Source organism: Zootoca vivipara, chromosome 17 (assembly GCF_963506605.1).
Source record: "Zootoca vivipara chromosome 17, rZooViv1.1, whole genome shotgun sequence".
Lineage (NCBI taxonomy): Eukaryota > Metazoa > Chordata > Lepidosauria > Squamata > Lacertidae > Zootoca > Zootoca vivipara.
The window spans coordinates 39,568,815-39,640,160 of record NC_083292.1 but is presented as its reverse complement, the minus strand read 5'-3'; the positions used below and the strand labels follow the sequence as shown (position 1 = coordinate 39,640,160).

At 47.6% G+C, this 71,346-nt stretch overlaps 2 protein-coding genes across 2 annotated transcripts; both read right to left on the bottom strand.

The window, feature by feature from the left end:
• Nucleotides 1–2,929: 2,929 nt before the first annotated feature.
• Nucleotides 2,930–12,442, bottom strand: LOC118075945 (neuronal acetylcholine receptor subunit alpha-7-like). Its single transcript, XM_035098374.2, has 8 exons — nt 12,403–12,442; nt 11,900–12,009; nt 9,779–9,858; nt 8,650–8,817; nt 7,562–7,756; nt 6,886–6,972; nt 5,911–6,020; nt 2,930–4,501 (listed from the first exon to the last, which is right to left on the bottom strand). Exons 1-8 carry the CDS (start codon nt 12,403–12,405, stop codon nt 3,995–3,997), a joined length of 1,260 nt encoding a protein of 419 aa, XP_034954265.2. The 5' UTR covers nt 12,406–12,442; the 3' UTR covers nt 2,930–3,994.
• A 25,212-nt stretch (nt 12,443–37,654) lies between these two features.
• Nucleotides 37,655–51,881, bottom strand: SNX27 (sorting nexin 27; the record flags this gene model as incomplete). The annotated part of the gene is made up of 12 exons (XM_060269375.1): nt 37,655–38,214; nt 39,141–39,203; nt 40,049–40,108; nt 40,353–40,481; nt 40,675–40,824; nt 41,706–41,795; nt 42,796–42,959; nt 43,379–43,457; nt 44,767–44,871; nt 46,384–46,448; nt 47,437–47,629; nt 51,486–51,881. Coding segments are annotated over 12 exons (1,542 nt in total), but the record flags the coding sequence as incomplete, so codon positions are not given.
• Nucleotides 51,882–71,346: the final 19,465 nt, after the last annotated feature.

Sequence of the window (71,346 nt, the reverse complement as noted above, 5' to 3'; positions counted from 1 at the left end):
GTGGGCGGCTTGCGGGCGATGGTGGGCTCCAATAATTCACTCTTCAACCGATTCCTTACACTGATCCAGGCAGCCTCTTGGGAGAGTGAGAGAAAGCTTTGCTTAAACGAAAAGGTTGATTTTGGGACCACACAGGCCAGTGTAAAACAACCCAACCCCAAAGGAGCTCCGCACGAGTTGCTGCCCTGAGAGTGCCTCCTGCTTGACAGAAGGAAATCTCAGACCAGGGACTGACAAGGTAGCCTCCCCTGCAGGCAGCTTTTTTGGGGGAAGTGGGGGGTTTCTGTTGGATACTCGCTGCTGGCCCACCATTTAGGAGTGGAACCTTTAATCATACGATGCAGACATGCAAGAGATTAAATGGGTAGGTGCTGATGTTTAAAGCCACAGGAGCACTAGTGGAAATGCAGCCATCCTCTCCCTAAAGAAACAGCCTGTCCAAACCCTCTCTCCCCACCAGGCTTTGAAAGAGCATGTAATTATATTCCCCACCCCCTGAACCAACAACCCCAGAACCGCTCTCCCTGTTCTCTTCTCCTGGAAACTTATTGTCACCCGTCGTATCTGCATTTGGGGTGGATGGATCGGAGTGGAAACTATATTTTTTCATATCAAAGGGAAATGTGCCTCTCCTTCACCCCCACCCCCAATTATCTTGGCATTGCTATTCAGGGACCCAGAAACCTCAAAGAGGAAGGATGGGGTCAACATATCCTACAACTGGACAAGCAAACTTTTTATTTTAAGCCTAAAATGGCATGTGAGGCTCCGAGGACCCCAGATCTCCAGCCAAAGTGATTAAGACAGAGAAACAAAAACTTGAAGGCTTTTCCGGTTCTGTTAGGAGATGGCCTCTCTGGAGGAAGTGCTACATGCAAACCTGAAATTAAACCCGAACCCTTCGGCCACCGTTTCCTGCCAGCTTCCCTTTGGGCAACACAGTCTGGCTGATATAGGAGAGCCTTTCAAAGCAGGACACCAAAAACAACCACCCAGTGGGGAAGATGGAGACACCTGATCTGAGTATCCAGGCAGCCAGGACTGGAGAGCAATGGGAATGTGATGCTCTGTCATCAAACCATAGTCCTGTCAGCGTATCCCTCACAAGATGAGCAGAGACAGGCAGACTGGAAGCAGCCTATGCCCTAGGACCCACTTTCTAGGCTGATCCATAAAGAGGCCAGCTGCAAGATCTCTGAGTTGCCCACCTCTTCCAACTCTCTCCAAATCAGCCCTGAGGTTGCTGGCAAAACTTCCCAGCATTCCTGAAGCCATCTGATCGCCTACCTGCGTCCATTTCAGCCACAAGAGCTTTTGGATTAACCCCATTTTCTACCAGCTGCGTCACAGCTAATCTTTCTGCTCATCCCCCCGCCATGCGAATCGTTCTTTGGTTTTTCGGAGAGGGCGAAAGAAAGGCAAACAAATAATAATCTCAAGATAAACCAGACCTTCTTAACCTTTGTGTCTCCATATCTGAACATGCGAGGAGGGCCAACTGCCCTTTCACAAGCAGTTTTATACACTTGGTTGTCCTGCAGTGCCGTAATAGAGAGCTGCTATCCAGACCTTGTTTCTATTTGGGTGGCGGTCCAAGGACACAGAATGGACTCAACGCTCACCGGAGAGGGCAAGTCAAAGGATGCTCACCAAAGCTGGATCTCCAAACACAGGGTGTCTCCTCCTAAATTAAGCTCCTTGCTTGCCAGAAGATCCCCGTTCTCAGTACTGACTGAATTACCCATTCCTTATCTTTCAGCTCTATCAGACCCCTGACCCCAAATACTTCTCTTACCTTTCTGCTTAAAGACACCCCACACTCACTCCCCACTCTTGAGTAGTTCGGTGCGTGTAAAGTTAACCCAACAAGCCCAGAGACCAAAACCTGCTCATGACTCTTCCCCTTGCCCCACTGCAAAACAGAAGGTCTTTGTCCTTCCCGTATTTATTTTTACCTATGTCTCCCCTAAGGATGGAGGGCTGGGGATATCAAACCATAATCTCTCTCTCTCCCTCCATGCTCAGAAACCTCTCATGCTCACAAGCGCTCTGAAATCAAGGTTATATACCATGAGGAAAGAAAGAGAAGAAAAAAGAAATATATGTTTACAAGTCTCTTTTGCTGATCCAGTAATTGTAAATAATTCCATTGCGATTAGTTGCAATTAAATTTTAAAAAAGGGTTTCCAATGCATCACCATGTTACCTTTCCTGATTTTAGAGGATTTTTAAATCTTTCTTTCTTTTTTTCTTTCTCTCTCTCTCTCTCTCTCTCTCTCTCTCTCTCTCTCTCTCTCTCTCTCTCTTTCTTTCTTTCTTTTATTTTCCCTTCTAGGGTGGGAGGTGGGTTTACTACTTGGATATTTTATTTAGAAGGAGAAAAGGAAAAAAAGAGAAAAAAATAATAAGGGGGGGACCCCCGAAATCAGAAGAACTTTTAGCGATGAGGAATTTTAAGAAAAACGAAGAGTTGGATTATATGTTTCAGACAATATCAATGCTTAAGTTATTGATTATTTATTGCCACTTACTTTTAATAATTTAATTTTTTCTGTCTAAATAAAAATAAATGAAAAGCAAATCCAATCTATGTTGCCGTCACTTTGAGGTACTGTAGTAGTTATGAACAGCTGTGAAAAGAGAGAAAAGGTGTACTTGATTTGGCTAACATCTGTCCTCCTGGAAAGGCAAGTGTTAAAAGAATTACATTTATATATATGCCACCATAAATGGTAACACACTATACCGGGTTGGGGGGGGGGGGGTCAGAAAGATCACAAACAAACCATCAAAATGGAGAGATACCCCGATACCGCCTCTTCCTTTTGGCACCACATTTAGCAATGTCTTGTTAACATACACAAAACCACGAACATGTGAATGTTCACAGCATTGCCTTTCGAAGCACGAAGATTGGTACTGTATGACACAATAAAAACACTCCCACATTCAGTGAATCTGAACCTCATCAGTTGCAAAAATGCTTTCATAAACTTCATTACATCCTTTGACTTCATAGCAGACCCCGGCAAAAGGGTAGCTTGGCATGTTCCCATTTTACAGCCTAGGAAAACTGAGGCAGAGAGAGTGACCGTGCTGGGGCAGGGCTTGAATCCCTGGCCACGATCCATCGCAGAATGTGTACACACAAAAACATGTGAATCAATTTACGGTAGTTTCCTTTGCTATAAAAGGGTCTCCATGAAAACCTCTTCCAGGGTTTATAAACCAGGTCAGGGTTCGAAACTAATTTAGACGTTCCAGAACTATGGAGTGGGAAATGGCCCATGTTCCCTTGGTCGTCTCAAGCGTGGAAGGGAAATAAAGACAGCAAATGCAATCTGTATTTGCCACTGCTGTTGCTATTCGTCTGTAAACGACATAAGACTGATTAACACACCATTTGCTCTGTGTTTCATTTTCACCGAAATGCACGGGTCTGAGGGTAACATAACGCCAGGATAATTAATTACATGGATTATGTAATTTCACCACAGCGGACAGCGAGACAGATAATGTATTCTTTGGCGGAAGAGAAACTGCAGCAGAAGGGAAATGGTGCTGCGTGCGGCAGCGACGGGGCGGGGCGGAGAACAAGGCCACCTTGACATCCATGATGCTGAGGGTCAAATAGGCGGCAGCCCCTCTCAAAAAAACAATGAGTAGTAAATTCTAGAGGCAGTTTGGATCTGAAATCCTCCTGGGCGAGTGTTACGGACTTGGCATGCGGGACAGGAGTGTCGGTACGGTGTCCGTTTGGTCCTCCAGATGAGCATACAGAACTCTGCAGGACAGTGTTCACAAGTGGATCAGAGGTCCTGGCCGGCAAGGCCGGTTGTCCTCAACAATCCCTGCCCAGATTCTCCTCGCAGGAAGCCTCTAACAACATCATGCCGCTAAGGAGGGAAGCCACATTGGAAAGACCTGTCCTGCCTCTAGGGGAGGACGCCAAAATCTAGGCATCAGGGAAACCTGCCATTTTGCGGGCCTAATATCACAGGAAGTCCTTTGTGATGGCCTCGGGGAAGTTGGGCGCGGCCATGAGGATCCCGATGGAGCAGACGATGTGGACGAGGGCAAAGGTGACCAGGCACAGCCGGTCCAGGACAGCCGCCGCAAACTTCCACTGGCTGCAGGCGGCCTGAGCGGCGTCGCGGCCCCGGAAACACTGAGCCACGTAGTGCAGTTCCTCCAGGATGTGGCCCAGCTCGGGCGCGGCAAGCAGTTCCTCAGGTGTGGAGGCCGGCAGCTCTGGGGATGGGAGAAAAGGGCGCGGCACGTCGGGGGGCTTGGCCGGGAGCAGCGCTCCGGGGTAGGCTTGGTTGCCGTTGGCCAGCGCCATGGGGAGCCGGGCCTGCCGGGTTGGTGTGCCGCTGCCGTTGCTGCTGTCCGAGCTGCAGCTCAACAGGCTGGGGGCGCAGTGCGGGCGCCCCACCGGGTCCTCCCCGGGTTGGCGCATGCGCAGCAGCCAGGCCCCCCACTGCAACACCACCACCTGCACCTGCGTGGAAAGAGCAAGCCGGTAAGGGAGAGGGAACCGAGTTTACGGGCGAGGGGAAACGGGGACGTCATTTATTACATGAGGGAGGGTCCACAAGGGAAGGGCAGAGGGAGCGGCTCATCAGGTGAAGGTCAGCAACACCGCGGAAACCCCTGAACTGAGGCCAATGAATGTTCTTAGGCCAAGTTCCCACCATACATCTGAAGCACTATGGTGCCATTTTGGCTTCTCACAAAGAATTATGGGAACTGTCCTTTGTTAATGGTGCTGTGAGTTGGTATTATGAGCTACAATTCCCAGAATTCCCTGGAAAGAGGGATGGGCAGTTTCATTTTTTGTAATAAATTGTTATTAAATTTTCAAAAAATTGACATGCACGCTTCCATACGTAAGACATTTATCTTTTTCCAGCTTCCCATCCCATATTCCATGGTGTTTTATTTCTCCCCTTCTGCTGCACAAAACCTTTTCTCTTTTATACCAGTGTTTCTCAACCTTTTTTGGGCCAAGGCACACTTGTTCTATGAAAAAAATCACGAGGCACACCACCATTTAAAAAGTTAAAAAAATTAACTCTGTGCCGCCCTATATTGACTATATAATTATGACTGTAAGAAACACTTGCCAATTGCTGTGTTGGTTGCAATCTCCTGTAATAAGGCTTCACAAGCCGCTGATTTCTCTGCCAGCACAATCCTTTGCTCAGCAAGTTTCAGGTTGAGCTCATCCAGCCAGCTTCTTTAAGTTTGTCTAAAACCACCCTCCCGTGGTGGTGGCTGTTGAGAGCTGCGCTCGCCCCACATCGTGACCCGGCCGGCTTCCTTTCCGGCGGGTTAGTGAAGGCACCTGACAAAGCAAATCGCCCTTCTCGTCGCCGCACGTCGCCGCACACCAGCCAGCGTCTCGCGGCACACTAGTGTGCTGCGGAACAGCGGTTGAGAAACGCTGTTTTATACCATCCCATCCATACTGCATTCTCCAATTCTTCCTGTTGCTCATATTTCAAATCCTGCTCGTGAGTTCATCGCGAGTTAAATAGCCCAAAAAGTGTTTCCGGCCTTCCACAAAGCAATCATCGCTAGATTCTCTTAATCTGGCTGTTAACTTGGCCAGTTCTACATAATCCATCGCCTCACTTATCCATTCTTTGGTGGGATCTTTCTCCCATTTTTGTGCATAGAGTATCCTAGCCACTGTTGTTACATACGTGAAAAAGAGGGGTGGATGCTTAACCCCTCTTGGAATTGTAGCTCTGTGAGAGGTATAGGGTCTCCTAGCAACCAATCTCAGCACCCGTCACAAACTACAGCTCCCATGATTCTCTGGGGGAAGCCATGACAATGTTTATGGTGGGATCCTAGTGATAAACAAGGCAGCGATTCTGAAAGGGGATTTTTAAAAGCGCTCACCCATCTTGGCATGCAGCCGCCGTCCGGGTCGTGGTGATGGTACTGGAGCACAAAGACTGTCGCGACCACAGAGAGGCTCACCATGCCCATCGTACTGGCAAAGTATTGTCCTAGAAGTGGGGAGAAAGGGCTCGGAGGATTCTTAAGTGCACATCAGGGCATGGCAGGAAGGGTGGGCAGGTCTTGCAGGCTCACACACTGCCTGATTCACACTTCCTGAATAAAAATGCTAAGCAACAAACTCTCCGAAACTTTTTCCAACCAAAACGTGTACGAAAATGCATATGTTACAGGGGAAAGTTGCAGGAAAATAAATATATTTTCCTGAGAACAGCATACAAAAATGCATTGCATTGGGGGAATTTGCCTGCAAAATTGTGTATATTCGAAGATGTGCAGTGAAACAATCATGAAATTTTGTGCTTGCTTTTTAAAAACGAAAAGCGACACAGCAGCAAGCTGAAAACTGGAAAATGAGAAACTGGAATTGACAGGTTTGTTCATCCCTACCTAGCAGCGATATCCTAATTATTGTTTCTATAACATTTGCCTGCCTTCTGCTGGAACGCAACTAAGAATGAATAAGTCCATGGAGCATAGCTGTCAAGTTTTCCCTTTTCTCACGAGGAAGCCTATTCAGCATAAGGGAATTTCCCTTTTAAAAAAGGGAGAACTTGACAGCTATGCCATGGAGGGACAGGTGTATTGACAGATGTGAGGCTTAAATGGAACTTCCAGGTACAGGAGCAGTATACCCCAGGGATCAGGTTTTTTGCATTGCAGGGGGGTAGGCTCAGCCCTCATGGCCCCTTCCAACCCTACAGTTCGACGATTCTATGATCTCTAAACCTGTACAAAGTGTGTGCATGGCAGCCCATCTGCATCACATTTAGGAGCAGAGAGCACAGGGCAAAATTAAGCACTGCCCACCGCTGGGCAGACCAACCCGTCTCCAGATCTCCCTCCCGTACATACCTATGAGCGGAATGGAGTCGGAGGTGGCCGGCATGACCTCCGCCACGAGCAGCATGAAGACAGTGAGCGAGAGGAGAACGGTGATGCCTGTTGGGGGGGGGGACACAGGCTGTTATTCCACTGGGTTTGGAGGAGTGTCTAAGTGAGAGAGGCAAAACAACAACAACAACCCAAGGAAAATCTGCCAGGAGGCTCAGCTGCCTTGACAACACTCCTCTGCCTCATTCCTTCCTTCTGCAACATGGGTGCAACAAACACCAAACTTCCTCATAGGGCTGTTGTGGGAATCCACTCAGATAATACCGTATTTACGAAGGGCTTCAAATGCCAGGGCTTCTGCTAGGTCATGAGTAGGCAAACTAAGGCCCGGGGGCCGGATCCGGCCCAATCGCCTTCTCAATCTGGCCTGCGGACGGTCCGGGAATCAGCGTGTTTTTACATGAGTAGAATGTGTCCTTTTATTTAAAATGCATCTCGGGGTTATTTGTGGGGCATAGGAATTCGTTCACTTATTTCCCCCCCAAAATATAGCCTGGCCCCCCACAAGGTCTGAGGGACAGTGGACCGGCCCCCTGCTGAAAACGTTTTCTGACCCCTGTGCTAGGTAGTGGAAATGGGAGGGGGGGCACACAGGCAATAGTTTGCGTAATTGTTCGGCTTGGATTGTTCTGCTTACCCAGGGAGATCTTCTCTCCGGAATCAGCTGGCAGGAGGAAGACCAGGAAGGTCATGGCTGAGAGGAGGAGGCAAGGGACCAGCATGTTGAGGGCGTAATAAAGTGTTCGGCGCCGCATGGTGACCGCGAAGGTGACGTCCAGGTAGGGCTCCCGGCAGCATTCGTAGAAAACTTTGTTCTGACTGCCAGGCACACCTATAGCAAGTGAGGAGGCAGAGGGAGTCAGCGTACGCCAGAGAATCAATCCGTTTCAGTTCCTTCCTGTTTCTCATGGGGTTGTTTTTTTTGCCCCCAGCCTGAGGTTCAGTTCTCCTCCACATGCCCACATCAGTTTGCAAACTTGCATTTTAAAAAGTCCTGCTGCACACCATTTTTTGCAAAGCAATTTCCTTACTTTTTTTTGCACTTTATATGCGTTTTTATGTACGCTTCGCCACAGTATATGCACTTTCATAAATATCGCTCGGCTGGAGAAGTGCATTGCAAAATTTGGAGATGAGTGAATTTGGGAGGGTGACTTTGTTTAATTCATCTATTGGCTTGGAAAACGTGGATTTGGTCAGTTTGGGTTTAAATGAGAACTCAGTTGAATTTCTCCCCCCTGCTGAGCAACAGTATATGGTCTAACGGCATTCCAGAGATCTGTGTGTACAGGATGAGGTCAGTTGGCCTCTGGTACCCTTTACAGGGAATTTTCACAAGTTTGATTTTGTCACGCCAGTCTAAGAAATCTGTCCCAAATGACGCCCCTCTCCTTTACTCAAGTCTGCAAGGCCCAGGACTTCCTTTGCACCGGGCTTCATATATATGCATTTATGTGCACATGTTACCCAGGCAGATGCAATTTTGTACTCCCGACTTGGCTGTAAAACTGCCCTGCTAAGTGCAGATTCAGAAGGAGAGCTGCGTTCCAGTTTGCACTGTTTTTCAAAAAGCGTGAACGAGGCAGGTTAGCCTTTAAATGAGAACAAAGCTGAATTCCTTCCCCCATCCCTAGCGGCAGGAGCCCTATTGTTTAAAATAATAATAAACCCAGCCTCATGAGGGCTAGGACCTTTAAGCTGGGTTTGCTCGAGGTTGCCACTTACCCATGAGGTCCCACTCGCCATTGGCAACGTAGCCAGAGGTGTCCGTCTCCAGCATGCGCAGGTCGAGCAGCCAGCCATCGTACGTCCAGGAGCCAAACTTCAGGTCGCACTTCTGGGTGTCAAAGGGGAACCAGCGGACGTCGATTCGACACGTGCTTTTCAAGATGCCTGGGGCAGGGGGAATGGGCCAAATGAGCCACACCAAGGTGTGTTGTTGTTGTTGTTGTTGTTGTTGTTGTTGTTGTTGTTACGAACCGAAATTATATACACAGCCAAAATGCAAGGGGAAAGACAGGCTGAAACAAGGACTTTTGATCATTATGCTGGTTTTGACCAGCTACAAAAAAAGCTGCTTTTTAGAAGCTGCCGCCAGGGGGAGCTCTAATTTAACATAACTGTTGTCATCGGTGACATACCTTGTTTTTCCATCTATAAGATGCCCCCATGTATAAGACTATTTGGGGGGGACTCCGATTTAAGAAAATGGGGGGAGATACTATCCATGTATAAGACGAGCCCAGATTTTGAACATTATTTTAGAGTAAAAAAACCATAAGTCTTATACACAGAAAAGTACGCTACTTTGATGAAATGCATATTTTGTTATGTGCAAATGGCTTTAGATACCTATTAGGTCCATAAATTACCATAGAGGATATATTCAACACAAAAAACTGTGACAATTTGTTGTTGACAAAGGACAGCTGGACATAGAAAGGGCCCCATTACCTTCAGGAGCTGAGGGCCTCATCAAACCCAAATCCAGCCCTGAAATGATCTGCAGGCAGCCAGTTGGGCAAGCCATACGGGCTAGCTATCTATAAATTGGATGGTTGTGGGAAGAGTTTCTTTGAAGCTCCTGCATGGACTGATCAGCCGCAAACTGAGGCTACCTGGGGGAGTCACTTTGCCGCTTGTTGAGGGCTTGCAAGTGACAGGTTGAAGTGCTTGCTTGGTATGTATATATTGCTTGATGTTTAGAATAAAATCTTTAATCTTCTCACTCACTTGTCTTTTGTATTACTTCCGAATCTCATTTTAAAAGAACCACCTTGCCTTTGGCAAAAGGCACCACCTTCCCGCTATGTGACACCGAAACGGCCTCTGGATCTCTCCCTACGCCTCTCACCTGGGGGGAGCCACTGGCAGTAGCCGCTGGAGTTGACCAAGATGTTGGTGTGGAACGTTGAGTCAAATTCTTCATTGGCACTGGGGGGGGGAGAAGGGGAGGGGCATTGAAGGAAGAAGCTCGGTGAAATCAGATTTTGTTCTTTAATATATCATTGCCCCAAACCCCTTAGCTACTACTGTACACGTCCAACAACATATGATAAAATGTACCTTCACATTTTTACATTTCCTTTACATTTCCAGCATGTACCTGACATACATTTTTGCTAGTTTACTTGGCGTCAACTACCATCTAGAGATCATCTTCAATTTTCTATGTTAAGCATGTTAAATCAGATTTCTTTCCGGTTGCTTCAACTGACCATCAGGGCCTGAGGGCCGGATCCGGCCCAATCACCTTCTCAATCCGGCCCGCGGATGGTCTGGGAATCAGCGTGTTTTTACATGAGTAGAATGTGTCCTATTATTTAAAAGGCATCTCTGGGTTATTTGTGGGGCATAGGAATTCGTTCATTTTTACCCCCTTCAAAATATAGTCTGGCCCCGCACAAGGTCTGAGGGACAGTGGACCGGCCCCCTGCTGAAAAGGTTTGCCTACCCCTGCTCTTGAGGAATGAAATTCTCTTCCTCTCCTTCCAGGGATATAAACTGGTGACCGTTGAGACTGATGGGGCGGAAGGCCGGGAACCCATCAGTAGGTGGCGCCAGAGAGACAATGGCAGGTGGAGCCAATGCATTCTAGTTTTGTCCCTGCAAGTGGCAAGACTGAGGCTAAGGAGGAGGGGGAAGGTGACAGAGCAGGACCACCCCCTTGGGCCAGATGTAATAAGATAGGCAGGCAGGTTGGTGGGGCAGCGCCCCATTTGCCCTAAGGCGCCAGCCGCCACTGTCTGCCTGGAGAAAATCTGTCTTCAGCTCAAGGGGAAAAGGCTGGGATGAACCCCCAACAGCATTTAAGCCTGCAGCCATTGGTACAAGACATTTGTTATGTTGTTGTTGTTCTCTGTTACATTGATTCATCGCCCGGCACATAACAAGTCTCTGAGAGCCTTACAAAATATAGAAGTATAAATACTAGGGGAGAGGGGGGAGAACAATGTGTTTACAATGAAAGCCTGTAAAGCAGACACTTTAGCGACGCAAAACCCACCATCTGAAGACAGCAGAAACAACCCTAATCCAGGAGGAGGAGATACGTTTTAAGCAGGTGCCCAAAGGATGCTGTTGTTGGTACCAGGTGGGTTTCATTGGGGAGAGTATTCTGCAAGGCTGGAGCCAACACCAGAAAGGCCCTGCCCCTTGGTGCCACCCTCTGGACCTCCCTCAAAAGGGGGCATCCAGAGGAACACCTGTGAGTCCAGGGAGGTTTGTATTGGTGGGAGCGCTCCAAAAAGAGATTGCTCCTTACAAAGCCTTGCAAAGGTTTCATTCTCTAGCTCAGGGGTCGCCAATGTGGTGCTCTCCAAACGCTGAACTGCAACTCCCAGCAGCCCTAGCAAGCCCAGCCAATGGCCAGCGATGGTCAGAGCTGTAGTCCAGCTGCCTTGCCGAGTTCCTTGACCACTGGTTGACTTGGCCACCTGCCTCTTGTAGCCCCCCCCCAGCCCAACTTATTACCCACCCAGGTAAAGGTAAAGGTAAAGGGACCCCTGACCATTAGGTCCAGTCGTGACCGACTCTGAAATATATAGCAATATAGAAATAATAATAATAGGAAGAAGAAGAAGAAGGTGGTAAAGGGTCCCCTGACCATTAGGTCCAGTTGTGGCCGACTGGGGTAGCGGCGCTCATCTCACATTATTGGCCGAGGGAGCTGGCGTATAGTTTCCAGGTCATGTGGCCAGCATGACAAAGCCGCTTCTGGCGAACCAGAGCAGCACATGGAAACGCCGTTTACCTTCCCGCTGTAGCGGTTCCTATTTATCTACTTGCATTTTGACGTGCTTTTGAACTGCTAGGTGGGCAGGAGCTGGGACCGAGCAATGGGAGCTCACCCCGTCACAGGGATTCGAACCGCCGACCTTCTGATCAGCAAGCCCTAGGCTCAGTGCTTTAACCCACAGCGCCACCTGGGTCCCTGGGAACACCACAAAATATGCCAGCTACAAGCTTCTCCCACCTGTTGTACAAAAGGATGTCGGGCTTCCAGACCTGGTTAGCTGCGAACCGCAGAGTCTTCACGCCAGGGTATTCCGATTCATTCCACTGCAAGTAATGGTCGTACCAGTACTGAGGGGTGAGAAAAAGCAGCGTTCAAGGGACCCTGCCAATGTTTAGTTAAGTTAAGTTAGGGATAGGGTTAGGGTGTTGTTGTTGTTTAAGGCAAAGTTGCCAATATTTAAGGGCCCATTTGTTCTCTGACCCCAGGTAAGCTTCATCTGAAGCAACACAATGCATTGCAATAGTTACCACTACTTGGGGGGAAGCAAGGTAAGCTTTGCAAGAGCTCAGCTGCGACAAACAAATAAAAGTAGCAAGCAAAGTGAGCTTTGCAAGAGGTAAGCTGCTAAGATCAGAAGAAGAGCCACTGATACAATGCAGTTGATGCTGCAGTACAACAGGTACATCTGGTTTCTCTGCCTTGTGGTCACCCCTGCTCCCCCCCGTAAGCCATGACCTTACCATCTGCAGCCAGACATTGGTGGTCAAAACTTGGTTTTTCTCATCCTGCAAAAAAAGGGGGGGCGGAGTGGAAAATGTTAAAGGCTCAGGAGTGAGGCATTAAGGAACTTCAGATGGCAAATAAGGAGGAAAAGATCCCTAGTGCATAATGTACAGGTCCCACTAAAACCCCAAGATGGACAGGGGAGGGGAAGGGGAAAGTGAAATATTCAATGTGCATTGTTTCCATATAAGCCTGTCCAGGCTCAGGATCTTACCACATCCATGATCTGCATGAGGCTCAGGGTGAAGTGGACGGTTATGGGCTGTGCGTCATCCCCCACCGGCCTTTCCAGCGGGGTATAATTCTCCATCAAGGCTTTCAGCAGCTGCCGCTGGTAGACGCCTCCTTGAGAGCCTGCAAATCACACAGGAGCATGAGAAGAGCCTGGATGCTGGATCAGGCCCCTGGCCGACCAGATTGCCTGTGGGAAACCCGCAAGCAGGATCCAAGCACAAGAGCAACTCTCCTTCCTGAGGTTTCCAGCATCTGTCCTTAATAACTCACAACACCGTTAAACTACAAATCCCAGTATCCTTTGGGGGGAAAGCCAGGACTATTTAAAGGGGTACGGTAGTGGTTTTAAATGTGTGGTGCAGATGAGGACCTGGTATATCTTCAACCAAAGAGAATGAAGAGGACAGGCTGTTGGAAAATGTACCAAATGCAGCAGAGAGAGCAAAGTGGCGCATTTCTGCCGAGACACAAGGGATCCTCGTGAATACAGGAGTGTTACAAATGCACGAGTGTTCTCCTGCTTCCACCTCTCACGTGCATCTGGTGAAGTCATTTTGTCCATTTTACTAATTCGCGGTTTCCTTCCTTCCTTGGGGCGACAGGGGTGTGAGAGTCCTGGCTCCTGGGGCTGCTTCTCCCATTTCCACCTGGCTCCGAATCTTCAGTGCCTCGGGCGATGGCTGGAGGGCATCCGTGAGCTTCTCTGGCTGTCATTCGCTGCTAGCAGAGCCTTGAAGCTGCGGCCAACGAGCCTCTCTGGGCCAGAGGCCTTAAACGAAGCCAAGGATTGAAGGCTGGGAAAACCATGGAGCTGAAAGCCTGGATCACTCCTTCGTTTAGAACAGGGGATGAGTTCGGAAGCTCAGGAACACCCCGGTTCGAAACTCGCCTCTGATCCCATCGTCGTCACCACCTTTATTGTTTTGTTTCTAATTTACTTTCCAAAAGCCGTGAGCCCTCTACACATGTCTACCTGGAATAAGCGGGGATTGCTCTCAAATGTGTGCAAAATCAGAATTTACTGGTAGAAAACATGTTAAAGACGCACACCTTTGCTACACAGGCCTGCTTCCCTCTACTGTATATATTTTTTTCATCGCTTGGTGCAATCATGGCATGGGGATTTTACACGGGGGTTGATGTGAGCCAGCAGGTACCCTGGGAATAGCTCAGTAGTAGAGCAGAATGGACCTAGTTCAACCCCATCCATCTCCAGGTAAAAACTTAAGAGCTTGCAGGATGAGGCCAAGGGCCCACCTAGTCCAGCATCCTGTTCTCACAGTGGCCAACCAGATGCCTCGATGGGAAACCAACCAAAGCAGGATTTGAACACAAGAGCAACTCTCCCCCTTTGCAATTCCCAACAGCTGGCAGCCAGAGACATCCTATGTCTGGGCGTCAAGGGAGAGCATGGTCTGATCCTCCACCAATATATGGAATTTTCCTTCCAAGCCATCCAAACTAAAAAGCCTCAATGGTATTTATGTTTGTGGCTACAGCAGCAAGGGTTCTCTATGCACAGAAATGGAAGGAGGAGAGAAAACACCCTCAAACCTTTTCTAGCCTATATAAAAAGTTATTTCCCCTATGTGAAGACCACAGCAGGCTTTGAAGTGTAAGAAAATAGCAGAATATATTAAGAAACATGTTAAAGAGGATGAAATTAGGTAAGACGGAAGCTTGTATGTAATTTGGGTTATAAATATCGACATTGGTTGAGCGGGGAGCCGCTAGTTTTGTTGAACTGGAATATAACAGTTGAGTAACAAGTGCAACTTTAAAGATGGATAAAGAATAAAATGCTATTATAAAAAAGCCATCCAAACTGGGGACTTGGGATGCAAGGCAGCAGGTTATTAGTCACAGCAGACGATCCTGACTCAGACAGACCAGCTTCCTAACTCCATGTTAAGCAGCTTGAACTTCCTATCTTCATCTGTGACTTCATGAAGAATAACAAAAGCAGTTTTTCTCTGTGGGGATTAGAGTCTCCTTCATCAAATACAACAGGAAAGGTTACCCCCTGTTGGCAGGTAATGGGTGTTTTTTAAAAGTAGATTGCCAAGAATTTCTGGATCCCCATCGTTCAACTGTAGCAACATTGAAAGGGCATCTCCCTATCCGCAACTTCCCGAAGTTAGGCTGCTGTGATGAAAAAAGCTTAGGGGGGAAAACCAGAAATGGACTACTGTCTATGGACTGGGTTGTTGCTTTTTAATGTAAACTGTTCAGAGATGTTTTGTTTCCTTTTTGATTTAGCACCATTTACAGCCACGAAATTAAAAGACGCCTGCTTCTTGGGAGAAAAGCAATGACAAACCTAGACAGCATCTTAAAAAGCAGAGACATCACCTTGCCGACAAAGGTCCGTATAGTTAAAGCTATGGTTTTCCCAGTAGAATGCCCTCCCACTAGAGGTCAAAGAGAACAACAATTACCAGACCTTTAGAAGGCATCTCAAGGCAGACCTGTTTAGGGAAGGTTTTAATGTTTGATGGATTTCTGTATTTTAATGTTTGATGGATTTCTGTATTTTAGAATTTCTGTTTTGTTGGAAGCTGCCCAGAGTGGCTGGGGGAGCCCGGCCAGATGGGCGGGGTATAAATATATTATTATTATTATTATTATTATTATTATTATTATTATTATTATTATTATTGTAGTGATGTATGGAAGTGAGAGCTGGACCATAAAGAAGGCTGATCGCCAAAGAATTGATGCTTTTGAATTGTGGTGCTGGAGGAGACTCTTGAGAGTCCCATGGACTGCAAGAAGATCCAACCTATCCATTCTGAAGGAAATCAGCCCTGAGTGCTCACTGGAAGGACAGATCCTGAAGCTGAGGCTCCAATACTTTGGCCACCTCATGAGAAGAGAAGAATCCTTGGAAAAGACCCTGATGTTGGGAAAGATTGAGGGCACTAGGAGAAGGGGACGGCAGAGGACAAGATGGTTGGACAGTGTTCTCGAAGCTACCAAAATGAGTCTGACCAAACTGTGTGAGGCAGTGGAAGACAGGAGTGCCTGGCGTGCTCTGGTCCATGGGGTCACGAAGAGTCGGACACGACTAAACAACGAAACAACAACAACAAATGGAGTTATCTGACCGCCGAGCCATCTGAAGGCAATCCTGTATAGGGAAGGGTTTTTAAAAATGTTTTAATATGTTCTTATATATGTTGGAAGCTGCCCAAAGTGGCTGGGGCAACCCAATAAGATGTGTGGGGTATAAATAGTAAAATTATCATTATGGAATGAGACGTCCCTATTTTATTTGGAGAAATGTTGGAGGGTATGGGAACAGTCTCCCTCGGGTAGCTGCAGACTCTCCTTCCTTGGAAGTTTTTTAACAGAGGTTGGATTGCCTGTCACGGACGCAATACTTGAGATTCCTGCGTTGCAGGGGGTTGGACTAGATGACCCTTGGGGACCCTTCCAACTTTTTAGTTTAGAGAAAATGGTAAGAAGTTGCACGATAGAAGAGTATAAAATTACACATGGCACAGAGAAAGTGGATAAAGTTTTTCTCCTTCCCTCACAGCCCCATGGACACCCAAAGAAGCTGGACATAGAGGGAAGCTTGCGATGGGCTTATGATCCCAGGAAGGGGACAGTCCGCCCCCTGTGGATTGCCTCCACCCCACCTGGCAGCCAGAGGGTACAATGCCTCTGAACAAGGATGCTCTAGGGATAAAGAGGTGTTGACAGGCCCCTTTCCTCTTCATACGCCTTTCCCTGATCCCTTCTGAAAGGCGTCTCAGCTGGTGTCCGCCAGAACCTGCAAATCCCATAAATAAATTAAGCGCCACTGAGACTGAAGCACTCTCCATTCCTCCTGTGTTTGGAATCTACCGTCCTGCCAATTTCAGAAAACGCAAACCTCCAGTATTGTGAGAGGTTGGGATGGGAGAAACAGCCTTGCTGTGCACTTTATCACACACCCACTATTGACACAGCAACACACACACACACACACACACACACACACACACACACACACACCGGCCGGATCCATCCTGGAAGAAGACAGAGGGAGGCGGGTGGAAAGGGATGAGGAGGTGGGCCCCCTTTTAACTTGAGACCCTAAATGAAACTGACAAGGCAGCCGGCCCATTCTCCCACCTTCTGAAGAAACGGAGGCTATGTATGAAATTAAACTCAGCAAGCATGAAATAAGCTAGGCAGTTTGGGGAGGGGGTGTCGGGAAAGCTAGACAACCCAGTCAAATTTGCTTTCATTCCTGCAAACCGTAAAAGCCGAGGAGAGAAAGAGAAAAAGGATGCTTTATAGGAGAGGGGAAACCAACCCAGGCCCCAATTCTTCTCCCTCTTGTTGTTGTTGTTTAGTCGTTTAGTCGTGTCCGACTCTTCGTGACCCCATGGACCATAGCACGCCAGGCACTCCTGTCTTGCACTGCCTCCCGCAGTTTGGTCAAACTCATGTTCGTAGCTTCGAGAACACTGTCCAACCATCTTGTCCTCTGTCGTCCCCTTCTCCTAGTGCCCTCAATCTTTCCCAACATCAGGGTCTTTTCCAAGGATTCTTCTCTTCTCATGAGGTGGCCAAAGTATTGGAGCCTCAGCTTCACGATCTGTCCTTCCAGGGAGCACTCAGGGCTGATTTCCTTAAGAATAGATAGGTTTGATCTTCTAGCAGTCCATGGGACTCTCAAGAGTCTCCTCCAGCACCATAATTCAAAAGCATCAATTCTTCGACGATCAGCCTTCTTTATGGTCCAGCTCTCACTTCCATACATCACTACTGGGAAAACCATAGCTTTAACTATACGGACCTTTGTCGGCAAAGTGATGTCTCTGCTTTTTAAGATGCTGTCTAGGTTTGTCATTGCTTTTCTCCCAAGAAGCAGGCGTCTTTTAATTTCGTGACTGCTGTCACCATCTGCAGTGATCAAGGAGCCCAAGAAAGTAAAATCTCTCACTGCCTCCATTTCTTCCCCTTCTATTTGCCAGGAGGTGATGGGACCAGTGGCCATGATCTTGGTTTTTTTGATGTTGAGCTTCAGACCATATTTTGCGCTCTCCTCTTTCACCCTCATTAAAAGGTTCTTTAATTCCTCCTCGCTTTCTGCCATCAAGGTTGTGTCATCTGCATATCTGAGGTTGTTGATATTTCTTCCGGCAATCTTAATTCCGGCTTGGGATTCATCTAGTCCAGCCTTTCGCATGATGAATTCTGCATATAAGTTAAATAAGCAGGGAGACAATATACAACCTTGTCGTACTCCTTTCCCAATTTTGAACCAATCAGTTGTTCCATATCCAGTTCTAACTGTAGCTTCTTGTCCCACATAGAGATTTCTCAGGAGACATATGAGGTGATCAGGCACTCCCATTTCTTTAAGAACTTGCCATAGTTTGCTGTGGTCGACACAGTCAAAGGCTTTTGCATAGTCAATGAAGCAGAAGTAGACGTTTTTCTGGAACTCTCTAGCTTTCTCCATAATCCAGCGCATGTTTGCTATTTGGTCTCTGGTTCCTCTGCCCTTTCGAAATCCAGCTTGCACTTCTGGGAGTTCTCGGTCCACATACTGCCTAAGCCTGCCTTGTAGAATTTTAAGCATAACCTTGCTAGCGTGTGAAATGAGCGCAATTGTGCGGTAGTTGGAGCATTCTTTGGCACTGCCCTTCTTTGGAATTGGGATGTAGACTGATCTTCTCCAATCCTCTGGCCATTGCTGAGTTTTCCAAACTTGCTGGCATATTGGGTGTAGCACCTTAACAGCATCATCTTTTAAAATTTTAAATAGTTCAGCTGGAATATCATCACTTCCACTGGCCTTGTTATTAGCAATGCTTTCTAAGGCCCATTTGACTTCACTCTCCAAGATGTCTGGCTCAAGGTCAGCAACCACACTACCTGGGGTGTATGAGACCTCCATATCTTTCTGGTATAATTCCTCTGTGTATTCTTGCCACCTCTTCTTGATGTCTTCTGCTTCTGTTAGGTCCTTACCACTTTTGTCCTTGATTATGGTAATCTTTGTACGAAATGTTCCTTTCATATCTCCAATTTTCTTGAACAGATCTCTGGTTTTCCCCATTCTATTGTTTTCCTCTATTTCTTTGCATTGCTCATTTAAGAAGACCCTCTTGTCTCTCCTTGCTCTTTTTTGGAAATCTGCATTCAGTTTCCTGTATCTTTCCCTGTCTCCCTTGCATTTTGCTTGCCTCCTCTCCTCCGCTATTTGTAAGGCCTCGTTGGATAGCCATTTTGCTTTCTTGCATTTCCTTTTCCTTGGGATGGTTTTCGTTGCTGCCTCCTGTATAATGTTACGAGCCTCCATCCATAGTTCTTCAGGCACTCTGTCCACCAAATCTAAATCCTTAAACCTGTTCCTCACTTCCACTGTGTATTCATAAGGGATTTGATTCAGATTGTATCTTACTGGCCCAGTGGTTTTTCCTACTTTCTTCAGTTTAAGCTGGAATTTTGCTATAAGAAGCTGATGATCTGAGTTACAGTCAGCTCCAGGTCTTGTTTTTGCTGACTGTATAGAGCTTCTCCATCTTTGGCTGCAGAGAATATAATCAATCTGATTTCGATGCTGCCCATTTGGTGATATCCATGTGTAGAGTCGTCTCTTGTGTTGTTGGAAGAGAGTGTTTGTGATGACCAGCTTGTTCTCTTGACAGAACTCTATTAGCCTTTGCCCTGCTTCATTTTGAACTCCAAGGCCAAACTTGCCAGTTGTTCCTTTTATCTCTTGATTCCCTACTTTAGCATTCCAATCCCCTGTAATGAGAAGAACATCCTTCTTTGGTGTCATTTCTAGAAGTTGTTGTAGGTCTTCATAGAATTGGTCAATTTCACTTTCTTCAGCACTGGTAGTTGGTGCATAAACTTGGATTACTGTGATGTTAAAAGGTCTGCCTTGGATTCGTATCGAGATCATTCTGTCATTTTTGAGATTGCATCCCATTACAGCTTTTGCCACTCTTTTGTTGACTATGAGGGCCACTCCATTTCTGCTACAGGATTCTTGCCCACAGTAGTAGATATGATAGTCACCCGAACTGAATTCGCCCATTCCCTTCCATTTTAGTTCACTGATGCCCAGGATGTCGATATTTATTCTTGTCATCTCATTTTTGACCACATCCAGCTTACCTCCACTCATGGTTCTTACATTCCAGGTTCCTATGCAATATTTTTCTTTACAGCATCGGACTTTCCTTTCGCTTCCAGGCATATCCGCAACTGAGCGTCCTTTCGGCTTTGGCCCAGCCGCTTCATCAGCTCTGAATCTACTTGTACTTGTCCTCCGCTCTTCCTCAGTAGCATGTTGGACGCCTTCCGACCTGAGGGGCTCATCTTCCAGCGTCATAACTTTTATATGCCTGTTGTCTTTGTCCATGGAGTTTTCTTGGCAGGGATACTGGAGTGGCTTGCCAGTTCCTTCTCCAGGTGGATCACGTTTAGTCAAAACTCTCCACTATGACCTGTCCATCTTGGGTGGCCCTGCATGGCATAGCTCATAGCTTCTCTGAGTTATTCAAGCCCCTTCGCCACGACAAGGCATTGATCCATGAAGGGGTCTCCCTCTTGTAAGGACAGAAAATCGAGAGGGGTTTCGTCCTGACTCCAGCTTGAAATCATAGGGCAGAAAGTGGGTTTTTTCCTGACATCTTGGAAGATCAAGAATATCTAGTCCTAAAATGCTAAAAGATCTTGCAGTTTACAGGGGGAAAGACAAAAGCTTTCCTTTTAGAAAAACACCAGACCTGTTTCAAAGCCCTGGGAGATTTGAAAATGTTTCGAGGTTGCTTTTTATCTCTCATCCAATCCATCCTGGAAAATCCTTCCTGAAAAAATAAAACAGCTGGAGACCTGCTTCCCTCTGCCTTTTTGAGGTTTTCAGTTTCTTGTGTTTCATGGCAGGGAAAAGAAATGAGGAATATTTTTGCATACCTGGTCAGGGGAGGGGAGAGAAATGGGTGTACAGAAAATAAAGAGAGCAAGTTACCTTGGAAGAGAAGGAAGATGCTCAGGGCACAAATCTGAGCAGAGGGTTCCATGTCTGCAACTGGATCGCGAAAAGGAAAGGGGGCAGCAGGAGACCCCCAAGCTGGTGCCAACTAGTCTGCTCTCCTCATCGCGCTCTGTACTGGCTCAGCGGAGGACGCACAGCTCACCGAGGGAACCAGCGAGAATCTTTATTTAGAAGAGAGGAGGCTGGGGAGGGGATGGAGAGGAGAAGGAAAGAGGAGAATGAAACATCATCATTGCCCACTGGATGCTTTTCAGCTCTCATTAATTCAATCATTTCAGTGCTGTTTTGGCTGGAGAGATTTTAAGAGCCACATGAGCTCTTTAGAGGTCAGCATTAATGGGACTTAGAAGGGGAATTAATTTCATGGCATCTCTCTCTCTCTCTCTCTCTCTCTCTCTCTCTCTCTCTCTCACACACACACACACACACACACACACACACACACACACACACACAAACACTAAAAGACCATTAGAGATTAGGCAAACAGGAGATGAAGGAGAGATTGAAAGAGAGAGGCAGGTAAAGTACCGTATTTTTTCGCTCCATAAGAGGCACCTGATCATAAGACATACCTAATTTTTAGAGGAGGAAAGGGGGAAAGCCCTGTTTTGGGAGGGATCAGCTCACAGTTATGCAGCTTCTTTTGCAAAGGGGGAAAGCTCCATTTTTTTGAGGATCAGTTCAAAGTTGTGCAGTTTCTTTTGCAAATGGGGAAAGCCCTGTTTTGGGGGAGATCAGCTCACAGTTGTGCATCTTTTTTGCAAAGGGGGAAAGCTCCATTTTTGAGGATCAGCTCAAAGTTGTTGAGCTTACTTTGCAAAGGGAAAAAATCCTGTTTTTATGGGGTTCAACTCACAGTTCTGCAGCTTCTTTAGGAAAGGAAAGGGAGCCATTTATACAGTTTCCAGACAGATAATCTAATCAGCCAGTCACATGTCGCTGGGGAAACAAACAGCCTCTGTCTGCATAACATTCAAGAATGGAGGCCTGGACAAGGGGGCAGGCCGGGAAGGGAGCTAACATCCCTTATCTCCCTCCCCGATCTCTTGCAATCAGCTGCTGAGAGGCTTCCTTTCAACACCCTCTTCCCCTCTTGTTAGCCTTTAACTCTTTCTTAAAAATAAAATAAAAATCATGATCTGCTTTTCACCCCTGGGCAATTTGGCTCCAGGGACCATGCATTCGCTCCATAAGATGCACAGACATTTCCTCTTACTTTTTAGGAGGAAAAGGGTGCATCTTATGGAGTGAAAAATATGGTAGATTTGCCATGCAGTCATGTAGATGTATACGCCAAAGGAAGTTCAGAAAGGAGCTGATCTCCCCGCAATAATTGTGCTTAATATTGTGAACTAAAATCAACAGAATCTTAAGGATGGGTCTCAGGGATGAATGAATCTGTCCGTTTCGGTTTCTCTGGCATTGCTCGTTTTTCCAATCTCAAGTTCATTTCTCCACATTTTCACACGGTCTCCTGGTTTTATTTTCAAAGTCCTCGCAAAAAGACATCAACTTCAGGGCTCATTTATCCATATGTGCATTTCCTTATACTCATGTTCTCCTATTAGGCACATCTTTTTGCAAATCAACTTTCCGGGATATACTGTACTTCTGCATGTTATCTTCACCAATATGCACATTTTCATGCACACTTTGCCCCAGTTGGTGTGTTTTTTATCACAGCACTTTTATCACAGCTGCACTGCAAAAATTCAGGGAAGTGTGAATTTCGAGGGATGGCTGAGTTTCGGTTTGTGCATGGTTTTATAAAGTGCAAAATCAGGTAGATTCGCCTTTAAGCACGAACTGAATTCAATTTATCCCCGTTGTCACTAATAGATACGCAAGGTAGTCAGATTGATGAGCAGATAGCCTGGAGAGATAAACCAGATTAGACACAGGGAGAAAGATTTGGACCAGCACATGAGAGCGACCGCACCCTGGGTCATGGCTTTGACTGGCCGGCCAAGTGAGGGCGGCCGATGGGTCTCAAACCCTCTGTGAGCTAGGGACTTCCCCTGCATGCGAAGACAGGCTCTGAAAGATTGTGCTGACAAGACCAATAGTGGGTCCCGAAGGTCAAGAAGGCGGTTTTTCTACATGCTGTAGTGTAGACAAAGGAAAGTGAGGGGCAAATGGGGCTTGTAAGCCTGGCAACGAAGCCCACCTAGAAGGAAAACGCCGATCCTAAACCTCTCCTGCCTTGCAGGATGTCTTCAGGAGAAGAAAAGGCTCAGGAGTAAACCCTACACAAATCTGAAGTCCCTAAGGCGGTTGGATGGTGCCTTGTATGCCTCCTTCCGGCAACTCCTGCAGCCAAGGTGGTGTCAAACGTCTTGCTCTGCTTTCCTTGGGTGAGGTCTTGGTCATCTGGGCAGCTCAAGACTCCAGACATGTTTCCCATGCTTACGTCCTGGCGAGGTCACTTTGGTTCTGCTACTGCGGTGGTTTGACTTCACCCCCACTGTCTCTTGGGACAGACAGATGCCAACAGCAATATAAAGCTTTCAGTTGCTGAAAAAACTTCACATACATGGCTTCCCTCTTGTTATTATTCCCATAATGCAGATGGGCAGACTGAGATTCGGAGAAACATGCCCAGTTCCACTTACCATTTGCCACAGGGGCCATTTTCCTTTCTACAACCCTAACTATCTTAGTTGGCGTTCTCTGAACACATTCCGGTTTTGTCCACAAACATGAGAGCAAGAGAGATTTCTGCAAACGAACCATAGCAGGGATCATTAACCTTTCTAAAGCACATTTGGATTTTTTAACCAAGTGCACAGGGCTCTCGCCTACCCAATCACTTCTCTGCTGCCTCTGCTGTTGGGGGATAAATAATAATAATAATAATAATAATAATAATAATAATAATATTTATACCCCACACCCATCAGCCATCTGGCTGGGTTTCCCCAGCCATTCTGGGCTGCTCCCAATAGAATATTTAAACCACTATAAATACATCAAACATTAAAAACTTCCCTAAACAGGGCTGCCTTCAGATGTTTTCTAAAAGTCAGGTAGTTGTTTATTTGATGCCATATGAATTTTGTGTTCCTGCTTTGTTGTGAACTTCCCTGTGATCTTTGGATGAAGGACGATATACAAATGTAATAAATGACCATATCAGCCCCCAGCAGCAAAACAGAAAGAGATAAAACCCATATTGACACTTTTTGTTTTCCAACCAAGTGAAAGTCAGACCCAGGAGAATGAACCTGAGCCTTGAAACCTGGAAGAGGAAATCGGAAAGAGCATCACTATTCCCAGCTTCCTCCTTGCCCTTCTCAATGATGCAGATAGAGACCTATAAGCTTAGCTAATTAGCTAGGCTAGAGGCCTATTGTTTCTTTGTAGTGCCTTAACTTGTGCTAGGAGCAGCTTTACTCCCAAGGCTGCTAATACATTCCTAAGTGTCTACATTTGAAAAGGAGACTTGTGCTCTGCAACAAATGTGCTAACCCCCTCAGGTAGAAAGGAATGCAGAGAGATCACATGCAGTGGGCGGCTGCTTGCAGAGTTTATTTTGCTACATCAAGGCAATCACCCTCATCACCTCCTCCCCAAGGAAGCAGTGAGTTGCAGGCGGGCAGCTCAAAGGCTTCCAGGGCACCAGGGGAAGACCACAAGGGCAATCCTAAAGTCTGAAAATCCTAAAGTCTGTTGTGCTTCCTTGCTGTTCTGGATGGTTTCCTAGCTTGCCAAGCCGTTGAGAAACAGATGTGTGCTGCTGGACGACACAGTCAATTCTCCTACGGAAGGGTTGGCCAATGTGGTGGGAGACATAAAAAAAAAAAGTTACTTTCCTGGCATGGGCTAGTTTAGACACGTGTTCATTCGCACAACCTCTTTGCTCTCCATTTTTGGAAAGGAAGATGCACGCCTGGTATGCCGTTTGCCACGATGGTCCTGATCCCGTCTCCTCGCCCTGCTAGGATCCAGCCACATCTCGCCTCCCAAACCGCAGCATCTGCGTCTCTCCTTGGCCACTCTGTGCAGCTCTGCTCTGCAGCATCTAGGACCACCTCCAGGCCCCGTAATGCAGTGGGAGCCATAAATCGTGCCGCCGCCACTGCAGAAGCCAGCAGGGGCCAAAGCTCTAATTGAAATCAGGCTCTTGGCAAGAGGGCGAGGGGTGTGCGTGATATAAATGCCCACGTAAGCAAAAAGAAGAGAAAGGTCTCCTTTCCCCAAAGCTGAGAATCGGGAGAGAATAGCACTCAGGTTTTATTTTGCCATCCGGAACTTAGCAGCCTGCAGTGGGCGGGCAGGAGGAGCCCGAAGCAAAAATAAAAATTAAAAAGTCAAAAGGAGGTAGCTACATGATCTTTGCTTCGCCAGTGGTGATTGTTAGGATCCATGTTCAGCAACCAGTGCGGCGAGCAACCAGAGTTCCAGCCTGAAGGCCGCATTCCCTTTCAGGTAATGTTTTGAGGCGCACATGTCGGGGGGGGGGACAGAGGAAAAGTGGCAAGAGCAATGAAGGTAATTTTTTACCTTTGCACAGACACACAGACACACAACACTCTATTCCCCCCCCCCATCCAGGCATGATCAGGGACGCAGCCCAGTCAGGCAAACACTCTCCAGGAGAATGCAGAGCAGGATCAGAGAGGGGTGGGGCCTGGGGAAGGTTCTGAGGGCCAGAGAAAGAGGGCCAAGGGCCGCATTTGAGGTTCCCCACCGCTCCCTTAAAGCAGAGGCAGTGTGGTGCGATGCTTAAGGGCATCAGACCTGGGAGACCTGGGTCTGCCTCGTCACTTGGGTATGAAGCTCACTGGGCAGCCTTGGGGCAGCCACGTCTTCTCAGCCTAACCTACCCCACAGGATAACATGGGGAGAACTAGATTCACCACATTGAGCTCCTTGGAAGAAAAGGTAATAAACAAATATCTTTCCTCGCTGGCCTGGAAATCTCCCTGGGATGTTGGCAAATTGCTCCAAGCCCCGCCGGGCTCTTTAAAACACTGAAACCGGCATCTTGAGAAAAGATGCCATCAGTACTAGGATTATAAATACTTAAAAGCCTTTTTGTTTTCACCTCCTTCCAAAGCTGCTTTGCCTCTCCTGCTATTTCTTTTTTCAACCCCAGGCTGTATTTAGCACGGATTCTTCCTCGTTTCTTCTGCCTCTTTCCCCCTTGGGAACATTTATTGATTTGACCCACATACAGTAGTCATAGTTGAAAGCTGTCGGAGTCGTCCGTGGCGCCGCTAAATCTCTAGAGAGGGGAAGGGAAATTTATTTCCATTTGGTGGCTTATCTGTAAGCAGCCCGGGGAGTTCTGAAATCCTAAATATTCTCTACCACACCTCCCCATTGCACCACCAAAGCAGGGATGGTTTTGGAAAGCTGGGAAGGTAGTCTTGCTTGCAAAAATATTGCCACCAGCAGGGCAGGCAGTCTAAGTGCTATTCTTGTCAAGGGCAAAAAATGGATCTTGGGCGCAGAATCTGGCTCCCCGAGAATCACCACATCCACTTTGAAGGGGCCAGGTTTCTAGGGAGGCACACTGAGCAAGTTTCTAGATCTCAAACTTTTGCAATGGTCACGCTTACAACTCCAGAGTAAGAGAGCCAGGCTGGTGTAGTGCTTAAGAGCATCGGACTAGGACTTGGGGAGACTAGGGTTCAAATCTGAACTCTGCCATGGAGCTTGTTTCGGCCAGTCACTGCCTCTTCAGCCTAACCTACCTGGCAGGGTCATTGTGGGGCTTAAATAGCAGGGGTGGGGAGGGGAGCATGAACACGACCTTAATCTCCTTGCAGAAAAAGGTGGGGTAGAAATGCAATAAATGAATAGGTAGGCAATCAATGCCTAAGAATGCGTCTCCAAAAGAAAGGGCTGAACACTTTCATAGAACCCTAGAATTGCAGAGTTGACAGGGGAACCCCAGGGCTCATCTAGTCCAACCCCCTGCAATGCAGGGATGGTTTCGAGTGGTTGGAGGTAGGCCGTCAGCGTCCCAGATAGCTCTTAGCAACGAGCTGAAGCGGAGCTAAACAAAGTAGAACAAAAGCTGCATAACTTTGGGGAAATGGAGCAACCTTACGAAGCAAAGATGGCGAGTTTTTCTTCAGTCTGAGGGTTACATGCAAATGGTGGGTGGGGCCGGAGGCAGAAGTAGGCGGAGCAAGAAATGTAAACATCTCTTTTGGGCTGGAGGGTGGTTTCAACACACCCACACACCTCCCTCCTCCCTCCAGCAAGCAGGAGGCATTGCCAGAATCCATCAGGAGGGTTTGTGGCCTGGACAGGGTCCCAAGGGCCAGATATAATAAAGGTCCCAGGGGCTGTATTTGGCCTCTAGGTGTGAGGTTCCCTTCATCTGCTATACAGGTTGCAGGATTTAGGTGCTCTTGGAACAAGATGTGTTTCAGTTTTAATGCAAACTCTGAGTATGTACACTCGTTTAAGAAATGTGTCTCCAGTATTCATTTCTGAGCAGGCAACTCCTGTATGTCCAAGATGCATAAATTTCACACCACGTCCCTGCCCTCGCCCCAAGAAAAGACCAACTGAAAGCTTAGACATTTCATCAATAAATCAATTTATTTAAAAGAGTATGTTACAATTAGTTACACTAATTGACTTTTACCGAACAAATTTTTAGAGTGGTTAGCTCTAAAAAAAAATGAAGAATGAAACACTGCAGGAAAGTGGAAATCGATTTTGTGTTGTTGTCTTTTACCCTTTGCTTCCCACCCCCCACAAAAAGAATCTGTTTTCTTCTCCACATCTTGAAAGTGCAACAAAAAATACAAGGTACTGCAATGGAAGTCACAATGTAGAGCTGTCTCCAATTAATTAAAACTAGACAGGGCAAGAGAACACTGTATGGCTTCAGAGGACCCGGGAATGACTGGTTCAAGTACTGCAAATGGGACATCTTTTAAGAAGCAGTATCAGGGAGGAGCAGGGGCAGATGTTTAGCCTAGTTCCAGGTACAGTATATAGGAAGTTGCCTTATGCAGAGTCAGGCCACTGGTTCATCTGACTCAATGCTGTCTGCACTGACAGGCAGCAGCTCTTCAGGATTTGAAGTGGGGGTGGCATTTCCCAGGGGCATTGCAAGGGGTGGGGGTGCAGTCCACCCCAGGTGTCATGCCGGGGTGTGTGTGACAAAATCCTGCAGGGTGGATCAACATGGCGGCGCTTGCACCCCCAGCGGGCGGATTTTCACGTTTGGCGCAATCGTCATGAGAATCGTAGTTGTGAAATCCGCTGATTGCATAAATATGCCCGACGATCGGCTCCCCCCCCCCCCGCGGGCAGCACTCGCATCCCCGACGGACGCTTGTATGCAATTGGCGGTCAGATTTTCGCGATTGGCAGGTGCCACTGGCACTCCTAGTAAATAGTGCTTGCATGCCCTGGTGGATTTGCGCGATCGGCGGGTGCATCTCTTTCACGGCCAACCCTCCCTTAAAAAAGGTCAACTTTGGGGTGCCCTAAAAAAGCTCAACAACTCTGGGCAACGTTGTGGGAGGGTGACACAAAAAAATCGCACTGGGTACCACCTGACCTTGCTATGCCTCTGGCATTTCCTAGCCCTGCCTGGGACTTGGTACCTTCTTTACACAAATCAGGTGGTCATCACAGGGTCATGGTGCTTCCTTTAAATGCAATAGCTAAGATTCCAGCCCTCATGGCTCAGATAGGATTGACATAAATGGGAACCAAGGAAGCAGCCTTAATGAAAGTCTCAGACTTTAATCCATCTACTGTACCTGTCTAGGTTGGCTGAAGATCTGCTTTCCAGGATTTCAGATAGAAGGCAATCTCCCCCCCCCCACCATACCTGGGGGGTTGAAACTGGGCCCCACAGCACACAAAGCAAATGCACTGTTGCTAAGCTGCGGCTCTCCCCTTGGGTTAGAACCAGCCAGGGGTTCTTCCCTGAAAGAAAACCCCCATCCCCAAAAGGGGGTATTTCACCCCACAAAGTTTTTATTGATGCTGAAGGGAAAGCAAGTGATTTTTACGGGGGGGGGGATCCTTTTTGCTTTTAACATGCTTCATCTCAAGGTGGGAAGAATTCGGGGGGAGGGGCTGGCCCAACAAAGGCATGTACATCACAAACACAATCTAGTCCTGGAGGGGCTCTCGGCAGCCGCAGACAGTGCCTTTGCTCAAAGGCAGACGAGCAGAGCTGAAAACAAGATCCATCGAAGCCCGTTTCCGTCTGACGATGGTACCAAGCAGATTTAATTTAGGAATTGGGATGGGGGGGGGGAGAGAACAACTCCTAGGAACATAATTATCATAGAATCAGAGTTGGAAGGGAGCCCAAGAGCCATCTAGTCCAACCCCTGGATCAAAGATCCCCTCCAACCTCTGCTTAAAAACCTACAAGGAAGCGAGTCCACCACTTTTGCAGGGAGTCCGTTCCACAGTCAAACAGCTCTTACCGTCAGAAAGTTCTTCCTAATGTTCAGTCGGAATCTCCATTCTTGGAATCCGAATCCATTGATTCGGGGCCTACTGGCTCCATCTCCCATGCAACAGATATTTCAAGGTGGCTCTCTTATCACCTTTGTCTCCTTTTCTCCAGGTTAAACCCAGGTCACTCAACCGTTCCTCGAATCGGACCAGTGACACACACACACACACACACACACACACACACACACACACACAGCCCAGTATTGTCAAACTCTGCCCAGCAGGGGTTGAGTTTTCAGAGGCCCTCAAATGAGACTTTCCTGTTTACTTCTCAAAGATGTTAAGAGATTGAACCTGGGACTCTTTCTGCATGCAAAGACGGCTGCTCTGCTCCCTGAAGGACGTCCCCACCTGCCCACTGGCCCAGCCTTGTAGAAAGACTGACAGCTACTGGGAAGAGGCTATGGCAGTCCAGAATCTGAAATATGCTATTAATGCAATACTGTTGGCTTCCTCCTTCTTGCTGACAGGTTAAGCAGTCTGAAGAAAGCCATCTGAAGAGTCTGTGCCTGGGGGAGTCAGGCTACTAAAGAAGAATGGTTTCTCAATTTCTTCCTTGCAGACGGTTAATTTACTTGCACCTATATCCTCTCTCTGCTGCACAGGGTGAATGCAGGATGACTGAATTTGCAATTGGGCATAGAATTCGGTATTCTGAGTACCTCAGGGCTTTTTCTTTTTCCTTTGTATATAAGGTGCTAGTCCTCAAGCTTGGGGGAAAGTGTTAAAATGCCCTGATTAAATGCCAGAAGCTATGGCAGCAGAATCACCAACAGGTTTTGTTGGGGGTTGTTGGGGGTATCTCCCATCATGACCCCTGAGCACTCACCATGCTGGCTTAGCTAGCACACAGGGACTCTGGCCATTCTAGTGTCTTGTTCAGGGTGTATGTGTGTGATCTACGTATTTGCCCAACACTTGAGGCTCTTTTATTCGACAACAGTCACTTTCAGAGGCGCTCTCTCTCTCTCTCTCTCTCTCTCTCTCTCTCTCATGCCAAGAACGTGCTAGAAACCTGTGTTACGTAACACGTGGAATGCTACCGGGAACTGCAAGGATAATGGAACCAAAGGCGTTTCTTTGTTCAAAAAGCGGTTGTCGGGTTCGTGTTGCCTTGCTGGAGATCTTTTGGCACAAAGTGGAGACCCCCTGCCTATTAAAACTCAACACAGACATTTTTAAAAGCTGTGTGCAATGCAAGATGAGGCAGGCTGACTCAGAAGCAAGCCCCAATTACTTTGGTGGGGCAGGGGGTGGGGAAGTCCGATGTCCGCACTTCTTGGGACTCTTCTGGGGGGCCACATGCCAGATGTGGGTGGGGCCAAAACTGGGTGCAGCAATGAATGCAAGGCTGGTGAAGGGCGTGGCCTTGTGAAAGCTCTGAGGGCCGGGTGGAAACAGCTGAAGGGCCACATTCAGCCCTCAGGTTCCCCACTCCTTAAGTACGGAATTGCAGTACTGATGATTCAAAGCAACCAAATGTTAAATAGGATGCTGCCTTAAATGGAGCCAGACTACTGGGTCACATTGCTGCTCATGTTGACCAGCAATATCTGTGCTCACCGCCCAGGAAGTCAGGCAGAGAGAGGGTCTTTGCAACTGGACTTTGCAAGGCAGCCTTTCAACCGAAAGAAAACCTGGGGCCTTCTGCCTCGAAAACATCTGCTAAGCTGCTGTCAAGCACGCAAGTCTCACATTTGGTCCACCAAGGCTTGATGGAGTCTTCTGTGATCTTCCAAGATCTGTCTGATGGTCTCCCTCACCTCTCAAAACATGAAACCTGCTTCTCGAGAGGCTTCAACTGGAAATATCCCTGGGCTCACCTGCACTTTCCCAAACAGTATGTGCAGAGATAGGAGCATCACATTCTGCTGACCAGCTAACAGGCTGTTCTCCAAAATGCAACAACCTAGGGGTGTCAGAAGCTGCTTTTGGTCCTTCTCGTTCAGTGTTGGCTGCACTGACTGGCAGCATCTCTTCGGGGTTTTTTGGGGGGGCATTCTCAGCCCTACCTGGGGATGCCAAGAATTGAACCTGGGACATTTTGCATGCAATGTACGGGCTCCAATGCAATGTGGCCCTTCCTCTGAGAACAAGTCCCAAGATTCCAGCCCTCATGGTTCAAAATAAAGGGCTGGTTTGAAGAGGGACATAGGAAGCCGGGTCCTGGGTTTGTCTAGCTTAACATGGTCTACACTGATTGGCAGTGGCTCACCAGAGTTTCAGGCAGGGGAATGTCTCCCAGGACATTCTATACAAGATCTCAAAGTAGCTGTCTTACTACAAAAGAATTTCAGAAATAGACTGGAAAGAGAAGTTGCTGAATTGCAACTTATCACCAAGCTCAAAACCATGGAGGGACCTGGTTTGAACAGAGATATCGGGTTCTTATCTCATTATACATGATAAGCGATCTCCAGCCATCTCAACCCTTGCTTTTTCATGCAAAACCATTTGCAGTCGTTTGCGGTCATCAACAGCTATCAGTCAGTCAATCACCCATTTCCACCACCCTTCTGAGTGATCCCCCCTCCCCATCCCCACCCCTCCCCACCCCTTCTCTACATAAGTGCCTGGAAACTTCCATTTCACTGTATCTGAAGAAGTGTGCATGCACACGAAAGCTCATACCAAAATAAAAACTTAGTTGGTCTTTAAGGTGCTACTGAAGGAATTTTTTTATTTTACTTCGATCCAGACCAACACGGCTACCTACCTGTAATCAGGCAGGGGAGTAGATGAGTTATATGGTGCTCCCGCAGACAAGAAAATAAGACCGGAGAAGGCTTTGATTAAGTGGCAACTTTGCCCAGGAAGGCATATACAATACAGAAAGGCACCAATAAGCCAACAAGTTCTGCTTAAAAGGATGCTCTTCCTGGCTTTGGCATGAGCCCACGAAGGCCATGTAGGTCCCAGAATGCAACATGGGGGCCAAACCGTACACCCCAACCAGGAGGGTGGATGTGTCTTTGGAAGCTGCCAGTTGCCGACACGTACCCCACAAGCATTTGCTTCTAACATCACCCGGCAAAGCCTCGCGGCTGCTTGGGAACTTCATCCTGTTACGGCTGCTAAGAATAGCCTCTCCATCAAAAAAGGAAAAGAAAATGTAACTCCTGAATATTCAAATTAGGAATGCACCGAGCTGTTGTACAAAAACACAAACATCCTGACCCATTTAGGGGGGAAATAAATAAATTCCTGCTTAGCTTACACGGCGTGTTTGAGTTGCCGCCAGGGATGGCTTTGTGAGTAATTCCTTTTTTCTTTTTAAGGAAGAGAAGTCACCAGCTCGGAAAATGGAGATGCGTTAAAGGAAGCCCGAAGGGATGCCTTTTTAAAATAAAAACAACAACCTAACTGCCGCTTGCAAAGCAGGAGGGGAGAATGAGAAGCAAGAGAAAAACAGGTGCAATGCATATGGAAGGCATTCGTGTTTCCACGCACTTGACGGATTTAATCTGGATTGCCAGAGAGCCGATTAGTGACGCAGCTCATACATTCAGGAGAATTGAGAGGCAGACTATTCTTTCCCCTGGGGGCCACTGATATTTGCTTTTCTGCCAAACTGATCTGCGCATAGCAAAATAAATAAATAAATAAATAAATCTTCCAATTGAAAAGAAACGACCAAGCCTTTATTCAGGGTGCGAAGGGAGGAGACTTGGCAGTCTACTTGGGGCTCTCGAGTTACTCCGATTTATAGGGGGTCTTTTTTATTCCCTAAAAGAGAAATCTAGCATGTCAATGAGACAGTTAGGCTTCTGCCTTGCATGCTAGATTTCCACATGCAGGAAATTTTATTGTAATGTTCTTTAAGAGAGCAATCACACAGCTCCCACCGCCACCTAAGGCAGTCCAGCCCAAGCTTTGCCACTTGGGTTTTGATGAGCTCTAGGTTCTTTAGGAATGCTGTCAAAAGGGCCCAGAGGGTTGAAGCTTTGCTCAGGAACGAATCTGTGCTCAGAGCATAAACTCTCGCCTCTCAGCACACTGCCTCCTTTCCATTTTACTTTCAAGTCGCTCCCAGGATTCCTCATGTTTCTCCTACTGCCGTGTTTCTGGGCTGGGTGGGGACCAGCTGCCGGCAGGTGGCAAGGTTCTGAATTTCAGCGTGTGCAAGGCTAAACAACTTGCTGGCCCCTTCCTCTTGCACACCAACCCCCTGCAAGGTGCTTCACACAATGAATTTGCGGCCACAAAGTGCGGAGAGAGCCACCAACTTAGATGGCTTTAAATTGGGAGGCGTGTTGGTAACAACTGGTCATAACGGTTACAGAACCTCCAGCGTCAGAGGCAGTCCACCTCCTAATGCAAAGTGGTGAAGCAGGCCCACTGGGCTTTCACATCCCAAGCACGGGCTTCCTGGTGACATTCCTGGTAACCAACGGACCTTTGCTAAGGCCCCTGAGTTGCTTTGGCAGGCAAAAGGGGGCGATTCCCAGGGCGGAGACCATTGCGCCAAAAACTGTTCTCCTTAATGCAGGAGCAGCAAACATGGTCGCCCACGGACGTCCCCAGAGTCCAGTTCCCAGTTGCAGCCAGCAAGGCCGATGGTCAAGGATGGTGATGATGGGAGTTCAACAGCACCCGGACGACACCAAGTTGGCTACCCTGACGGAGCTCTGCCCTTGTTCCTTGCAACCCTGTGATCACCAGGTGGAATGATGTTTTCAACTGTTCCCAAAGTGGATGGTGGGATGGCCTTGGGAGGGGGCCACTAAGCAACAAGGGGGGGTGGGTGCCAGAGGTGTTGATGCCTCTCAAGACTTTTAGAAGCCGGCATCACAGGATCAAGTTCAGTTTTGTCAAATTAAACTAGCTTCAATTGGATTTTTGAATGAACATGTGATTGTTTCAAATTCCTCGAGGACAACCTCTAGCTACGAGAGAGTGAACTGCGACACACAGCTCTCCCCCCTCCCTGATTTCATGTCACGCATCAGGTTTTAAACATTTTGCAATTTGCTCAGAGACCCCTTCTGTGTTGTGCGATGGATAAACTGAATGCATAATAATTGTAACAAACCTCCATGTAATAACTGTGTCCCTCGGGGAGATGACACATTTGAGAAAGGGAAGGGAGGGATGAGGGAATTTGAAACAGATCACAGTGTTCGATGTCAAAGATCCAATTGGAAGCTAAGTTCAGTTTTGTCAAATTAAACTAGCTTCAATTGGATTTTGAATGAACATGTGATTGTTTCAAATTCCTCGAGGACAACCTCTAGCTACGAGAGAGTGAACTGCGACACACAGCTCTCCCCCCTCCCTGATTTCATGTCACGCATCATGTTTTAAACATTTTGCAATTTGCTCAGAGACCCCTTCTGTGTTGTGCGATGGATAAACTGAATGCATAATAGATTGTAACAAACCTCCATGTAATAACTGTGTCTCGGGAGATACACATTTGAGAAGGGAAGGGAGGGATGAGGAACCTTGGCTGAATCTTTGCATGGCCATTCACCGGGAATCATGGGGCTGTGGCTCAGAGGCACTTGGAGGGCCAGAGGTTCCCCATACCCAATGTCAGGGTTGTTAACAGAAGTATCCACAGCCCCCGACAATGCAGGAATAGGCACGTTCACTCAATAGTTCATTTTATCAGCCATTATAAATACTCCCTTCTGCTCCTCCATGGATGTTTCAGGCCACCAGAAATCCCCAGCCAGAAAATCCCCTGGAAAACTCCCGTCTCCTCTCCCCAAAAACCAAAAAAGAAGTTTGAACTTCCTGAAGCGCCAGCAAACAAGATGAACTCAATTTCTTTCTAACTCTTCTTTGGCTGCGGCTCGTGCCTGCAGCTACTCACGTTTGGACTGGCTCCCGAAGGCACTCTCTCTCGGAGGAGGAGGAACAGCTGAAAAGCAGAGGTGAGGCCTACCTTGCCTGGAATGATGCGGTAAGTTGAGGAAAGAGTCTGCCCCCTTTGATTGGTTAGAAAGTTCTGCTTGCCTTCTTCTAAAAAGAGAGGGGGGCAGAGGCTGCCTGGAGTCACTCGGCCAGGAGGGAAAACGCTCTGCACTAGCTCAGAGGCACATGGCACACTGCCTGCCCCAGGAGGGAATCCTAGCCTCAAACACAGATGAAGCCTTACCTTGAGACCTAGGGAAAGGAGAGAGAGAGAGAGAGAGAGAGAGAGAGAGAGAGAGAGAGAGAGAGAGAGAGAGAGAGAGAGAGAGAGAGAGAGAGAGAGGAGAGAGAGAGAGAGAGAGAGATCTTTCTCACAATCTTCCCATTGCCAGCGCTGGCCAGCCTACAGGGCCAACAGTTTGGAGGCAATTCTTGTTCTACATGGAAAGATTCCCTTCAGCTGTTGTCTGCACCCAAGGAGCCTGACAAAGGTGGAGCCAATCCCTGCTTGAAGCCTGAAGGAAGAGACACCCCATAGGTGTCTGAGGCATCAGAGGGGGTCATTTCACCTCCCTGCCCAATTTCCTCCAGGGCACCGCTTGGAGCTGCTGTCTTGGCAACAGAGGAAGGCAGCCTTAGCAACCAAGGATTGAGGCCCCTCCAGCTCAGCAAGAACCCACAATGACTGGCAGAGATCCTCCAAGTTTCAGGTAAGGGACGTTCTCAGCTCTACCAGGAAGACCAGGGACCTTCTGCATGCTCTCCCATATGAGCTACAGCCTTTGCCCTTGAAACAGAACACCACTCCAGTCCTCATGGTTCTGAGTAAGGCAGATTTAAACAAGGATGTAGGAAGCTGCCTTAGAGCAAGGCAGGCCACTGAACAATCTAGCTCAGGATTGTCCACAACCACCTTTGACATGCTCCCTCTTTGAGCAAAGACCCTTCCCTGGCATACACACTGCAGCTTCCTACTCTCTGGCGCCTCAGAGCAGAGGAAGGTTTTCCTCTGTCCACCTCCCTGGATCTTTTTTTCCAAACAGACAGGCCTACAGGCTGACCTGGGACTTCTCCAAACCAGCTTGTTCTTTACCCAATGTATTCACATCCACAGAGGTTGCAGGTGGCTTTAAAAGGAGATTGGACAAATTTGAGGAGGCCGTCTAGTGATATTTGGCCACAATGGCCAGACAAAGCCTCCAGCTTCAGAGGCAGTGTACCTCCACATCAGCTGCTGCGGAGCAAGCTTGTCCTTACACTCTCCAAGTCAGGTGTTGACTCTTGAACTTGTGGGGAAAGCCTCAGAAAAGCATCCAAATAATGTGTCCAGTGGCAGTGAAGTCACACCTGCTTGGGCACGATCTCACATCCTACTTTTCCATTAAGCCCAACTGCAGCCCCTACTTCTAACACGTGGGCAAATGATTTTGCTCCTCTGCCTACAGTACGTGCCTCAAAGCTGTGACCACGGGACCAGCCTTCTCCAGACACTGGGTGCACGCACGCACACACACCACCCTGCTTTCCCTGCTCTGGAAGCCTGGCTGAGAACGCGCCACCACTCCGGCTTGCTCGGCCATCATCTCCTGGGTTGTTTTGGAGGCCGGAAACTGGCCTGCAACTGACCTAGCCCCTCCACTCTTGGTACGCCTCCTGGCAGGAAATCTGGAGCCACAAATGCTTTGAAGGAAAGAGGACGGGGAAGACACGGCCTCTTCTCGCCTTGGCCACATTTGCACCACACATTCAAAGCGCTATGATACCACTTTAAACAGTCACGGTTGCCCCTCCCAAAGAATCCTGGGGAGCAGCGATTTCCGGACAGCGAGTTCCTTGGGAGCGAGTTCCTTGGGAGGGACTGACTGTTAAAACACCCTGGGAATTGTAGTTCTGGGAGGGGAATGGGGCAGGGCTCTCCTAACAACTCTCTAGCTGCCGACCATGGCTGCGCTGGCTAGCAGTTCAAGCAACAACCATGTTTCCATGATGGTGGGTTGCACTGTAATCTTGTAAGGAGGGAGGGTGGAATTTTCTTTCACCTCCTCTTCTCATCCAGCCCCCCACTTTGCTCAATTTTAAATGCATGATACTGACACTAACAAAATCTCAAATGCCACAAGGGAGGGGAGTGACAGAGGGAGTAGGTGTTATAAGCCTGGAATATGCAAGGCGCCCAGATGCAATTTTTCAATTTAAACACCCCTCCCCCCAAAAAAAAATCTTCAAGCTGAAATTCCACAATTACAAACACAACTTGGATGTTTCAATCCAGTTGGAACCAAAAGTGTTTTTCCTGAAATGCTTTCTGTCCAGAGACTCTCCCCACTTCTCCTGCCGACATCCCAAAATGCAGCCTCAAAAACAGGGGGAAGAAATTCTCTCTCACACACACATTTTTAAAAGGGCTTCAAGCTTTGAAATTTGTTTCAGCTCCAGTTAATTCCTATGAATGAGAGTAAAGGCAGCTCCTTTAAGGCTGTTTTTCGTTCCCACCCCCTCTCTTCCTGGTTCTAGATTAATCTTTTTACAAGAGGAAAAAGAAGCACCACCATGACAAATTCCGGAGGAAGGAAAACTCGTGTAGAAATGTAAGCATTCTGAAAGTTAAACGGCCGCCGATATGAAATTATATATATATGTATATACGTGTGTGATAGTTTGTATATATAATTTTTTTTACATACATACATATATATGTCCAAACAGTGCAAATGGATGTACATTTCTATATCCAGTTTGTTTAAAAAAAAAGGAAAAGAAAAGAACAGAAAAAACCCTCAGCAGAGTCCATCTTTGAACAACAGGAAGGGGGGCAAACGGGGGGGAGACACCCCCCCACAATTTCCAGTGGTAAGAAACTGGATTTCCCACTCCCACCTCCCTCTCTTCCCACCCTTCCTGCTTCCGACAGCTTGGCTGGATCCCTGCCTGCCCCCCGCCCCCCAGTTTCTTTAACATGAAATTCACAAATGGTATTATTAATATTTAGTTTTAAGGGCTTTAATACAATAAACCATTTCCCCCTCTCTCTTTTTCGTTTTTAAAAGTGTTAATTTTCAGGATGGGGGGGGCAGGGAAAGGGATAATACGTTTTGCTTCTCGGTCTGTCTGTGTGTGTGTGTCTGTGTGTTGTTGTCTGATTTTGTCCATGGCGGCCGCGAGGCTAAGTCGTAATGTCTCTGTGCTGTGTCCGCATCATTTGAAAGATGTTCTGGAAAGGAGACCAAAAGAGAGAGAACGGTGGCTAAGATACCAAGAGCAGCGATGGAAAAGTAATCTATGAACACAGACCCTCCCCACAAAATCTGCCTTAAAAGCTGCCAGGGTTGTGAAAGCATTCCTGATGAACGCTGACAAAATCCTCGGAAGGGGCTTTCATGGGCACCTTCAGGGACGGGGGGGCAGCAGCAGGCGAAAGTTCATAAAAGGAGGTTGGCCGGCCAGCCGGCAGACCCAGGTCCTTACCTTGGGTGCAGGCACACACTGCCTTGCCCTAGAGTGATGGGAAGTCAGTTTCCCCAGGCAAAGAAACTACAAATCCCAGGAATCCAAGCAGGAAAATTGCTGCTGGCCATGCTCAGAAGAACAGTTTCAAAGCAGGGATTGGGGGAGCACCACCCATGGTGCACAGATGCTGTTGGGACTCCTAACTCCTTGACCACTGGGCCATGCCGATTACCACTTTAACTACAAATTATTATTATGCTAAGCCCGCAATGTATGCACATTAAACTCGTGCACATTCAGCTTCACATGCGCGGCGGAAAATATATAAATAAATAAAAAGGGGGTGGAAAGGGAGCGGGGTTCTGGGGGGAAATGACTTTGGCAACCCCACCCACCACTGGACCCAACCTGCTTTGGCTATTTGCGTCCCCAGAACGCAACTACCACGTAAGCTGCAGGCTTACTTCATTAAAATTATTAGCAACACTTAGAAACTGCTGTTTTGAGCCAGATCCAGTCTTGGAAGACGTCTGGGCCGTTTGAAAGGGGGTGCCTCTTTGAAGCAGACCAGGGGGTGGGGTAGCTCTCCCCAACCTCAAGCACGTTCCGCACAACACAGAGAAGAAGCAGAGCTCTCAAACGGCACTTGCGCTAGAAAACTGGGGGGGGGAGTGTTCCCTAACCCCTTACCTTGCTGCACATGTTGTCTTTACTGCAGTTCTTGTTATCCTTGTCTGTCGCCTCTTCCTCCACCTTTGAAAGGAAGGACAGGATTGTTTTAAGAGGAAGTATGGAAGCGAGCGGCAGTCTATCAGCTCTAGGAGCAGAGGTGTCAGCCCCGCCTCTTCCTCCACCCATCCCCGCCCTTCCCATCAAGCCTCTTGAGGTCCACCTTGACAGGTCTCTTGTCTTCCCCAAACCAGGCGCACCTCCAAATGGGGTCTGCCCACTTGCACTGTTCCTGCTAGCCCCAACGTCACATGGCTATGCCAGCTGGAGACTGTGGGAATTGTAGTCCGAAACATCTGGAGGTGCACTAGGTGGGGTGGGAAGACTAAGGAGGCAGCCAGGAATTTGGAGGCAGCATTCCATTGGCTCCCGGGAATAATAAAAAATGGCAGCTCTTCCAGTTCTTGGCTTGCACGTGCCACACAAGAGCCCTGAAGCTGGATCAGGCCAAGGGGCTCTTCTCATTCAACATCTTCTTTCTCACAGTGGGCGAACAGATTCTTCCTGCAAGTCCACAGGTGGCGCATGAAGGCGAGAGCCCTCCACATTGTTATGCATAAGACATGCCCTACCGGATCAGGCCAAAGACGGTCCACCTAGTCCAGCATCTTGTTCGCACAGTGGCCAACAAGATGCTCTAATGGGAAGCACAAGCGATGGGAATGAACAGGGTCTCTGCCCTCTCCTGGAAGGTGAGGAGGAGCATCTCTTAGTGGCTGCTGCAGGACCACTTTGGAAAACCCTTTTCCAGCCTGGCAGACAAGTTTTGCCAGCCTTGCACACCGAGAACCGTAGGGGAAGATATCTCCAGGTGGAAGGCAAAAACACGCTTTGCATCAAGATAAATGATGCCAAATGTGACTTCTCACCTCTTTCCGCCACTTGAGCTCGCAGAACACTCGTTCGAAACATTCGTGCATGTAGTTAAACTGCAATGGGGTGGGAGAGAGAGAGGAAAAAAACCACAGCCATCTCTCAGGACTGAGAGTTTGCACCTCTCACTCAGCTCAACCACAGCTCCACCGACCAGACACCTCTTATCCCCAAAAGGTCAGAGGCTGTGTCTCCTTGGTGCCCCCTGGTGGCAGCTCCCAAATCATCACTAGATATTCCATCCCCCTGCCACCTCCCCGATGCCTCGCCTCGCTCTCTTCCCCGTAGACCCACACTTACGTAAGGGGTGAAGATCTTCACCCAGCGTGGCTTCTTTTCCCCCCGCGCGTATTCGAAGCAGAACGCCATGCCCTCCTCGTCCGTGTCCCATCGCTGCATCTCGTCCCATTCGAAGGCTATTACCTGGTTCTGCAAGAGCAGAGAGCGGGCGGAGCTGTCATCGAGAGGGAACGAGGCCCACCTCAGGTGTGGGGGCCTTTCAGCCCCAACAGAACCCTAAAGACACCTTGAAGCTCCTTCTAGGAAAAGCTTCTCTGGACGCTCTCACCCCACAGCGGCAACCCACCCCAACCGCCCCAGCCAGGGACCCGGGGCAGCTGACCTCTAGCTGACCCTCCTCGGTGCAGGCATGGAGTTTAAAGTGCTTGATGCTGATGGCTGTGATCACGTGACCCTTCCGCCGCGAGTCACAGGAGCAGTGCGGGAAGATGATCTCGTTGTAACCCTCGCAGGTCCGCAGCATGTTCAGGTACTGCAGGGGAGGAAGCCGCAGGAAGTGAGGAGAGAATGCGCCCTCCCTGGTTTCTAATCTGATTGGCTGAAAGGCCAGCCAATCAACCACAGCCAGAGTTGTTCCCACCCGCACCCACATCCCGCTTCTTAGGGTTAATTATAAAGCGATGCTTGCACATTTATTTGCTCATTTAAGAGGATTTAAAAGGCTCCATAAAATGCTTCCCAACCCTGTCCATCCAATACTGGAACAGTAAAATAACAAATGGCGTATTGCCTTGTAATTCATTTCACTCAATTTTAACTCTCCTATCTAAAAGTATTTTTTTGTGTACAGTTCTCTCCCGACTTTCCTTTACCAGCTTCCTACTTACCATTTTTTTTAATAGATTAAAATCAATAAAAATTTCAACTATATTAGGAAAGCATAACCAGCATTAGACTAAATGTCTTTGAAAATGCCAACATTAAAATTGGAAAAGGCACTAAACGAGGCTGTCCTCTCACTGCTGTTCTTGGCTATTCATTACTATGGAACTTCTGGCAACAGCAGTGAGGGAGGTTTCAGACATTAAGTGCTATGAAACGGCTGGTGCACAACATAAAATCAGTTTATTTGCAGATGATGCCGCTCTTTTGATTTTGATTTCCAATCCAATCTCATCCATCGCCAAGATTAAAACTTTGTTAACTCAATGCAGTCAATGTGATCAATTCTAAACATGAAATACCAATCAAAAGAGAGGAAAAGGATCTTAAAAACTCAAGTTACAAAATTCCACATACGATATAGAAGAGGGTTCGCTGCTTCCAGGCGCTACAGCCCAGCAGGAAGGAACAGCAAAGCCCACATCCCAGAATGCCTTGCTCTGAATGGGGGGGGGGGAGGACTTCCCTTACCATGACCATCTTCCGTTGCTCACAGAGCTTCTGCAGCTGGTAGGACTTCTCCTCGGCTTTAATGTACCCCTTCTTCACGTCATCAACAGCCTGGATGACATAAGAAGCATTCAGAGACCAGCCTGGTTCTTCAACTAGGGCCGACACCAATATTTTTTGTTTCTCCTTGGCTCAGCTACCACAAGATCACCCAGGTGTGCCTAGACCAGCTTTGGTCACCCTCCATTCCACTCCACTGCCACACCAGCTCCTGACGTCCTGTCATTAGGACTTCAAGTTTCTAGTCCTTATGCTTAAAGCTCTTTTTAATAGGCCTCTTATGACTGCCTGACATACAGTTTAGCATTTTGATTCTGTGTCTTTCAGCTTTATCAATGTGCATTGTTATTAGTTTTATCAAAGGTAACTGCCGATCATTATAGAATGTTTTAATGGTCTGCTGACTACCTGTAAAGAAAGCAAAGTACAGGTAACTCGCAACTTACCTACATTTTACTTTTGCGATTGCAGCTTTGTGTGGAGGGGAGGGCGGAATAAATAAATAAATGGAGAGCGGAGGAAACCCACTCTCCAATTATTTATTCCCCCCACACACACACACCTGCACAAATATGCAATGGCAGCACCCCAGAGCCCCCATGCCGCCTTCCCAAAGCCAGGTGAGCGAGGTGCCCCCTGCCACCTCCTCCCCAAAGCCCAGAAAGCAGCCCTGCACCCTTGCAGTGAGTGGGCCCGGTTCCAGGGGTTCCTGGCTTTGCACAATTTTGCTCATATGTACAACAGGCAGGGACATAAACCCCTGTGTAAGATGCGTGTCACTTGTAGTATTCTGAAAGAGGGAGGAAAACTTCTCTATGCCTACTGTCACCATACCATGTATAATTTTATGCACTTCTATTTGTGCTAGCCCAGCTGCCTTTCACCTCCTTCTCCCGCTCCCTGCCACGTGGTCCTCCGTGTCTCTACAGGCACTGTGTGTGAGACCCTCTGCAATCCGGGAGCGCCTTCAAAAAGAAGAGCCCGCGAAAAGACAGACGGACACACATACACAAAGACCGTGCAAGCACAGAGACTGCCCGAGAGCGCCCACCTGGTGGAAGAAATACGTGACCGCCAGGTCATTGTCGTTCAGAAGGACCTCCTCCTCCGTGGTGAAGAGCCACTTCCGGATTGTCAGGCAGGTCCCCGGCACGGCCGAGGTGTAGTTCTGCACGTAGAGCTTGTGGGGGAACTCGTTGGGCGCCAGCTTCCGCACTGCGTGGTGTGTGGAGGATGCAGAAATGGGGGAGGGGGGAGGAAGTGAAGAATTGGTACCACATATGCAGAGGGTGCTAATTTAACTCCCCCCACGGATCCATAAGCAAAGATGCCTAAACTCACACCAGATCCTTTTTAACCAATCTCACTGCCTAATTCCAGTGGGTGGCCCTGAATTACAGTATTCTGGGTTGTAGGGAGAGAGAAAATCTCAATTACTTCCTCCGCAACGTGTAAAATCTTATAAAGGTATCATGCATTTCCCCCCACTTAGCAGTTTCTCATTTTTTTCTGGATTTTGTCGGCTGCTTGAGCTTTTCCCTCCTAGGGAAGGGGCTCAAGGAAATTTCTGAACCTGCCAAAGAAAGACAAACACCCCACACACTCTGAACCTCCCACCCGGCTTCAGGCCTCACCAAATGAGTGATTGATCACTTCAAACAAGGCAAAGTAGTTGGCAGTTGTGCTGTCCATCCCAACTTTGGCAGCAACAGCCTGGAGGGCAAGAAGCAGGAGAAAGAAAGAATAAGCATCAGACAAACTGGGGGGGGGGTGTTTAATCCCTGGGACAGTGCAAGGCACAGCAGGGCTGCCTCTGGGCACACGACTGTCCCTTCAAGGGATGCGAATACACACACAGAACGGCTGGCAGATACATTCTTCCATCTTTGGTGCCCTTGGGCTTCGTTATTCTGGTCTCAAGCACATCAATAAATATCTAAAAGGCTCAAATCGCCTGTTCAGGCCTTCCCACCACTGTCGCCCCTGAGTATGCGGGCTGATAATGTGAAAGCTGATAATGTGAAAGCTGGTCACTCTACAGACGTTAGCTGTTAGCTAAGATGTTTTCATTTGTTTTTAATGCTATGGCCCATCCTGGCACCTTAGAGCAGTGTTTCCCAACCTTGGGTCTCCAGCTGTTTTTGGACTACAATTCCCACCTCCCCTGGCCACTGGTCCTGCTAGCTAGGGATGATGGGGGTTGTAGTCCAAAAACAGCTGGAGACCCAAGGTTGAGTAACCCTGGCTTAGAGTGAATGGCGAGTAATAAATTAATAAGTGATAATCATAATAGGTTCCACTGTACCTTGGGGCAGTTCATAATGGTCATTATGTTAAAATAATAATAATAATAATAATAATAATAATAATAATAATGAAAATGGGGTGAGCTGCTAATTCTCAAGCCTGACTCTGAGGCCAGAGGCATGAAGCCTGAGCCAACCCCCACATCTGCTTGTTATTTTAGAGCAAGGACTCAGTGCACCTTCTTCTTGCAAAGTGATTCAGGCTCTGGAGATGGTTAGGTCAGCTCAGTTTCAATTTCCAATATTAAGGCGGGAGAGGAGGTGTGAGGAGGAGGAGGAAAGGGCTGGGGCTTTGAACTGAGCAGGGGTGGAAAAGGCTAGCAACAATGGCCTGGCCTTCTAGCTTCCCAAGGCCTTATTCTGCTACTGGAGACAGGCAAAGAGCCACTCATAAGGGCACATCCCAGTGCAGACAGCCACAAAGGGTGCCCCACACTTCCCTTTTCATGTCTCTCAGGGTGGACTTTCCCCACACAAACGACTCAGTGTGTCACGTGCAGAATAGGAAGTTAAGCCTGAAGATACCCTCCATCTGAAACCTGAGACAGTGGCTGCCTGTCTGTGCAGACAAATAAGGCAGCTTCTCACATTTCTAAAAGTCTACAAAGTCTTCCTTAAAAACAGAAACAGCGCATAGAGTAAAGAAATCCAAGTTTCTTTCTTTCTCTGTTGCCAGTGAGGAAACAGGTCCCTAGATGCCCCCCTGCCCTCCTCACCTGATACACCTGGTCTGTGGTGCTGTTCTTTTTGACCCGGACGGTCACTGTCGTGATGTCTGGAAGCACCACTCTGAGCTCCACGTCCGACACGCCGTTGTAGTTCTAGGGTGCAAGGGCAGGTAGATAAACCCAGGATTTATTGTTTTTGTTTAAGGTATGCCTCTCAGGCTGCAGTACCAGGTTTTTTAAGTCTGGTTTCTCCAGGGCACAAGGAAAGGATTCTCAGCTATGAGGAGTGATGTCGTAAAGAGATAGGGAAAGAGAGGGGAGCCACACAGGGATGGGATGGGGAGGAGAGCTTTGGCCCTCCAGACGTTGCTGAACTGCAGCTCCTATCAGCCCCAGCAAGCATGCTCAATGGCTAGGGGTGATGGGAGACATCTAAATGGCCAAGGATTCCCTGCACCTAGTCAAGTGGAACCCTGCATTATCAAACTAGATTCTTTCCTACCATGAGAGGCTGAGGGAATCGAGCCTGCCTAAAAGGGTATATGGCAGCCACTGGTCTGGAAAAGCCTTTGGTCCCACCATAATGAAAGGGGGTGGGCTGTGGCTTCCCTGTATCGTGGGGAACACCCCTCTGCACACAATCTTTTAGAAGAAACCCTGCTCCAAAGGAGTACTGGGCAGCAAACAGATCAATACTAATACAACGGAGACTTCTTTAAAAAGGTTTAATACAACCTTCTAAAAATATCATTTAAAACTCATAAAAGCCATCACTTGTCCTTAAAATAATTTCAGAATTTCCAGGAAGGGGGTGGGTGTGTTCCCCACAAATCAGGAACCACCACTAAAAACATCCTGTGACAAGTCAGGCAACCTCCAGTGGCAGTGGCACCACCCACAGGGCCTCCCCTGCTGATGGCTGCACCTCTTTGAGGTACCTGGATCCCCAAGCCCCATGGCTCAGAAGGCGCTTTGCCTGGAGGGCCAAGCAAGTTCTTGCTCTGGAAGGGCAGCTTCTATCTACAGCCACACAGGAGGTTAGATATGCATGTATAGGTGGGGGCCTTCTCCCCCAGCCAATCTAGCCCAGGACACCTTGTCCTGCTTTTCCCGTTTGTTGAGATGACTGTCCCGCTCTTCTGCCAACTATGTCCTCCTCAAAGAGGCTCAAAGTATACCGCTCATAAAAAATGAAATGAAATGTGACGGGCCAATCCACTTAAACAGAAAGCAGGAAAGCGGAGTGTAGGTGTTAAAGCGGAGTGTAGGTGTTAAGATTTTCAAAAAACAACAATTAAGAACTCAAAACACACACAATATCCTAACTCTCCTGAAATGCCTGGCAGGAAAAGTCATTGCTGAGCTTCTCAAAGCTCTAGAAACCTTGATGAGAGATTGCACTGATATCCCACCATTTTCTGCAAAGAGCTCAAGGTGGTCTGCATGGTTCTATCTCATATCATTTAATCCCCACAACAATCCTGTGAAGTAGGTTAGGCAGAGAGGCAGTGACTGGCCTAAAGTCACCCGGTGAGCTTTGCGGGCAAGTGGGGATTTGAACCCTGGTCTCCAAGGACTTAGTCCAACACTCTAGGCCATACTTTAAGCATCAACTGCACATGCTCCGGCACCTCCCCTGCAGCGTCCGGTTTTTTGCTCGCCTACCTCATCTGACTCTGACAAGAACTCCTGCATGATGTCGCTCTCCCCGATGACCCGGATGGAACACACTGCAGAGGGAAGGAGAATGGCTCAGTTAATGGGCAGGAAGAGGGCATTGGCAGGACACAAGGAGGTCTCAGTGGGGGTGGAGAGGGAGGTAGTGCCCCCCCATCCAGTACTGATCAAATGCACACCTCCTTAGCTACAGGACTAGGTGCTCCCAGGATAATCTTTGCACCTTCTGCCTTATGCAGACTTCCATGCCAAAGGAGGAATCTGAGGGGCTGTATGGTAGGCAAAGGCTGTTTCCTATCGACCACAATTCTCAAAGCTTCCAGGGCGGCCTGAGACTTGATTAAAGAACTGCCAGGGTCAGAGATGGGCAGCCTGAGAGGCCCTCTAGATGCTCTCGGGACTACAACTCCCATTGTCATTTGCCCATGCTGGATTCTGCGGCTGCTGGGACTTGGGAGTCCAGCCACATCGGGGAGGGGGCAGGGGGCACAGACATTTCCCAGGTGGTCGATTGAATGAGGTTTAGCTGGTTGCATGATTTAATACATCTGCATGTATCTGCTTATTCTCGTAACTCTAAATAAAAAATGCACCCTCTCCAAACAGGAATTCCTTCCCGCCAACCCTTATAAGGAACGCCTCTTTTAAGAGCATGACGTTACCTTGCACTGAAAATAGGATCTGTTGCTTAAATTTTTAATCTTAAATTATTGTTGCTATTTTTTTTTCTTATTGACAGTTTTATTGGGGTTTTTCAATATAAGCCTCTTTGAGGCTTGTTAAGTTGGTTTGTTTGCTTCTTACAATCAAGCCGTGTATAAATGTTTTGGAACTAAATAATAAATGCATGCAAAATCTGTGGCGTAGTTCACTGCAGGGGTACTTTTAAAAATCAAATTATTAGCCTTTCTGAAACCTTTTGTTTCAGCTCCACTTCTCAGGAGGCAGCTGACCAAACGGTAGTTTGTTCAGATGAACCAGCTGCCAGTGGGGAGCATGCCAAGGGCACCCTCCCCGACACACGTGCTCTTTTCTGCGTACCCTTTTCAAGGTATTCCTCCAGCCCCCGTCGCCTGGCATCCAACTGCTGCTCTGACAACGAGAAGGGCCACTTGCCCGGCAGGCGGGGGAAGGTGAAGCTGGCAAACTCCCGCTTCAAGTTCTGGTGCAGGATGGCAAACTCGCGGTACCGCTTGGAACACAGCTGCCGGCCTGCCATGTAAACATTGTAGACCTGGGAGGGAGGGGGGGAAAGGGCAGGGGGGAAACAAGGTGAAGGCGAGTCTGCGTATTACAAACATATAATAAAACCATAAACAATTAAAAAGAAAACATCAATTAACCACTGCCGAAGGATATACTCAAATCCAGCAAATGTACTGGGGAAGGGCAGTAGCTCAGGGGTAGAGCACCTGCTTTGAGTGCAGAAGGCTCCAGGTTCAATCCCCAACGGCATCCCCAGGTAGGGATGGGGAAAACTCCCTGCTTGAAACCTTGGAGAGCTGATAGTAGTCAGTGTGAACAACACTGAGCATGATGGACCAATGGCTCAACTCGGAATAAGGCAGCTATCTTTGGTCTAATTAAGGGGTCGATAAGCAGAATTCCACAGCTATCTCCCAGGCTGTTTACCTCACTGTGTTTTTTGAAATATATAATATGTTGCTATTTGAACACCAGTTTATGAATACTTTTCTTATCAATCAACTTTTTGTAAGCAGGAAGTTGCCTTACATCAAGTAAGACTCACTGTTACATCAAGCTCAATATTGTCCACACTGACTGGCAGTCTCTCTCCAGGAGATGGAAACTGGGACCTTCTGCCTGCAAAGCAGGTGTACTGAGCTTGTTTTACTCATCCATACTCTCAAACACCCCACATACGTTCTCATTATTCCGTCCTCTTAGCCTAGCTATGCCAAAAAAACTTGAAGTTCTTACCATCAAAAATTCTGATTTGTTTCATAGGAAGAACAACACAACATAAATAACAGCATAATCTATAGAGATGCATTGCCCAGGGCGGGGGGATAACAAACTTCTAATTCTGCCCTAAAATCAGATCTCCCTCCAGCACAGTACATTATTTGGTAGAGTTGCCATACGTCCGGAATTTTCCAGACATAGCCGGAATACTGCAGTCGGAAGCAGTGCCTGGGCGGAAATCGCTGAAATGTCCAGGAAAATCCATATTTATAGCAGCCAATGTCTAGATTTCTTTCAAAATAGTTCAAAAACTTCATTTTCTTTTTGCAAAAAAAAAAAAAACCTCAACAAATTTGTGGAGACCCCTAAGACATCAACACACATACTCCAATTCAGCACATGATCCTTTCTAAACAGGCACTTTGTCTCTCCTTGGAAATATAGTTCCTGTTTCACAACTGGAGGGGAGAGAGAGGGAGGGGGTGGAAATCAATGCAACATCCGTCTTGCCCGTTCAGGGAGCAAACTTCCCCACTGTACTCAGAGCCTGTAAATAAGCTGTCTCATTCCACTTGCTGATGAGTAATTTATAGCCACACACACACTTTCAAACTGGCACAAGCTGAAAGGTCCCAAACCCCACAAGACCAGAAGGGATCTGAAGGCTTCACTGGGTCCTTTGGGAGTTTGTGGGCAGCAGGCCGCTTTGGCACAGGCTGGCACAGCAGATGGGCACACGCCCCACTCCTGCAGGGCTGGCACATGACCAGGAATAACTCCGCTTTTCAATGGCTACCGAAAGACCCACAAGGGGTGAGCTATGTTTTGGAGAACGTTCGAAAGAGGCAGCGTGGAGCAGCTCTGGAATGGAGATGGGACGTCCTTGGTTCCTCCTGGGCAGAAGAAACAGTCGGACAGAGTGTCCTCTGCAACAGAATCACCCTCTCCTGGCTACTTTACTCAGTGCATGGCAGGATGGGACAGCCGGTGGTTTTCACAATGGGGAGTCCAATGGCAAAGAGGAACAGCAGAAGCTGAAGACCCCCCTGGAGTGGCCATGTAGATAACACGTTTTGCTGCATCTAGGTCGCATTCATGCCACACACTGGAAGGACATCACTTCCCCCAAAGAATCCTGGGAACATAGTTTACCCCCTGCAAAAAGCTACAGTCCCCAGCACCCTTAAACTACAGATCCTAGGCTTCTTCAGGGGAGCTTCAAATATGTTGCTGTGGATGTGGCCAAAGTGAGGTTGGCTTTCTTTCCATCATCCGAAGAGGAACCTCATAGGTGCTAAAAGGCATCGACATGTTTCCTTCATCAGGGTTGGGTCAGAGTAGAATTTGTTCCAAATGCCCTCTCCTTCGGAGGTGAGGCCAATGGCAGATAAACGGATTGTGGAATGCCTTTCGCAAACCATTTGTCCAGTGTGCACACACAGTCTGCTCTTATCCTGATTAAATCGGTTGCCGTTTTTGTCAAGCCACAACAAAGCAGCCATTTTATTGTTTTAGATTCACTTGTTTATTGGCAATTTCCCAGCCTTAACCTGAGGTTAGAAAGAGTCATGAAGGATAAGGCTACCTGTGGCTACTAGCCAAAATGACTCTGTTCTATCCTCCCCTGTCGGAGACAGATGCCTCTGGGGATCCCAAGCAGGGAGAGCGGCTGCTGGCGCACAGGTCCTGCTTGTGGGCTTCCCAGAGGCACCTGGTTGCCTGCTGTGAGGGCAGGATGCTGCATTTGACCCATCAAGCTCTTCTGATGTTCCTGTGCTGTGGGCTGAACCTGGAACCACTGCCTGCCAAGCAGATGCTCTGCCTCTCAATCCATTCTGCTTAGGGTTGTCTACACCACGGGGAAGAGGCTCTCCAGGGTTTCAGGGAGGGGACCTGTGCAGCCCTAGCTGGAGATGCCTTGAGGTACTGAACCTGGGACTTGACATGTGAAAAGTCTGAGCAACAGTGGCCTTGCTTGAATGGAGACTTGGACATCAGAAGATGCAGCGAGAAGCAAATTCTGGGAGTTTGGGAGCATTGAGAGTTGTCAAGAGGTTCCTAGTCTCCTCCCATAGCCACAATTCCTATACAGTGGTTTAACAATCTCTCTTCACAGGGAACTATGGGAATTGTAGCTCTTAGGGAGAAGGGGGGGTGTCTCCTAACAGGTCACAGCACCCTTAAAGAACTACAGCTCCCAGAATCCTTAAGGAGCAAAGCCATGGCTGTGGAAAGTGACATCACAATCTGCTTTAAATGTGTGGTGTGAATGGGGCCGTCTTCTCTTCTTTAGAGTTCACTGTGCCATACAGAGCGTGCTCACGTACAGTTTATGTGTGTGGTACAGAAGCTGTACTTCTCAGGACAGAGCAGGGCTGTGTAGAATTATTAAAACAGCAGAGAGCATTATTGGCTGCTCACTCTCCACCTTAGAACAAATCTATACCACCAGGTGCCATAGAAAAGCACTAGACATATCAAGAGATCCAACGCACCCTGGACACCATTTCTTTCAGCTCCTGCCATCGGGACGGAGATATAGAACTATGCAGGCAAGAACGAGCCGTCTCGGGAACAGTTTCTTCTCTAGAGCGATTTTGGCCTTAAATGGAAAGCCTGGACTTTGAAGTCATCTTATTTTACTTGTTATTTGTATTATATTTACTGTTTTTAATTAGGTTTTGTAATTTTGGATTATGCGGAATGCTTTATCTGAGTGGATGTAGCAACCGAGTAATTTTGTTGTTCCTGCAAGGGGACAATGACAATAAAGATATCTTACAATGAAGATATCTTATCTTATCTTATCTTATCTTTCTGCTTGCCAGAAAGCTCGGTGATGAGGCGGGGAGTTCCCAAAGACTTGCACAAGCAGTTTGGAGAAAAGGGGGGGGTCCTGCTGCCTTTTCCCTCCTCCACATTACAGACCAAGAGGAATCCCGCTCCTCTCCGCTGTGCATGCCCAAGAGACAGAGAGGAGGAGACAGACAGGAGAGTTGCACACGGGCAAACGCTGAAGGCCGACACTCTCTCTTTTGCCCAAACATTTGCTAGCAGGACTCTACACCAGTCGGGGAGCAGAAAGACATGCCAGAGCGTTCCAAAGCCCTCCGTCACGAGGCACAGGCACCCAAGAGGGACCCCCCAGCCGGGCTGGTACTCACCACAAACTTCTCACCATTCTGTTCCACATGCTTGTAGGTGGGGATGGAGATGGGCACCGCCTGCTTCTCTGTGTAGTCGTAGAACGACTGGCCCAGAGAGTCGTCGCTCGGGTCGAGGTTGTCAGCCTCGTGGGGGGGAACCGACAGAACCGTCAGGATCAGCTCCTTCTCCCCCGCTCGGATCAGGTCCACCACTTGCTTGTGCGTCGCCCCTTCAACGTTCACGCCGTTCCTGGCAGAGGAGAAGGGGAGACGGTTGTTCCACAAGCTTGAGGCAGGCGTCAACGTTATTGGAGTCAGTATTAGCAAATAAAAACGAGTGCAGAAACTGAAGCAACAGAACAGCTCCAGGATTTGAAAATCAAAGGAAAATAAAGGGACAGGGGGTGTTAAAATTCAGGACTTTCCCTGGTGCCTTACTTCTGGTGTATCAGGCCCCTCTTAAAAAGTGTAAAAGGCTGGGAAGAGATAGGAACAATCCCAGGCGAGAGTTAGGATGTGCTACTATCTTTTGCGAGTGGTAAGAGATAAGAATTACTTTTAAGAGAGGACTCCTTATTCTACTTATTCTACTTCTATTTTTTGTAGCTGCTATTTTATCGTATTATGAAAAACTTTAATAAAAATCTCATTGCAAAAAAAGAAGTGTGCCTCGCTATTGCTTGCCAACATCATTTAATAATAACCGAGGTGGTGTGTGGATTTCAAGATGATCTCTGCTGCAAGCTGCCCTGCTTAGCTGCGCAGACTCCTTTTTTACAAGCTTCCACTTAGTGGGGTGGGATGAGTAAGTCCTGATCTGTCTTATCTGTAGCTGTGCTTTTAGACTGTTGTTGGATGTTCCTAACTGGTTTCAATGCAAGTTGATCTGTGTCACTCCATGAGAAATGCAACTAACAAATATTATAAATAAGCCTGCCATTGAGGGCTGCTAGATGTCCTTTGCTCTCATTCTTAACTTCTTTTCTAAGCCACTGAGCTCACTGGCTGGTGCCACTAACCCAGAAACCTATGCAGTAAAGACAATTTGGTGGAAATATTTGGAAAGTGATGCCTAAGGGGAGGAGGTGAATTTAGAGCAACCTAACTTTTCTCTCTCTAACACACACACACACACACACACACACACACACACACAAAATGATGGGAGCTGAAGGGGCAGCAATTATTCAGGAGACACCTTGCACTTACAGTGGGCAGCTCAAACTAGTTACTGACTAAGGCTGCAGAACTTGCCCCCCGCCACCCTGTTCAATGCCATTTACAAACTCGACAGGAGCCTGTCCCATCCCGTTTAAGGCGCACGCAGGCAAAATCATTTGGGAACTTGGGAAGGAAATGTTTTGTAAACAGAGCTGTGCAGGAGGAGGTGGGGGGAAGGCAACTTTCTGGCTCTTGAAAACGCAACACACAAACACACACACTTCCCCCAATAGAGAGGAATTTCCTTCTTCGGGGACTTTCACTTGCAGAACAATGCCTCAAAAGTCCAGAGGAGCTCGGACGAGCCTGAATTCGGAGAGAACATTGAGCGTGAAGGGAAAATCATCCACAGGGAGCCCGAGACATTTATCTTCAAAACAACAACAATGCAATAGGCAGATTAGAAGCCTGGATCCTTACAGCAGCTACTAGACTGTGCGTAAAATTGTTCATTAGAGGCACTGAGTCCCTGCACATCTGTGGCTCTTGGTCTCCCTCCAGAGCAACCAAGAGAACAGGCAAGTCGTCCATGGATAGCAAGGGAGCCATTCCCCAGCTCCGTTTATTAAAAGTCCAATTCACCAATGCAAGGCCAACTGAAGAACAGGAAGTGTGGAAGGGGGAGCCCTCCAAGGAAGAGAGACAACCATCCTCCCCATCGCCAGAGAGCAAATGCGATGTAGCAGTTAAAAGAGAGTCAGACTAGCACCCTTGGAGAGACCAGGGTTCAAATCCCCACTTGGGCATGAAGCTCCCTGGGAGTGACCTTTGGCCAGTCATTGCCTCTCTCAATCTAAACTCCCTTTCAGGGTTAAATAAGGGGGGGATTCACGCATGTTGGAAGGGATCCTGAGGGTCAGCTAGTCCAACCCCCATCGGCCAAGAGTGGCTGGGGCAACCCAGTCAGATGGGCAGGGTATATGTAATAAATGTAGTACCGGTAGTAGTAGTAGTAGTAGTAGTAGTAGTATTAATGCAGGAATCTTCACCTTTAAAGTCACAGCTGCAGGATGCAGTGGGGAGGAGGCTGTCAAATCTGGCCTTGACCACACAGGCCCGAGAAAACTGACCACAACAAGTGAGTCTGTTTTCAAAAGGCTCACGTCTGCAAGCACATTGGGCACACACCCTGACCACAGTTCCCTCACAGACCTCCAAGGAGAAGCACTGGCTTTCTTTTCCCGCTACAGAACTAAATTTAGCTGTGTTTATTCGGTTGGCAAGATTGTTGGTTAAAGGCATCTAAAATAGTTTATTCAACAGTTTAAAGAGTGGTGGGTGTCCTGGCTCCCCCGCCAGCAACATCCTGGCTAAATGGACATATCTGCTGCTGAAATAAATTTTAAAAATCAAGGTGTGAGCCGATCCCAGGCCTCATCCATCACAAGGAAACTGCCTGCCCATGAACTTGAGCCCAAATTTGTGTTCTACTTTAAGGGCCGTGCCAGGGCAGCTCATTTCAAAACAGTAAAATAGCTTACAATCTGAACAAATTGCCACTGAAATGATTTCATCTGTCCACTGTTGCTCATCCCCCATGTTATGGCCACATTACGCTACTATAACAACACTCTCAGCAAGGGTTGTCCCTAAAGAGCACCTGGAAACCTAAAACCATTGCAGAATGTGACCTCAGCTCATGACTGGAGACCATGCTCCAGGTGAGGCAGGGGTGGCTGTGTGGGAGACGGGTCTTTCTCAGGCACCAGGATGACACAATTCCCTTCTAAAGGAGGCTGGATTAGAATCATAGAATCATAGAATCATAGAATCATAGAGTTGGAAGAGACCACAAGGGCCATCCAGTCCAACCCCCTGCCAAGCAGGAAACACCATCAAAGCATTCCTGACAGATGGCTGTCAAGCCTCTGCTTAAAGACCTCCAAAGAAGGAGACTCCACCACACTCCTTGGCAGCAAATTCCACTGCCGAACAGCTCTTACTGTCAGGAAGTTCTTCCTAATGTTTAGGTGGAATTTTCTTTCTTGTAGTTTGAATCCGTTGCTCCGTGTCCGCTTCTCTGGAGCAGCAGAAAACAACCTTTCTCCCTCCTTTATATGACATCCTTTTATATATTTGAACATGGTTATCATATCACCCCTTAACCTTCTCTTCTCCAGGCTAAACATACCCAGCTCCCTAAGCCGTTCCTCATAAGGCATCGTTTGAAGGCCTTTGACCATTTTGGTTGCCCTCTTCTGGACACGTTCCAGCTTATCAGTATCCTTCTTGAACTGTGGTGCCCAGAACTGGACACAATACTCCAGGTGAGGTCTGACCAGAGCAGAATACAGTGGTACTATTACTTCCCTTGATCTAGATGCTATACTCCTATTGATGCAGCCCAGAATTGCATTGGCTTTTTTAGCTGCTGCATCACACTGCTGACTCATGTCAAGTTTGTGGTCAACCAAAACTCCTAGATCCTTTTCAAGCCAGGTGTCTCCCATCCTGTATTTGTGCCTTTCATTTTTTTTGCCCAAGTGTAGTACTTTACATTTCTCCTTGTTAAAATTCATCTTGTTTGCTTTGGCCCAGTTGTCTAATCTGTTAAGGTCATTCTGAAGTGTGATCCTGTCCTCTGGGGTGTTAGCCACCCCTCCCAATTTGGTGTCATCTGCAAACTTGCTCAGGATTCCCTCAAGCCCATCATCCAAGTCATTGATAAAGATGTTGAACAAGACTGGGCCCAAGACAGAACCCTGTGGCACCCCACTAGTCACTACTCTCCAGGATGAGGAGGAGCCATTGATGAGCACCCTTTGGGTTCGGTCAGTAAGCCAGCTACAAATCCACTGAATGGTAGCATTGTCTAGCCCACATTTTACCAGCTTCTTTACAAGAATATCATGGGGCACCTTGTCAAAGGCCTTGCTGAAATCAAGATAGGCTACATCCACAGCGTTCCCTTCATCTACCAGGTTTGTAATTCTGTCAAAAAATGAGATCAGATTATTCTGACATGACTTATTTTTCAGGAACCCATGCTGACTTTTAGTGATCACAGAGTTTCTTTCTAGGTGCTCACAGACTGTTTGCTTAATGATCTGCTCTAGAATCTTTCCTGGTATTGATGTCAGGCTGACTGGGCGGTAATTGTTTGGGTCCTCTCTTTTCCCCTTTTTGAAAATAGGGACAACATTTGCCCTCCTCCAGTCTGCTGGAACTTCGCCTGTTCTCCAGGATTTTTCAAAGATTATTGCCAGTGGTTCTGAAATCACCTCTGCCAGTTCTTTTAATACTCTTGGATGTAGTTCATCTGGCCCTGGAGACTTGAATACATCTAAACTAGCCAAGTATTCTTGTACTACCTCATTAACCAGCAGTGGGGAGCTCGCAGGATTCCAACTACCTCCTGTAGTCAGGTTTTTTAAATTTGCTCTACCTTGTTTTACTGCCATTTATCTAAGAAGACATTTTAACCTTCATGCTACAGTCTGAAGGGACATGGGGCTGTTGCAACCTTACTGAAGCAAAGCTGCTCCGGGCCTAGGTGGATGACTGCAGGGGAGCCAAAGGGTCTACCAGGGTCGTCAGTGGGGCACTGCTGGGAATGTGGCCCGTCTGAAAACTCCCGGGTGCCTCTGCTGGGCAGTGAAGACAATACTGAGCTGGATGCGCCAATGGTTTGACTTGGTGTCAGCCAGCTTCTGATGTTCCCTGGATGCAACCTGTACCCTCCTTTCTCTCCCTTTTTGCAGCTACACCCCTTGTTCCTGCGTTGACATGCCCAGCTAAAATGTGGAGGCGAACCTGAGCAAAGCCAATCTCTGCAGCAGTCAGCTGGGAGCAGCAACCAAAGACACACTTTGTAGAGTGAAGGAACTATGCAGAACGCCTTTGCTACGTCAGCCGCAGCCACCATGAGGGTCAGACCCAGGGGCAGGGAAGACCCCTCCCCGGAGAGCGCTTGGGCAGGCGGGGAGAGATCAACACAGAACCAGTTCCCTGGAGCTCACCTTGCCAGAATGAAAGTGTCATTGGGTGCATGCATGGCTAATTAAGAACACAGCGCAACTGCACCTTCGACCCTGGGGATGAAGCTGCTGGTCCCTGGCCCCGATCCAGCTTCCAACCCTCCCATGGCATCTCCACATGCCATATCAGAGGGGACCGAAAGGCTAAGACCTTTTGCAGTCAGGTCTCCATGGCAACCCAGCTGGGAACAAGCGGCTGCGAAAGCCAAGAGCGGCAGATCTGCCTGCACAAGCCGAAACGGGAAAGCACAGAAGGAAGAGATCGCCAGCGGCCGCTGGGGCTACTGCTGCCTTTTTTTAGTGAATGAATTAATTGTTCGGGTTTGTTGTGCTTCAATTCTCTTCCTTCTTATAGAAGAAAGGAAAAACAAGCACCAGGGAGTTGCCACGCTCTGAATCTCAGGGACGTTTCCTGGTTCTGGCCCCTGGGTCCTGAAATCTGTCCCTTCCCACAAGGAACCTCTTGTTGTTGCAGCAGACCTGCCCTGTCCCCAGGGAGGATTGTTTGGAGAAGGAGAGCGATTCCAAATTGAGGCCAGGCTGAACAGGCCAAGCAGATCTGTGGATTTCTCTTTACTTTTTATCTGCAGGCAGTGCGGGAGCTTGGACATCATCATCATTGTTATTATATTTATTTATAACCCGCCTTTTTCCCTGACGGGACTCTAGTAGGCAGCTTACAGATAAAAACAAGAACTGCTAAAAACGCAGAAACTTTCAATCATTAAAATACAATTAAACTGATAGAATTAAAACTATATACTTATATAAAATCTGTTTAAAACATACATGCTGTCAGGGGATGTGGGGGCTCTAGCTAGCCCTCCCCAGGCACAGGTGCACAAGATCAACCCTTGCAATCAGCCAGCAGGGTAAGGTGGCTGGATTGGACAGGCCTGGTATAAATAATGAGAATTTGGCAGCCTCTCTTTTCCTGCCCGCCCTTGCCCAGTTTCAGCACAGCAGAACATCCTGCTTGCTTGCTCTCCTGTTCAAAACATAAGCCACCAATCGACCGCCAAAATATTGGATATCAGAGAGGTCCAGTGTCAAACTGGGGGCTGCCATTTGATTTGCTCCCTTCTCTTTTCTCTCTGCAAATTTCCCCGCCCCTTGGTGAAAGGTGGCTGGCCTTTGGGCAGCCAAACATCCTTCAGGTCACTGGTTCATGACCCACCCTAAGACTGAGCTGAGGAACGGAAACAGCGGGTGGGCTCTGCCACGATGTACAAAAAGGCCCCCTTCACTGGGCATAGCTTTAATCACTGCCAAGTTGTGCAGGGCTCTTAGTAGCCTGCATTTTAGGCGGCAAGTGTGTTTTATCAGTATTTGTTTTCATTTCTGTGAGCAGCCTTGAGTCCTGGTTCTGGGGGGGAAGGTGGGATATATAAAAATAAATAAAAGGAGGAGGAATGGCAGCAGCAAAGCACTGACCTTGGTTCAGTAACTAATAGACAGCCAGCACAGATCTTTTGTCACTGGTATAAATTCTTTCAAGTACACTGGTGTACTTCTCAAGGCTGTGGGAAGCAGGGGAGGCTGGTCTATGACAGCAATGGGGGCACTGCCCCACCACCCTCCTCCAAGCCCACCTGTCTGCCTTCTTGCTTTATGGCTGGCATGTAAGTCTCCTCCTTAGAGTCAATATTGCTGAATGCAGCAGGAGGATGGGGGACAAAACCCAACTCTCTCAATGGGCACCAGCCACCACTGGTTGGGAAGCCAAATGAGCCAAGAACTGCAGCACACGCTATGCTCTGAAAAGCTGGTTCCCTCCTCCTCTTTCCCACACAGCCACCCAATGCAGCGCCTTGTCTGGGGTATGGGGAAACTGAGGCACAGCAAAAATGTGCTCCCAAAGAAACTGCACGCCAGCGGATCTTGCACAAGCACATTTGCTTCGGCTCCGACAGATCCAGAATTCTCAGCACGAGGGAATTTCCATTTAACAAGCCTCCTAAAGATGCCTGGTGCTGGCGAGGCACCTTCCAGCGCAGGCCAAGCCCTGCCAGCTATTTCCTTTGGGGCAACAGCCTGGAAGTAGTCCAAGTAATGGAGCAAGAGCCCTGCAAGGGATTTACCCGCACCACTTTCCTCTCGCATGCTTTCATGTACTGTAATTTGTTTTGTTTCAATTAGGAAGTCCGCAACAAAGGAACACAGTCTTTGCTCTTTTGGGAAGAACTTCAGCCACTAAACCACACTGCAAACGTTATGGGGTCATGCGAAGGTGGTTTTGGAAATTACATGGGAACAAAAGAACATAGTTGCGAAACTGTTTAAGAGTGTTAAAAACGTTAATATGGTGGTTCGTATTGAAATAATATTAATTTTAAACAACCAGTGCTTTGAAGCGCTTGAAAGCATCCACCACAACTCATAATACCAGGGAAGCAGCGGGGGGAAAGAGAATAGAGACTGTAGCTCAGTGGTAAATATCTGCTTTGCATGCAGAAGGTCTCTGGTTCAACCCGTCACCCCATATCTCTGATAAAAAGAATCAGGAAGCAGGTGAGGGGGAAGACCCTCTCTGCCACTCAGAGATGACTCAGTCGTATAAAGTCCGCTTTTCATGTGCTTATAGGTTCAAAGAGCTCAGGTGGTAACGTGAACATGAGATCATAACCATGGGCATCTTTTATATTTAAAAAGCTGTTGCATTTTAAACATCCAAGATGTGACTTTTTTTTTAAAGGACTGCCTCATGGGTTCAGGTGTGGGGAACCTTCAACTCTCCAGGTGTTTGCTAACTACAATTCATCAACCATCCCTATTTATTTGTCCCTGTCACTGGTGCTTAAAGGTATACTTCTCTTGTACATATAGCTTCCAATCTTCTAGATTATAGGGAAAGAAAATTTCAGGCCCCAGAATTAAATGTGACCCTCCAGACCTCTCTATCTGGACCTCAGGGCCCTCCCCAGGCCACATATCCTCCCAAACCAAACCCCTCGCCAGCTATTCTTTGTGGGGGTTTTGAGGGTTTTGGCCTACGTGGAAATGTTTCCTTTCCTCATGATGCATTTTTGCCTGGATGGAGGATAGAGAGTGCTGTGTATGTATTGTGTATAAATCTAGTTTAAAAATGCAAAGGCAAAATCTATCAATAGCCAGGGATTATGGGAGCTGTAGTTCAGCAACATCTGGAAGGCAAAAGATTCCTCACGCCTGTCCTAAGCAATCAATAAATATCCTAGGATAGGTGTGAGCATTTCACACCAACTCTGCTTCAGTATCTTAGCCTTTTCGTGGATATGCTCAGCCTAGAATGGACAAGGCAAAAAGTTAACCGAATCCAGCGCCCCTGTTTCCATGGGTGACCACTAAGCTTTGCTTCCGGGCAGCTCACAAGCAAGGGCAGAGAGGGGACAGCTGTCCCCTGCAACTTGTTCATCAGTGGCCCAGAGTTAAAAGTGCTCTCAGCAATGCCACCCAAAGACATTCTGCATTCAGCAGTATGGGGAATCTTTAAAAGCCACAGCGTCCTGCCTGGTTTTGAAAGCAAGAAAAAGCAAAATCGACTACACCAAAAAGGGGAAATAGGTAAAACAGACACTGGGAAGAAAACTGGTCTTATAGTGGGTGCTGCATAATCTTTGACGAGCTTCCCCAAGAAATTCAGTGCCTTTCCCATGTAGACAAACAGGCACGCTGTTTTCTCCCATATCCCCTTGCCTGGCCCAAGAGACTAAGGGCAAGCTGGGCACAGAACTGTCTTCTTCTTTTTTCCAAACAAAATAAAAAAAATTCCTTCCAGCAGCAGCTTACGAGACCAACTAAGTTTGTCATAGGTATGAGCTTTCGTTCTTTTTCCCAGTTCCCTCAAAACGCCCCAGAGCCTTGGAATATCTGCATGATACATTATCAGAGAGGCACCAGCCTCCAAGCCCCAAATGGTAAACAGATCCCCTTTCTTACCTGCAAAGATCAAATATTTAACCACCAGCCCCATTCAAGGCTTGGAAACCCAGGTAGGTTGTAGCCTTTAGCAGGCTGGGTCCGGTCCCCGTCCCCCGAACCCCCCCCCCGCCATCCAACCCCGATTTCAAATATCTGCAGGCTTACCACATATGTGGCAAATGGAGTATAGTCTGGTACTGCCCTGAGCATTTCAGTTGTTTGCTGTTTCTATTTAAAAAATAAAAATAAAATCCAGCCCTCCTGGTTGTTTGGAATGACTTGGCAAAGCGCTGAGAGACAAGGCTTGGTGGCAAAGAAAGAGGCAGACTTTCCATGACCTGTGTGGCAATCTAGCCTCCCATGCCTCCTGCCTACCTACAGCCACCCTCTTCTGACTCTCCTCCACAAGCAGATTCACATGTGGGCACACACAAGCACCTCCGAAATGACTGGAGGCAGAAAACAAGTAAAACGGGTGCTTTATTTTGTTTTCAAACAGGGATTTTTAGCACAACCTGCCACCACTCAGGGCTCATTGTGCAGGTAAAAATAAGTTCAAAACCCAGGGCTTCCTATCAAAACATGTGTCACTTTGAAATTAGGCAAAAAATGTGGACACGTCCCCAAAGAATTGCATATGAAAACCTATTTCTTCATCTTGCAGCTATCCTCTCCTAGCACAGCAAAAAAGATCCTCCCTTTCTCCTGTCCATTTCATTATTATTACTTATCATTATTAGAAGCAGTATTTCTCACCCACCCTTTGCTGGAAGGTCCCAGGAATGGTTGCAGCACATAAAATCACAAAACTGTTAAAACAGCAACAAACATCTGCAAACAAACACAGAGTCCCCAAACAATTTCATGCATGACACCAAAATTAAAACTTCCATTTTCAAAGGTCAGGGTAAAGAGGTGTGTCTTTAGCATCCACCAGAAACTATAGAGAGATGCTGCCAGATGCATCTTTATGGGGGGTGAGTTCTGCGTTCTTGGGGCCACCACTGAGGAGGCCCTCTCATGAGCCACTCCCACCCCTCAAATGTCTGAGGGCAACAGAACCACCAGGAGGGTCTTTTTCACCGATCATAACCCCTAGGCTAGTCTGTACGGAAGGAGGCACTCTTTCATATACTTGTGGCCCAAATTGTTTAGGGCAGACTCTATTATGCCCATTTCACAGATGGGGTATACGAGGCCAGGAGACAACACTTTGACTAACTAACCCCACCCAAGGCATTTCCTGATTGACCAGAACTCAGGATAATGCCCCCCCATCCCAAAGAGGATACTGTAGAGCTAGGAGAGACCCAGAAAAGGGTAACAAAAGGGTTAGCCTTTCCACTGGGGAAAGGCTAACATTGGGGGACTTTTCTTTCTTTTTCTTTTTAAAGTGTCTAAAGGGTAGGTAGGTAAGACAGATGTTTGTATCATTATTAAACAGTATAAGGAAGCAGTCTTTTCCCCACTGAATGCCACTCTGGATCACCCCAAAAAAGCTGAATGGCAGTAAGTCCACAAAAGGACGTGTACTTCTTATAACATGTTAATTAAGCTGCAAAAATTATCTAAGGCCACAGATTTAGACAGCCTTTAAATAAATAAATAAATAAATAAATAAATGGATTACAGCTAAAAAAAGGTCATTAGCCATGATGACTTTATAGAGCCTCTGGGTTTAGGAAACCTCTGTCTGCCAGCTGCAAGCTGGCACGCCAGCTCCCTCAGCCAATAACGCAAGATTAGTGCCGCAACCCCAGAGTCAATCACGACTGGACCTAATGGTCAGGGGTCCCTTTACCTTTACCTTACCAGCTGCAGGGGATGAACAATAAGCGAGGGCTACCACCCTTCATATCCTATTTGTGAGCTTCTCAGGCGGGGGGAGGGGGGAAGTCCAACACTCCGCTTCCTGAGCAAGTACAGAAGCACCCACAAAATGCCATGTCCTAACGCAGAATCCTGCAGCTATTTATTTTTTTTAAGTGCTAAGACAACTCACAAGACAGAAATATTTTGGCCTTGCTCACCCTGCCGATCCCTTCACAGAGCCATTCTCTGGCACCCTCTCCCAAGCTCCAGCACTGTGAAAATATCCAAATGCAGAGGGGACACCACCTTGCTTTCACAGACCGATTCTATGCCTTCGCCAAGCTTTGCATTCCCCTTGGCTCATGAAGACTGTGGAGAAAGCAGGTAACTAAAGGCTGCCATCCTCAGCTGGCTTTACTTCCTGTCTGGCTGAATGCATCAGGCAGATGTTGCAAAGCGTTCAGATGTCCAGAAGCAATGCTGCCTCTGACTGGAGAGGCAGAACATAGCCATTGTGGTAGCAGCCATTAACAGCCTTATCCCTTGTGACTTGGTCCAATCCTCTCCGCCCAATCCTAAAACCATGCCCAGGGAACCTTCATATGGGCAGAGCAGCTGCTCTATTCAACCTTCTCTTACTCCTCAAATCGGGGTGATGTGGCCTTAAAGATGCAATCCCTGTCACGAATCTACAAAGGACCGTGAGGGACCTCTGCTGGGGGGGGGGATCAAAGTTGCCCAGATCTTGGGCATTGGTGGTGGAGGGAAAGGAAGGCGTCATCTTGCCTCAGGTAGCATTGTCCACACAATAACTGTTTCAAGGTGCCTGACACACTCCTATTAAGAAACCTATCCACTCTACAAGGTGATGCCCAGAACGCAGGAATGGTTTACGATCCTCCCTCAAGGGTTTTCGGCTGATAGCAGAACCGTAAAAAAGGAAAGAGAAACTAAGAAGGGGAAGGGGGAGAGCGGCCAGGATTTACGAGCCAAGTCACATTTACTGGCACGGGTGTGGGAGCCAGGGGGACATTGCTGCCAATGCCATTCCAGTAATGACAGAACCACTGAGCAGGACTGCAAGGGAATATCGTCATTATATCTGGTGGGGGACCAAACTAGATCCCTCCACAGTGCATAGAAGGGCAGTTCTGTTATCAGAAGCAACTTTGAAAGAACAGAGACCCTCCACTTTGTATGCTCCCAGCAGCAGCTCCGGCAAAATTAAAAGCCAGCCTTTAAAGGACTGGTATCTTTGTACTGCATGATAAAGAGTTTAGCTTTTGTTCTGTTGCATAGGCAAGCGGGTGACCTCATGATTCGCTGTATGCATCAAGGACAGGATGGGAAGCAAAGGGGCTTTCAAGCGGGAGGGTTCCATATTCTAGCTGCTAGGGCAGTTCAACCATCTCTGGAGGGGGGTGCCAGGAAGGCTCGTTTGGAAACTTATGGATGTGGGAAGCTGTCTTACCAGGCAGGCCATTGGTCCCCTAGCCCTGTGTTCCCCAAGCTGGTGCCCTCCAGATGTTTTGGACTATGACTCCCAACAGCCCCCCGTCAGCTACTGGGGAAGGCTGGACTGGCATGTTGAATCCACTCCAATTCCCAAGGGCAAAGGCTTTCACCAACCCAACCTGCCGATGCCAGGGGACTTCCTGCATGCAAAATGTGAATTCTGGTGACTTGGCTCTGCCTTTGGCTCTGCCCCAATGTTGCTGGACTACAACAGCCACTGGCCCTACCAAGCAGGGATGATGGGAGTTGCAGTTCACCAACATCTGGAGGGCCAAGGCTCGTTCTACCCCTGCCCGGGCCTCCTTCCCTCTCTTGTCTCCTTTGCTCCGCTTTCCAAAGTGACTCAAAACTTTTGTTTTTCCTTCTTGGTGTTCTGAGGCGATTCCTTTTCCTCCCCATGGGTTAATTATTGCAAAGGTTCTACTTTAAAAGAAACAATCTGACCCCTCTAGTGCAAAGGTCCCCCCTCTTCTCTCAAAATTTTATTTTTTTAGACTGCAAATGGGCAAAGAGCGGGCACCCAGGTTTGATCCAAGGCATCTCCGTGTAGGGCGGGGGCAGGATCTCTCTGAAACACTAGAGAGCTGCTGCCAGTCAGTGTAGACAAAACTAAGCTAGAGGGACCAAGGGCCTGACTTGGGTTAAGTCAACACTTTCTCTCTGCTGTATGCAGGGACCAGTATGTCTTCTTCCTGTCCAGTGCCCAGAACACTTTAGGCACTTTTGCAAGTTATAAATTTTGGGGATGAGGATAATGATGCCAGCTAACAATTGTTCACCACTTTGCATCCATATGCGTCACCAACCTACCAGTGGAAACAACTTCGTTTCCTCCTGGCCCACTGCAAAGCACCATCCCACCTTCAGCTTAGAAGCCACAGAAGAACAGCATACTATTTAGCAGCTAGAAACAAAACTTCTGGAAAAGCAAACTCCTCAGTCTGGTTTTTAGAAGTGGGTCACATGACTCTTGGGAACGAGGCACAGAACCTAGAACGGTCACAATAACCAGAATGAAACTGGGGCAAAGGAAAGCAAAAAAGTGTGTCCTCAGTAGATTTTATATCATGTAGCGTGAACTTTTGTTAACATCTGCAACTCAGAAATTAATAGCACAATGACACCTGTTGACGCGGCAAAATGCCATCAGTGATGCTGAAATTATAACACTTGTGGTAAAAAAGGAATCATTCCTATGCTTACAGATATTGATTGAGAATCATGATTCCAGGGTTTTTCCTCTAAAGCAAATAACTTTTTTCCAGCCTTAGGGTCGCATTACCTTATAAGCAACCTATTGCATCATTCATTCATTCATTCATTCATTCCCCACCTCCTCCCCCCCCCCCGAGACAGGGAATCAAGGTGACTCTTGTGCAGCAAGGTGCATTCCAGCCATGGAAAAGCAGAAGTTCCCACACACTTCTGTCTTTCATCCAGGCAAGCTTTTGAAGGACACATTCCAGCTGGGCAAAAGCACTTGGGAAACGTGAGGAAGTCCAGAGGACCAGACAGAAAGGCATTGAGGGCCACATTTGGAGTGGGGGCTGAAGATTTTCCACCTCTGATCTAAAATATATAGGTCTTGTTTCTTCCAAGAAATACCTGTTGGTTTATACCTAGGCAACCAATCCTGCCACATCCCAAGCTGCTAAACAAAAACTATCTTGTTCACAAGTTCATCCTAAATATCCAATACTTTCCACCAGACACTACTGAAAAGAACAACACATTCTCTAAACAGTTCGTTGACACCCACTGGATTAGATGGCATTTGTTGCTGCAAATTTCCCAGGCCAGGAAATTCAAAACTGTTGATATTAAGGCACTTTGATTTTTTAAAATATATCTATCAATCAAGAAATGCATTGGTGGACAAGGCCAAAGATCTCTCTTAGCCCTGCCTATTTGCTTGCACATGTGGCCAGCCAGATATCTTTAGCAACCCTGTAAAAGCATCTGACTTCCCCAACTGGGTAGGAATGTGTGAGGCAGAGACAGGAACAATCTTTAAAACTCTTGTGTTTATTTAGGTTTCCTGGACTCTGACTCCTAGGGTTAGTCAAGCACAGTTTGGACCCACTGAGATTAAAGGACATGGCTAACTTGGGGCCCCTGATATCCGTAGAGGATAACCTAGCTGGATGCAACGCATAATTTTGTCCAAGACAGTTTGGCACCTGAGGCAAACCACAAAATGGCATCTTGTCCTGTCCTGTCCCCCACCTGCCAAGGAAGAAGGGGACAGTGAAGATCTGCATAGGGAACAAGTGGGGAATCAAGATCTACTTCGAGAACAAGGGAGGAGATGGCCCTGAATCACGCCAAGCAGAGCCTCAGAGACTCCATGGAGCGGCTCTTGCCATTTCCTCCTTACGGGTGGGAGGAGACCAGCAGCAGTGCCTATTTGCCAAGAGGCCACTGTAGAGGGATTGGGAGGGCTGCTGAGGAAGCAGCAAATCCAGCCTCTAAGGCAGGCATAGGCAAACTTGCCCCTCCAGATGTTTTGGGACTACAACTCCCATCATCCCTAGCTAACAGGACCAGTGATCAGGGATGATGGAAATTGTAGTCCCAAAACATCTGGAGGGCCGAGTTTGCCTATGCCTGCTCTAAAGAGCATGCCACAGCCATCTCTGCTGCAACAGCAGCAAGAGATGCATTCCTTGGAGACCAGATGGACCCTGCTGCCTGAGGCGGTCATCTCATCTTACCTCATGGGTGGGTTGGCCCTGCACACAGAGCCTTACATCACTTCCTCTCATGCAATAAGGGCTTGATTCGCTCCCACATCCAATCTTAATGAATAGGGCCAGATCATGACCATAATTCTTGAAGGATTTGGACCTAAATAGTATTCAAAATGATGGGAGGTGGGCAGGAAAGGCTGGAGGCCCTTCGTGAAATCCACAGGGTTTGTCTCCATGCCTCTTAATACCACTTTGCTGGGAATCACTGGTGGGCAGTGTGTTGTTGCACTCAAGTCCTACTTGCAGGCCTCCCAAAGGCATCTGGTTGGCCACTGTGAGAACAGGATGTCAGACTAGATGGGCCACTGCCCTGATCCAGCAAGACTGCTAAGGTAGGGAACCATTAGCATGTTCCTATTACAGACTGAGGAGGGGGATTGGACGAAATTAAGGGCAGGGTTGACTTGCAACATGAAATAGGACCCACAGAATTTCTCCACGGGGATGGGGAGAGAATCCACATGCCTAGAAAATGGAGGTGCAGCTCCAAGCAAGTCACACCCCTTGCTGAGCTTATTCAGAAGAACCTAAAGGGTATCAAACAGGTGGTGTCCTGCAGAAGATCAACCTCTCATTGTGCCAAGGGGCTCACAATCTTTAATGCTACATGGATTAATGCTGCACAGAATAAATCACAGAACAAGCAAAATGTTTTAAAGCCATACATGCTCGGTTGCATGTGCAAATATTTAGACAGACAGCAACAAAGCTCTTCTGAAGTGTTCCTCAGAGAAGGATGACAAGTTAAAAAAAAGTTTTTTATCCGGAAAGATTCAGTAATGTCTATAAACCACCAGTATGACCAAAATAGGGAGTATATTTGACACTTCCAATGCATGAGAAAGAGTCCTATTTTGATCCCCATGGTGAGTTTAATAAGACCCAATTTGTGTGTACACAGAAGCTTGAATGCCAAATGTGTTTGGTCAGGTGCAGAACCCAGGAAGATATGAGGGGTCCAATATCATTTTTTCTTTTTCCCCCTGAAGTTGCTAGATTGCTGTTCTAGGCCACGTTAGTGGCACCCTCGCATTGACCTAATTCCTCATTTTACAGCACAAACCACCTCTTCTCCTTCTTAAATGGAAGTGACCCTATTCCACACAGGCACTGCAACCGTATGCCACTGCCAAGCACCAAACAAATCGTCCACCAAGTCAGCAGCATGCAAAATGAAAATCCCCACCCAGGGTTGACTAAGAAAGTTGTCCATGCCGGGTTTAATTCATGCAATGGAAAAACCAGTGACTTTTTCTCCAGCTCATGGGAACATTGCCCAACTAACAAGACTAAAATGAGGACACATTTTCCCCCTTCTGCTGACATCCCCCAAACTCACTCAGCACAGAAAACTCAAAGCACCCACTAGCAGGGAGAGTAACTGGTCTTGCAGAGAAGCTGGCCCTGTAGGCAATTTTTTTACCCATCCCATGGAACAAAACATTTTAATTCACGGAGCCAGTAAGGGAATCCAAACTGAGCACGTCCAACGCATCCTTCCAACTGCTACAGAACTCATCATTTTCTCCTAGTAAAGGCACTCTTTGTTGATGTTCAACAAAAACGTTTAAGGGACTTCCGCCGAGGCATCATGGCGCGTGCCACGGCGCCACGGAGCTCCTAAGGGCAGCCAACGTGGTCGCGTTGCCTGAGCGACTCCTGAGCCGCGGGGATCGCCGCCGTTGCCGTGCGAGGGTCGGGGGGAGGCTCGGTAGACCAGCTGAGGAGTCCCCCCCCCAGCGAACCGGAATTTGGAGCCGGAATCTGGGGCGCCCGGCTGCTAATCAGCCGTTGATCAGGCGGGAACCCGGGACCCGCAGGCCTGGGATCTCCCGCCTCGCGGCACGCCGGGGCCTCGCAGAGTAAGCGGGGCGATCTTTTGCACTTACTACTACTACCATCGCCGCCGCGCTCAACTCGGAGGGGGAGAAGAGAGGAACCTTGTTCCAACCTCCGACCTGTCAATCATCCTCCCTACTGCTGCTGCGCCGCTGCACCAGGGTCGCCCGGCTATCCGGAGCCCCGGGACTGGAGGGACCCAGGAGGCAAGTGCGGGGGTGCCTAGGGAAGGAAAGAGGTCCTGGCCTCGCTGCCCCACTGCCGAGCCACCGCCATTTCTTCCGCCGCCGATATTGAAAGAGAGGTAGGCCCACCCTGAGCCCACTTTCCCGCCAAGTGAGCCAAAGGCCCAGAGGAAGGCCCAGTGGAAAGGCCTCGATTTTTCTATTTTCAAATATATATTTATTTTTATTGTTATAATTTTTTATTGTTATAATTTTTTATTGTTATAATTTTTTGAATTATTTTTATTATTATAAAAAAAATTTTTTTTGAACATATATATATATATATATGTATATATATATATATAGGGTTCTTTTTTTTAAAAAAAAAGAAATATAATTTTTTTTAAAAAAAAAATTTTTTAAAGATATTTACGTATTACACACACACACACACTTCTCGTTTCCTTCTTTTAGAAAATATTCCTTTTCCTTAAAATTTTTCTTCTATAAAAATAGAAGTGATTTTTTTCCCTCTCTCTCTCCCCCTTTTTTTAGAAGAAGAGAGAGAGGGAGAATAATATTTTTTCCTTTTTTTATCTTTAACTGTATATATATATATATATTTTTTTTAAAAAAGAAGTATCATTACCCTTTATCCCTTTCGCTTTTTAACACCCAAACCCCCTCTTTTCATACACTTTAACCCTCTAAGAAAAATTCTTATTTTTACCCTCCATCCCACTTGTTACTTCTGCCCCTTTTCTCTCTCTCTTTTTCGACTCCTTCTTCCCTTTAATTTGAATCCCCCCCATCTACTCTGTTTATCACCCTATCTCCAATAGGGTAGCCTTTCCTCCCACCCATCACCTCCCCCTTTTAAAAAATAAAATAAAGTAAAGTAAAATAACTTAAAAAACAAAACAAAAAACCCCCACTTCTGTTATACCTTTATCTTCCTTCCTTCTTTCCAATACATAAACCTTTATCTTCCTTCCTTCTCTCCAATACATAAACCTTCTCCTTAAACCCCTTCCCAGAAGCTGGATTCCCCTTTATTCTTCTCTTCCTTATCTTCCCCTTCTACCTCACTTCTCACCCCACCCTCACTTTTGTTTTATACCCTTTTTGCTTGCTAGATTGCTTACTTGATCACCTCTAAATCGAACCCCCCCTTCATTTGCCTGTTTGTTTGTCTGTCTCTGCTTGTTTGTCTATCTGTCCACTGGTACACCCACCTCTCTGAGTACCAGACCACCGCTTTGACAACACTGTTGAGGCGAACACGACAACCTCAGAGGCGTCCTTATAACATCACCAAGGCATGACACAAATGATTGCCTAAACCGAACGCTCTGCAGAAGCCACCAGTCAACAACGCCTGATTAATCCAATAACCCAACACCCAGAAATCATCATCGCCATAACTCCTAACCGTAACACGTCCCACTCTGAGAGAATGCCAAACAAACCTCAAACCAAGAACGTCAAGGAAATGAAGGTGTCACCAACTAAAAAGATGGTAAAAAACAATGAGACCGTAACACCTCCTCAAAATGATGAAATATTACAACACCTAAGAGAAATGGAAGAGAGGATGACAAGTAAATTGGAAGCTGCAGTGGAAAATGCAACGACCCCTATACAGCTACTAATCAGTAATCTTACCTCCAGAGTGGAAGCTCTAGAAAAGAAGAATCAACTGCAAGAAGGAATAATAGAGCAATATCGGGATGAAACCACACGCATGAATGAGAAATTGTGCGAACTGGAAAGAGAAAATGAAGAATTGAGAATTAAACAAGCAGACATCGAAGACCGAAACAGACGCTGCAATATCCGCTTCCGCAACTTCCCAGAAAAAGCAGAGGAGAAAAGCCCAGCAGACCTAATTGTGAGCTGGTTGAAAGATACAATCCCAAATCTGACACTCGAGGTTTCCGATCTGGAAAGGGCACACAGAGCTCTAAAACCTTTGCCAAAACCTGGTGCCCACCCAAGAGACATCATAGTGTGCTTTTCACGCTACAGAAAAAAGGAGGAGATATGGAACAGCCTCAAGAACTCAACCAATCTCCATTACAAAGACAATTCCATATTGGTCCTACAGGATCTATCCCAGGACACCCTAAATCGGAGAAGAAACCTACGTCCATACACTCAGCTTCTTCAGCAAAAAGGGATTCGATACCGTTGGGGCTTTCCCTTCCGTCTCATCGTGACAACCGATACAACGCAATACATGGCTACCAACGAAAGGGAAGCCCAACAACTATTGAGGAACCTTGGACTCGACCCTCCATCGAACCAGCAACAGAAAGACTTACCAAGTGACAGCCGAGATCAAGAAAGTGGAATAACAGTAAATGAATGGATGGAAGTAAAGAGGGGAAAGAGACAACAGAAGCAATACATCAAGACTCGTCGATTCAACCATCTACCATCGCGCACAAAATCATTCTACCGAACATTCTCCACAGGACGCCAAACCACGATCAACCGAACCAAAACATCACTGATGAACAACCCTACAACAACAACAACAACCACAGCTGAATGAGGCAACTGGAAAGCATCTCAAACTGCAGGACTGGTGATCCCCCTACCCCCCCTACCCCCTCCCCATAGGCCTTGAACATAACTATCATCATCAATATCCCCCCCCAACACCACACCTCCATAGAATCTACCCCATCCCAAC

What these genes read in the sequence shown, in the direction of transcription:
- LOC118075945 (XM_035098374.2), bottom strand. An exon ending in CTGCCAGTGGCTCCCCCCAG is followed by an intron (nt 8,818 to 9,778) that starts GTGAGAGGCGTA and finishes CCCCTGCCCCAG; the next exon opens with GCATCTTGAAAAGCACGTGT. An exon ending in GCGGCTGCATGCCAAGATGG is followed by an intron (nt 4,502 to 5,910) that starts GTGAGCGCTTTT and finishes CTTTCCACGCAG; the next exon opens with GTGCAGGTGGTGGTGTTGCA.